This window comes from Cicer arietinum, chromosome 3 (assembly GCF_000331145.2).
Source record: "Cicer arietinum cultivar CDC Frontier isolate Library 1 chromosome 3, Cicar.CDCFrontier_v2.0, whole genome shotgun sequence".
Classification (NCBI taxonomy): domain Eukaryota; kingdom Viridiplantae; phylum Streptophyta; class Magnoliopsida; order Fabales; family Fabaceae; genus Cicer; species Cicer arietinum.
Window position 1 is genome coordinate 58373559 of NC_021162.2, and position 55161 is coordinate 58428719.

A 55161-nucleotide genomic window follows, 5' to 3' on the forward strand; every position below is an offset into this window, starting at 1 on the left:
ATCTCGATTCGATTGCACCCTTCTCTTTCTTTTGAGTGTTCCATGGCTTTTAGAATGTTAAAAGTGACGGTTTCCTCATTTACTTTTAAGGTTAAGGTGCCATCTGCTACATCAATCATAGCTCTCCCTGTTGCTAAGAACGGTCTCCCCAAAATCAAAGGAATGTCGTTGTCTTCCTCCATATCTAGTACCACAAAATCTACTGGAAAAATGAACTTGTCCACTTTAACCAACACATCTTCCACCACTCCATATGGGTGTTTCATCGAGCGGTTCGCAAACTGTAACATCAGTTGTGTGTCCTTGACTTTTCCAATGCCCAATTTTTTGTATATTGAAAAGGGCATAAGACTTACACTAGCCTCAAGATCGCACAAAGCCTTCCCAAAAGTTCTATTTCCAATAGCGCACGGGATTAAGAAGCTTCCAGGGTCCTTGAGCTTCGGTGGCAACTTCCTTTGTAGTATAGCACTACACTCTTTAGTAAGCATAACTATTTCATCGCCGATTTTTCTTTTTTTTCGACAGAATATCCTTCATGAACTTAGCATATGTCGGCATCTGCTCTAGTGCTTCTGCAAAAGGGATGTTAATCTGTAATTTTTTAAAAACATCAAGAAACTTACCAAATTGCTTTTCAGTTTCTTCCCTCCTTAATCTTTGAGGAAACGGAAGTCGAATTTCTGGTTTTGGCAGTGGTTCCCTTTTTTGTACCACATGTTCTTCCTCCTTTTCAAGAGTGGTGTGCTCTTCCACTAAGGTCGGTGTGACTGTTTCTTCTGAGTGGGTCGAGCTTGAAGTGCTTACACTTTGTTTGACTTTAAGTGGTACTTGTTCACTTACCTTGCCACTCCTTGTTGTCACGGCATTGACATAATTTCGTGGATTTGTAACTGTGTCACTAGGCAAATTTCTAGTCGTTCTTTGTGCCATTTGTTGAGCAAGTTGACCCACTTGAGTTTCCAGATTCTTTATGGATGCAGAGTGATTTTTCTGGATGGCTCTTGACTCTTCAATGAAAGAATTTGTGGTTGTCACTAATTTCTCCATGGCACACTCCCAAGCAGCTTTTCTAGGTGGAAATTGGTTCGTTTGAGCTTCTTGTTGACCCTGAGAACCACCTTGCTGATCTCTCCAAGAAAAATTCGGATGATTTCTCCAACCAGGATTGTACGTACTAGAGTAGGGGTTATTCTGCCTATTGTTATTACTCACAAAATTCACCAATTCTAGTTCTTCTACCTCATTATCATCCAGTGTTTCACAGACTCCAGTTTTATGTGCTCCTCCACAAAGGTTACAACTAGTCTGCTTTAGTAATTTGACGGGGGACACTTGTGGTTGTATATTTAGAGTTGTCATTCCCTTTTTTATCTCAATGGCGATAACCTCTTCCATCTTCGATAGTAGCCTGCCTGGAGCTAACCCATCCATAACATTCAATTCCATTACACCACTTGTTGAACCACCACTTCTGTCATACAACATCATCTGTTCATTTGATGCCATGATCTCAATAATCTTTCGTGCTTCTGTTGCGGTTTTGTAATTCAAAGAACCACCGGCTATGGCATCCAACATAATTCTAGTGCTCGGCCTCAAGCCATTACAGAATATTTGCATTTGGACAGTGTCGTCATAAGCATGATTAGGACATCAGGCTAGTAAGTTTCTGAATCTCCTGTAAGTGTCACGAAGAGATTCCCCCTCTTTCTGTTTGTAACCGGTGATTTCTTGCCTCTTTCTAACGAACATGGCTGGGGGGAAATATTGTTCCAAGAACTAATCCTCAAGATCATCCCATGTGGTGATGTTGTCGGCGAGGAATGAAAGAAACCACTCCTTAGCATCATCTATCAAAGAGAATGGAAATAGCTTCAATTTCTTGCTTTCCTCAGACAAACCATCCACCTTCACTGTTTCACATAATTCAAAGAAATTTGTGAGGTGTCTATTAGCGTCTTCGTTATGTCTACCGGCAAAATGAATTTCCCTCAACTCTCGGTATAGAGCAGGACTTATTTCAAACTTATTGACTGTAACAGGTTGGTGATGAATGGGTAATCGAGCACGATTTCTAATTCGATTCCCATATTCTCCGAGAGTACGTTCTAGTGGTGGTGGGTCGGCCATTTCAGTAAATATGACACAATCACCCAAAACCTCTTCTTCCACAACTAAATGTATTTCCCTTTGTCTCTTAGAAATAAAATAAAATAAGAAATTTTATTGCAGAGCAAAAAATTTCAATTCAGTAAATAAACTAATTCAATAGTGAATTGGCAATCCCCGGCAACGGCGCCAAAAACTTGATAGCGTTTCAGCAAGTGTACTGAATCGTTGCAAGTAATAATAAAACGGTAGTACCGAGTGTCGAACTCAAGGATTGCGTTTTACTATTGAATTATATTTGATTACTAGAATTGAACAAAAAGGTTCCCAAGTTGATTGAAATAATGTTTGAAATTAACAACAATAATAAAATTGATCTTTTATAATGAGAAAAATGTCAGGGATGAGTTTCACTTCGAATCCAACCTTGGTGTCTAATTTGATCCTAGTTACTGAATTCCTTTATTGAATTATTACCGAATTCTCTTTATTATTCTTGCCCTAATGTCTTAGTGACAGAACCTTTAATTCCAAAGTAACCCCTAATTCCTTAGTGGATTTAAGATTAGAATTAAGCATTACCGTATAGAAATTCTCTTGTAAATTATTGCTTTGCAACTAATTTAATTGGTTTCATGACCTGCATCTATCCCTAGACTACAAATTCATGAATTTCTCATCTCAAGCATTTGTAAAGTCCACTTCCGTTTCAAAATACAAATCGTAGAACATTTTAATGTTGATCAAGCAATAAAAAGCATTAAGCACAGAGATGAGAAAAACAATTCAATAAACTCATTCATATAACTAGAAATCAAATCAGAAAAATAAGGGTTTCATCTGGTTACACTCATCCCTAACAAATAGGGTTTAGTTACTCATGACAGAGATACAAAAGATAAGGATTAAAGAAGAATTACAAGAATGATTCATGGATGATTCTTGATAAAACTGCTTCAATGGCTTTAGAAACGGCCGTCTTTGAGTTTCTATGCTAGGGCACAAGTCTCCCAAGTTCCCAAGAGTCAAAAAGATCCTAAAACAGTAAAAATCTGCGTTTTATGGTTGCTGGTGCGCGTCGCACGCCCCATGCGCGCGTTGGCAGAGGCCAAACCTGAGAAATGCGCTCCAGGAGCGCAGGGCGCCCTCCAGGCGCACAGCATCTGCTGTCTGATGGATTTTGCATTTTTCTCATCTTTTGCGTCTGAATTTGGTCCCGGTGTCTTCATGAAAGTTGTAGATATGGATCTTAGCTTTCATTAGCACTTGGAGTGACACTAATTGGACATTTAGAACTCCAGATATGGCTGAAATACGCCACATATATCATGTTGATTCTTCACCAAAATTCAGCATTGCACTAAAACAAAACGCAATGTAAAATTACGACAAATTCCTACTTAATCAACGAAATAAAAACAAAAAACATTTTATTAACTCAAAAAACAGAAATCAACAAAATGTATCAAATAAATCCTTAATTTAACTGATGATTGAGGATAAATAAGACTAAAACAGTGGGAAAATATGCATATGATGAAGAGTCATCATGGAACCCACTAGTTTTATTATTATTATTATTATTATTATTATTATTATTATTATTATTATTATTATTATTATTATTATTATTATTTAAAAAAAATGTATTATTGGGCTAGGCCTATGTGAAGGAAATAAAAGGGATTTAGAAATCCTAAGAATTGGTAGAACCAAAGTGAACGGGTGCCAGAGAAGAAAAATAAGGGTTTGGTTCCGGTGGTGGTAACAGGTGTGTAGCAAACTTGCTCCGTTTGATCTACAAATTTAGTATGTTATTTCTACCACTGAGTTTGTTATTTTAATATACAGTTTGAGTAGTTTTATCTTCTCTGACAATTACTTTGGCAATACCACTTTAGTTGAAGGTTGTTATTGTTGATTGATGTTCCTTATTGTTATTAGGAAAACTCTGGTGTACCCATTAATTATTATAGTGGAAGGTTTACTGGACTAAGTCCCATGGTTTTTATTCTCTCAATTTGAAGGAAGTTTTTCACGTTAAAATTGCGTTTCTTTATTTTTGCTCTGTGGGATTGTATTTTCTGTTTGGTCATTTATCTGCACAGGTGGGAAAAAAATATTCTGCATTATTGAGATAGTTATCGCTAATTATCTATGTTTTTCTAACACATATCAGTTGTTGAATTTTCATTTGAATTCGGTTTATTCGTTTCAAATAGATTATTCATCTCAATGTGTATATATTTACATAACTATGTATTCTCAACGTGGCTAGATCTCTTTGTATTTATATTAACCATTCTAAGTATTTAAAATGCAATCTTGAATTTTCTTATTGTTATATGTACATACCTTCGCCTGCAGCAAATTTTAAGTATGTGTTACTGATGTTAGAGCTATACCTTCACCCACAACAAATTTGTTAGTATATCTTTTATCTTTTTATCTTTACCTGTTGCATTATTTTAGTAGATTTATTTTATAATTATGTGTTTTTTTTATAATATAAGTGATTAAAGAAAATAAAGTCAATTGCGTAATGTAGTTTATAGAACACATGCCGTACTCTTTTTGATTTAATTTAATCGTACTCTTTTTGATTTAACATGTAATATTTTGAGTTTTACTAATAAAATAGTATATCCCAATTATTTTGAATGTAATTCAGTAATTTTTTTATGGAGTTGTGGTTAGGGGTGGGAATAAGTCAGACTAGGTCATGCTTTGAAAGGCTTGAGTCTGACCTACGATTTATATTGTTTAGGTATACGGCTTATCATATGTTTTTTTGTTTTGTTTGGTCTGACCTTTTTAAAAGTATGGCCTAGCTTGGAAGCCTCTTTAAAAGTCTTATTCACATTAAATCATTTAAATGTTCTAACAAAATAATTTAAAAAAAATCTTGAACAAACATACTTTAAACCCAAAAACATAATTTTTAGTTTTAAAGAATATTTTTTTTTTCTGAAACAAATGCACTCATTATTACCTCTCAAACAAATATGGAATGAGTGATTGAATGACTACCGAATATGGAACGACTACTAAATATGAAATTGCTATCGAATATGGAATGCTTACTGAGTGATTGCATAATTGATAGAATTTAAAATAGGAAATAATATCATTAATATAATAATCAAAAATAATATTAATAAATGATAAAATATATATAGGCCGGCCTAATAGGCTTTTTTATAAACCTGAGTCTGACCTATTTAAATAAAGAGGTTTGTACCGTGCCCCCCTCCCCATTAACATGAAAAAGACCACATTGCCCCTAGTTTCATATATAAAAATCCCAAAAAAAATTCACTTTTCTTTTTCACCCACTTCATTCGAAACTTTTAAATATTCGAATCTAACCCTACCAAACCTTCGAAATATTGAAACATTTGAAATACAAAATTAAGTAAAAATTCGAAACTTCTAAATATTCGAAACAGGATTTTACCAAAAATTCGAAAGTTTCTATGATAATGAAACTTTCGAAGTTCATTTTTCCCAGAAATAATGAAACTGTCAAAACTTTAATTGAATATGACACTTTCGAAATGCAGAAAGTTTCAAAACTTTCGAACAATATGAAAGTTTCAAAATACAAAACTTTCGAACATTTTGAAACTTTCGAAACTTGAAACTTTCACTTTTGAAAGTTTGAAATTCAATGAAAGTTTCGAATTTTTAAAAATTAGTAATAAATGTAATTAATAATAAATTTAATTAGTAATAAATTTCAAAACTAGTAATAAATTTCTATTCCTAATTTAAAAAATTAGTAATAAATTTAGTAATAAATTTTAAAAAAAAAATTGAAAAATTCGAAAGTTTCGAAGTTTTTGAAATTTTCGAAACTGGCATAAACGTTGAAGAATATGTGTTTCGGAAGTTTCAGATTCATCGAAATTTTCTGAAATTTGTGTTTCGAAACTTTCAAATTCATCTAAAGTTCTGAAAGTTATAGCTTCGAAAGTTTCACATTCTTTCAAACTTTCGAAGGTTTCTGGAAAAGTTCATTTCGAAACTTTGAGATTCATCAAAAATTTCAAAATTTGTTTTTAATTTTGTTAATTTACATTTCGAATATTTTGAATTTAGCTAATGTTTCAAAATATAAAAAAAAAACTCACTTTGAATAATTTCGAAAGTTTGAAACTTTCAAATATTCTGAAATTTTTGGAAAGTTTCGAATGTGGGGGTGAAAAAGAGACTAGTAAAAAAATTTCCATTATTTTATTTAAAGTAAAAAAGGGTAAGATAGTCAATATAAAAAATTGGGGGGGAGGGGGGTGGGAGATAAAAACGGGGGGTGCACGGTACATTTCTCTAAATAAATAGGCTTTAAAAACAGTTTGAGTCTAACTTTTTTATTAAATAGGTCTGGCCAGACCATACCATAAGTAGGTCAGGCCATAGATCCCTTACGGACGGCCTAGCATATTCCCATCCCTAGTTGTGGTGGTACACATTAAATTTATAAACTTATGTTTTTTTTTCTCTCAATTCTTATCCTCATGCAATTTGAATTTTCATACACCACGAATAATTTTTAGAAGAAGATTACTTGATAAACGTTATTAACACATATATTTCAAAACAATGGCCCATGTGTCTTTTTGTGATATTTGTCCTAAGTATAATGCATCTTTTAATTCCATAATAATATATAATAATATAATTAAGGAATTTCTTTGAAACATTTACAAATAAAATGATTTTGTTACATTTTTTCTTTACACCATGTGGTTCTTTTGCATTTTTATTTGTGGAATTCTTTCTAAATTTGTATTTAATTGGTATCATGGATGATTATTGGGTTTTACTTTTTCTATAATTTTCTATTTTGTTGACATTGATACCTAAATAAAAATTTATGTATTTAGATAAATTTATTTAGGAACCAATTTATATATATTACTGTTGAAATTAATGATCTTTATAATAAACTATTTTATTTTGAAAAGCAAATAAAAGTTAAGCTACATAAATCTAGAGTGAAAATATCTTGTATAAATATCAACTTGATTAAAAACTTATAAAATATATATTTTTGGTACAATTATTTATACAATATACTATAATCCACTTTTAATAAAATATAAATAAAAATAATATAAAAAATTGATTTATATGACTAAAAATGAAAATAAATTATATCAAATTTTCATATATTTTTTTATTTACATTTTATTTCAGTAGTATATATTTACAATTCATATATATAGTTCAAAATATTCCGTGGGTAAATATGAATTCACAAGAATAAAATGATGTGATGTTATATTTAATGTTAGAACAAATATTTTTAGAGATGATTGAACTTTGTTTAGCAATTTGTATGATAGTGAGTTATTCTTTAATCTTGTTTTATAAAATTCATAGCATTAAAAATCAACTAATGGATAGAGAGGAATTAAGGGGGATTTGTAGAGAGTTTGATAAATAAAGATGATGTTACGTGTGTTAATTAACTTTGCATAGGTATTAGATCATTTTGACATTTGTGTGTTCTCTTGCATGTTGATGGCAGGTTGAAAAAAGATGGACTAGTAACTATTGAAGAACAAGTGGCTATGTTGTTACACATATTGGTTCATCATTCTAAAAATCATGTTATTAGATTCCTATTTAAATAATCAGGACAAACAGTTAGTAAGTATTTTCTTCTTGCACCTGATTCTATCCCAAAATATTCTTTGGATGAAATATGAAAATTGTTTAAGGTACTTTTATAGAATAAATTTATATCTTTGTATTTTTTTCATGTGTTTATTTGGATGAAACATTCATGAATTTATTTAGATATTTGCTTATAAAATTGTTTGAAGCTTTAGATGTAACACATATTCAAGTTAACGTGTCAACTATTGAGAAACCAAGATATTGTAATAGAAAAAGGTATAACAATGTTCTATGTGCATGTTAGAGGGATTTAAATTTTTTTATAGAATAATCATAATATTTAAAAAAAATTAATAGTGATAAAATAATAATAATTACATTTTTATTTGACAATTTTATTTTACTATAAATTATTATTATCTTGTGGATGTTGGATATACAGTTAACGATTTCTCTCTCTATATAGAGAGTATCGTTATTATAGGAGTGAATGGAGTCATGAGGATACGCTATTGAATAAGCAAGAGCTACTCTTTAATATGAGACAATATGGCAAGAAATGTGATAAAAAAAAATAAAAAAATAAAAAACTTTTGATGGCTAAAAATGCTATTTTTATGAGCCGGTCTTTCAATTCAATCAAGATTCAAATTTGCATTATAAATCAAAATTCAAATTTGCATTAATGATTGTTGTGTTTTACACAATTTTATTTAAAAAGAAATGTCTACCGATCAAATTGAAGAACAATCACACATATATTGGAAGCACAACTACACAACGAAGATATTGTACATGCCCCTTCTATTAACATGATTGAGGCAACTGATGTGTGGTCTACTTAGAGGGAAAATTTTGACAACATAAACATGAAATGAGTATCTTGTTAACAGAAATATTGAATTAATTGTTTATTATTAGTTTAGTTAACAGTGATATTATTTTGGAACCTTGGCTAATTATGTTGGAGTGAATGATTATCTATTTTGGAATATTTGCTTATTATGTTCGAACCTTGCATATTGGAACAAATGACTCTCTGATTTATTTTATATTTTGAAATCTTTTATCAGTTATATATATTTCAATCATATATGTGATTTGCTTTCTATTTTATTGAAGCTGAAATACTATATTATTTATAATTTGGTTGTATAATATGAATGAAATTTGAGTTTAGCATCCAATCAAGTACAAATTGGTCTAAAAATGAGGATGAAACTCTTCTCGATATACTGATTAAAGTTGTGAACGTTGGTCTAAGAGGTGGTAATGAATCGTTCAAAACAAACACTTTAACTGCAACCGAGACAAAATTGGAGGAAAAATTAAGGTAAAGTCACACATCAAATCAGCAATGAAGAGGCTAAAGTTGGTTTATAGAATAGTTTATGATACATGCTCCTAAATTAACATATCTTAAATTATTTCATGATCTAACTTTAGCCGCTTCATTGCAGATTTGATGTGCGGTCTTGCCTTAATTCCACATCCAATAAACTTTTGCTCTAATTTTGCTTCGGTGTTTGCTCTGAACATTCCATTATCACCTCTTAAACCAATGTTCAAAGTTTAGATCAGCATATTAAGATGGATTTCATTCTCATTTTCAGACCATTTTTTACGATCTCTCTTCCTCTTGTTATTTGATTGCATGCTAAACTCATATTTCATTTCTATTGTACAACCAAATTTAAATAAAAGAATATTTCAACATTTAAACATCAATAAAATAGAAAGAAAATCATATAGGATCAAAACATGTGTTTGATTAAAAAAATAAGCTATGTAGGATATGATTAAAAAAAATTGATTATTGTGTTCTTAAGCCTAACTTAAATTCCGATATTGTGACATTTGACGTCTTGTTCTAGATTGGAACTGGAACCTCACGATTTTGTGAGTTAATTATGGTGGAATTTATTATCTCGATTAAATAAATGAGTAAAATAGTATAAGTGTATTGTATGATGTCTCCTTGACCATTAATTAGATCCTAAACTCTTCAAATTTAAATTATAACACTATAGTTTGCAAAAATAATTGACAAAAATATTAATACTTTGTCATTTTTGTAGTTAACGATTAAATATTAAAAATAATAGAATTAAAAAATAACTAACGAAAAAACTATAAAGTTTAATTGTTATGTATTGTTAGTGTAAAAAATGTATATTATCAATAAATCATAACCATTTACGAGAATATTTTTAGTAGTTTTTATAAGTCAAATATTTCATATGATTTAACCGTTGTGATTGATAAAAAATATAAAAATTATTTACATTTATAGTGTATAAAGTTAAATTCAAAATTATATATATGTACCTGTATTAGCTTTTATTTATTGAATTTTATTTTGATACAAGATTAAATATTTATGGAATATATATATATATATATATATATATATATATAGATATATATATATGTGTGTGTGTGTGTGAGATGTGAAGATATTAAATGAAAACTAATTAATTTTTGCTACTAACAATTAAGTAGAAAATTTTTGTTATTATTTATTGAGCTTTAATTTTTTTTTCACTTTATATTAATTCTAAATTATTTAATGATTTGTATCACAATGTTAAACTTAATTTCGTTAATAAAAGCATGTGTTTAGGTTTACTTTTATTTGATGTACATTTAGTTAGTTAAAAATTCAAATTATAATAAATTATGTATATTTGTTAATAAAATAATTTAATTAGAAATAAAATATGCAGGTCGATTGGAAAAGTTCATAGCCTGAATAGGTCTAGGCTTATACACCAATTTTCTTCGTAGCCCGCATAGGTCTGCCCTCGAAAAGTTTGATGAGAGTTTTTAGTCGGTCCCAAAAAAGCTCACTACTCAATTGGGTTAGGTAGTCAATTTTGACACCTAGTAGTATATATCATATTTTTTAATAATAAAATGCAGGACCAATTTATTAATGTAGATCGGCACATTTTATTGGATCTTCCACTCATATTATATCTGACTTAGTTTGATTTCAGAGTTCTCGTAATGATAGATCTATAGGAGTAAATTTTATTATAATTTCTCTATAAAATTGCGTGAAGAGTCAAGTTGGTTGATTTATTTTGAATAGAAGTTGGCCTTTATGTAACATATGTGTTTGTGTAACCCGTAATAAAAATAGTCTTAAATTGAAGTTATGGTGGCAAAATAAATAAGTAAGATACTTTAAACAGCCTCTCTTGATATAGGACATTTGATTTGACTTTGTTGAGTCATTTTATCGAAATATATTCGTTATAGTGAATTTCATAAATATATAAGAGATATTATTTAAAATGACATAAAAATATAATCTTTTAAATGGAAGTTTAAAATATTTAAATATAAAAACTATTTAAAAAATATCAATACATAAAATAAATATATTAATTATATTTTATCATTTTTTTTAATAATAAAAAAAAAAGACAACACCATAATAAATACACGTGTGCATTTCTCCTCTTATTTGAATCAAAACTGTTTTAAATCTGATTTAATTTCCATGCGCGTGTAGTAAAGGCACAGCTACATAGGCACAGGACCACACTATATTCTCCCACTCCACACAGGAAACTGTTGAGAGATTCGATATTTTTATATATGTAATATTCCATGAATTACACCTTAACACAAAAATTGTTTCAAACTTTATTTATAATTTTTAATATAATTTTAATTATTTTTTATATTCTTTGATAATTATTATATAAATAATTTTTGAAACTCTATTATGCTTTAAATAGATAAAAATAAAAATAAAATATTAATAATTAAAATAAATAATTTAATACAACAATTTTTCTTTTTTAATTATTATATTTACTAAAATATATATAAAATTCTTAAATGACATTTATTACAAGACGGAATGGATAATAATTATTACTATTACATCCATCGTTTTCTTGCTTAAATTCAAGCAAGTAATCCTCCAACTCCCAACAATATTTCATTCGTGTTTGGTCAGCCCAACACTGCCTAGCTCACTTCCCATTCTTTATTCTTTTAGAATCAAATCAAAGAGTCTAAATCATGCACACATGATTCATATCATTCTGCTCATATTGACAATTGCAAATATATCAATTAAATTCGTGATCGTGACCGATTTATTAGCCTATGTTTGATTTAAAACTAATAAAGGTATTTTTTAATAAATTATATATATATATATATATATTATACAAAATTAATTTTATCTAGAATAAAAATAACGAAGATACTAACACTTACAAATAATAACTACAAATATGTCATAATTTGATTGGTCAAATATTTTCTTTCTTTGCATTCTTATATAAATCATTCATAATAAATAGCATTGTTCTAAAATAAATTAATAAAAATTAAGTTGATGAGGTACATCAGAGAACTCACGATGAAAATCGCCAAGAATTTATATATTTTTTGTCTTTTTTGATCTTGAAATATGTAATTTATATTTAATATTTTAAAGTTTTTGGTGAAAATATCTCTTGGTGGTTTTGATACCATAATTTGATCAATTAATAATTAAAGTTTGGTCAATAATTATTTTGATTAAAATTTCAATATAAATTTTTTTAAATTATTTCTCTTTAAATAAAATTCATTAACTACCTAAATTCAATCATATATTTAATATATTCTTAATTGATATTAAATTAATGATTCACACGTCAAAAACATTTTCACATAAAATATACCTAAATAACGATTAAATAAAATTAATTTTATATTTTTTAAATGCGGTATAATATCTTGTTCAGATACATGACTCTAAATTTGACTAATCTAGCTACAATGTCGAGGCAAATCATTATCCAATTGCAATGTCTAGAGTTGATATACCAATCCATGACAACGAAATTTACTTGAAATTGTGCATAGCCATGCCATATAATGTCATCCAAATTATGGGGACAAAATTGTTCCCGCAAAATAGGACAAGTGTAGGTTATGTTCCCTTCTGTGGTTCTGGTATGGCCAAATCTGCCATAGTTTTGTGCCGGTGTGACAATATCATGTGATGTTTTATAAGTTTTTTTCTTCTTCTTAAGGGAATTGGATATTTTTGTGGAATTTAAATAATTTATCTTTTTTACATAATTTTGCCATAGTTTCAAACTATAAATTAGGGGAGAAGTTAAATAAAGTGACGAGTTCCCCAACCATTCGGGCAAAAGCTTGCCCATTCCTTGAGGGCATGGTTATGTAGCCTTGACCGGAAAATTAATATCTATAGTTGGATTCCAATAACTAGTCGATGGTTGAGGTCCATATCCCAACAAATTAGAAGAAGGCGGGATAATAAGATGTCAAGATATGGCGGCCATTGTGGGGCCGCAGTAAAATAATTATAAGCCACACTTGATCCAACCTTCATTGATGGTCTCACACAATGACATGGATTTAGGTTGATTCCATAAGAGATCAATAATCTATTAAGTAATTTCTTGAAATAAAGTAGTAAAAATAAAAAAAAAAAATAAAAAAAATAAATATGGGTTGGATGGAAAAGATTGAAAAGGAAAGCGTCACAATCTAAAAGAGTGACAAGTCAATGAAGAGTCACTACAATAGTAAGGAAACCATTGATAAGATCCAAACAAATTCTAATATAAGAACTCAAAGATGAGACACATCTTACTCATTATTCTCATGAGAGAAATTATAATTCATTTCAAACTTATCCAAAATGAGACTCTTACTATTGAATTATATTTAATTACTAATATTGAACAAATAGTTCACAAATTGATTGAAATAATATTTAAAATTAACTACAGTAATAAAAATGATCCTTTATAATAAGAAAAATATCAGGAATGAGTTTCACTTCGAATTCAACATTGGTGTCTAATTTGATCCTAGTTATTGAATTCATTTATTGAATTATTATCAAATTCTCTTTGTTATTCTTGCCATAATGTCTTAGTGACAGAACCTTTAATTCTAAAGTAACCCCTAATTTCTTATTGGATTTAAGATTAGAATTAAGTCTTACGTACAGGAATTCTCTTGTTAAACTATTGTCTTTGCAACTAATTTAATTGGTTTCATGACTTGCATCTATCCCTAGACTACAAATTCACGAATTTCTCATCTCAAGTATTCGTAAAGTCCACTTCCGTTTTAAAATACAAATCGTAGAATATTTTAATGTTGATCAAGCAATAAAAAACATTAAGCACATAGATGAAAAAAATAGTTCAATAAACTCATTCATATAACTAGAAATCGAATCATAAAAATAAGGGTTTCATCTTGTTACACTCATCCTTAACAAATAGGGTTTAGTTACTCATGACATAGATAAAAAAGATACAGATTAAAGAAGAATTAAAAGAAAGATTCATGAATGATTTTTGATAAAATTGCTCCAATCATGTTAGAAACGACCATCTTTGAGTTCTTACGTTAGGACACAAGTCTCCCAACTTTCCAATAGTCAAAAAGATGGCTAAAAAGTGAGAAAAACGCGTTTTTATACATTCAGCAGCGGGCTACACGCCCCAAGCGCAAGATTTGCGATTCGGGTGCGTCTGGACAGTGTCAAAAGGATGGAACATTTATCCTCTTTTGAGTCTGAATTGGGTTCTGGTGTATTCATGAAAGGTGTAGCTATGGATTTTAGTTTTCATTTGCACTTGGTTTGACTCCAATTGGTCATCTACAACTCCAGATATGACTGAAATACTCCACATAGATCATGTTGATTTTTCACCAAAATTCAGCACTGCACTAAAACAAAGAAACAACGCAAAACTATGAAAAATCTCTACTTAATAAAGGAAATAAGAACATAAACATTTCATTAAATCAAATAACTAAAATCAACAAAATATATCAAATAACTCCTTAAATTAACTAATGGTTAAAGATAAATAAGACTAAAATCAATGAAATATATGCATATGAGGAAGAGTCATCACATACCTCTTTTTCTTTTCATCATAACTTCGATATCTTATTTATTTCTTAATTTCAAACTTATCTTTATTTTGAGAAGATATTCGATGATGAGATATCTTATCTCTTTAATTCACAAACTCTTCTCTCAAGGCATTCATTTGAGTATTCAACATTTTTGTTAAATGGCCCATAAGATAAGCTATTCTAAGAGAAAATGGGTTTGGTCCACTTCCGTTCATGATTTCAAAAACAAGAAAGCAACGAGTACCACAATAATCAAGCAAATAATAAGAACACTTAAGAAGATAAAAATAAGGCTCTCACCACTCACTAAGTGTTTACACTCAAGAAATGTATCACTCGTGTATATCACTTAATGATAACTTCTTTCATTGATAAGCACTCTTGTCTTTTTCCACTCAAACTCCTTTTTCAAGTTCTTAAAAAGAGCCCATGCAAGAATTCAAATCAAAGAATCGAAATATAATGTAACAAGTCCACGAAAGCTATCAACAAGAGAGTTTCAAGAAGGAAAACTAAGAGAATTTAAAACGACAAAAAAAAAAAAAAAACTAAGTAAATGAAGATACACTCAAGTAGATTATCAAAGAAATAAGAAATATTAGAACTAAATGATTAAGTGATCAAAATATGTGGAGGTAAGGTAACAAGAATACAAAAATGTTTTATGTTTCAATGTGGACAATTGTAGATTTTTTTTTTTTGCAAAATGCTTTTTTTTTTCAATAAGTGCTTTTGTGAAAACAACAACTAAACCCATTTTTTTTCTCGAAAAGAACAACTAAGGACTTTAAATTGTAGGTGCAAACACGAGAAGGGGGAGGGGAGGCGGAATTGTGTTTGACAAAGTTGATAACTTTTTGCTTATTTGTTGAAGGTTGGTTGGTTTTTATGAATTACTTGGATAAGAAGCAATCGAATTCAAAGGTAGCAAACAATGAAAGCATAAATAATTTGACATATAGATTTATCCTGGTTCACCACTAACTTGGCTATATCCATTCCCCTTACTCAGAAGACTTTAATCCACTGATTCAATTGCCTATAATAACAAAGTACCTAGCCTTGCAAGTCAGCCTTCCCAAACAGCCTAACAACCTCATACTTTTGAGGAACTAACTACCTTGACCCTAAAAGCCAAGCCTTCTCCTAACAACCTGAAAACTCCATATTGAAAAAGAAATTAACCACATTGACCGTACAAGCCAAGTCTTCTCCTAACAATCTGACAACCCCAGATTGAAGAAGAAACTAAACCATTATCAGGTTGGATACAAAATATTGAAATATTAAGTGTTTGCTTTTAATAAAGTTGATAATATTAATAATAACACTCACACTCTAAGAAAAGAAGACTCATAAAATATCTCTAACTTGAGCAAGTGTTTCTCTCTTTGAACTCCAAGATAAATTTGAAATTTTGTGCTTATGAGTTCTTCTACTCTTTTTACTGATTTTTGATACTCTTCTTCTTTAGTCTTTAGTATCTATTTATAGTTGAAATTTGTGATTCAATTTAGTCCCTGTTTAATTCTGAATTATATCTTGTTCAGATTGAGTTTGTAAATTCTTCAAATTAATTATGTTTCTATTTTTTTTTATATTGAGTTTGTAAATTGTTCGTATTGATTATGTTCGTATTTTGTTCAGATTGCGTTTATAAATTCTTTAGATTAATTTTGTTCATATTTTATTGTAGATAAATTTTCTTCAAATCTTGATCAAACCTTCTCCAAATGTTGATCAAATCTTGATTAAATCTTCTTCAAATCTTGACCATATCTTTTTTTCAATTTGGTCAAAGATTGTCTTCAATTATAAATATGAATCAAATCTTATTTTAGATTTACATCAATTATAAATTTGAATTAAATCTTATTTTTTATTTTGTTCAATTATAAATTTGAATCAAATATTATTTTATATTTTCTTCAAAAACATGAATCTTCTTTCAATTTCTTTGAAATCAAATATATTGTTCTCATAAAATACTTTTGTTATCATCAAAACTCTAAGTATAAAATCAATTTGGTTTCAACAGAAATTTCACCAAAATAAAGCAAACAATCATCAAGTAAACGTTCTCACACTTATTATAACACTTATGATCGACTAGCAACTAAAGATTACACACACACAAAAAAGATCAAATTTCAAGAAATTAACCTAAAATTTCAAAATTTGCAAGAACTTCAAGAACATCAAAAACAGAAATCAAGAACAAATATTACCACTTGGTGAGAAGCTCTGAATACCAAATGATGTGGATTTTGGTTGATTCAACAAGAGATGAATGATTTACTAAGTGATTTCTTGAAACGAAGTAGTAAAATAAAAGTAAAAATAAACAAACAAAAATGGGTTAGATGGAGAAGAAATGCGTCACAATCTAGAAGATTGATAATCCAAGGAATCGCCACAATGGTAAAGAAGTATTTGATGAGATTCAAGCAAATTCTAATCAAAGAACTCAAAGAAGAGACATGCCTTACCCACCATTCTCATGAGAGAGATTCTAATTCATTTCAAACTTATAAAAAATGAGACTCTTACAAGGTATTTAAAGAATGATTTACCATATTCCTAAAATAGGCCAAAAGACAATTCTCTAGACCTAATTGGGCTTACATCAATTAACTTAAATTATTACAATTCTAATTAAACACAAATAAAACTAAAAACTATTATAAAGTCTTGTCTTGAAATATTCTTTATTTTCCTCATAAGTAGCTCATTTTAGATCTTCATCACACAACCATCAACAACATTCCCTAAAGACAACAATCTAACATTACATGTTATTCAAGTTGTCGTTGAAACCCTACACTAACAAACCAAAATATTATAAACCCAAGTGCAATCCATTCAACAAGATCACCCGACAACCAAATCGCTAATAGAAATTGACGATCCTAAACCATTGTTAGAAGAAACCTTCAATGTCGTTGTGCGCGACAACTTCAAACCTCCATTTCTTGAGTCTTTTGAAGGAAAGAGGGATACTCTAGAGCACTTGACAACCTTTAAAACTCATATAGCCATTATCAGTGCGAACAAAACACCCAAATGCAAACTCTTATTAAGCACCTTGAAAGAGGCAACCCTACGATGGTACATGAATATCCCCAAAACTCTGTGACCAGCTTTTAATACTTCTCTTGTAAACTAGTACAATAGTTTTCAGCCAATAAACATAAAAAGGATGCCCCCAACAAGTCTTTTTAATGTTAGACATCACCACAATGAGAGTCGTTTTAATTTTAGACATCACTGAATGATAAGATGTTTGTTGGAGCCTTTCACAACAGAGGAAAGGTTGGACACTTTATTGAATCCTTGGCACATACGTTGACAACAAACATGTAGGAGGTTATTGCCAAAGCGAAATATTACATCAAAGGGGAAGAAAACAACGTAGAAAAAAGAAATCGTAATACTAAGGAAAGAAACCTTCACCATAAGATCACAAACAACAACTCCCCAAAACATTTCTGATAGTGTTTCAGCAAGTGTATTGAATCGTTGCAAGTAATAATAAAACGGTAGTACCGAGTGTCGAACTCAAGGATTGCGTTTTACTATTGAATTATATTTAGTTACTAAAATTGAACAAAAAGTTCCAAAGTTGATTGAAATAATATTTAAAATTAACAACAATAGTAAAATCCATCCTTTATAAATTGAGAAAAATATCAGGGGTGAGTTTCACTTCGAATCCAACCTTGGTGTCTAATTTGATCCTAGTTATTGAATTCTTTTATTGAATTATTACCGAATTCTCTTTATTATTCTTGCCCTAATGTCTTAGTGACAGAACCTTTAATTCCAAAGTAACCCCTAATTCCTTAGTAGATTTAAGATTAGAATTAAGCATTACCGTATAAAAATTCTCTTGTAAATTATTGTCTTGCAACTAATTTAATTGGTTTCATGACCTACACCTATGTCTAGACTACAAATTCATGAATTTCTCATCTCAAGCATTCGTAAAGTCCACTTCCGTTTTAAAATACAAATCGTAGAACATTTTAATGTTGATCAAGCAATAAAAAGCATTAAGCACAGAGATGAGAAACATAATTCAATAAACTCATTCATATAACTAGAAATCAAATCATAAAAATAAGGGTTTCATCTTGTTACACTCATCCCTAACAAATAGGGTTTAGTTACTCATGACAGAGATAAAAGAGATAGAGATTAAAGAAGAATTACAAGAAGGATTCACGAATGATTCTTGATAAAACTGCTCCAATGATGTTAGAAACGACTGTCTTTGAGTTTCTATGCTAGGGCTCAAGTCTCCCAACTTCCCATAAGTAAAAAAGATCTCGAAACAGTGAAAATTTGTGTTTTCATGAATGCTGATGCGCGTCGCGCGCCCCAGGCGCAGAAAACGCGCTTCAAGCGCGCCTGGACAGTGCTGAACGGCTGGAAATGTGCCTCAGGCGCGACTGACGCGCTTCAGGCGCACAACATCTGTTGTCTCATGTATATTGCATTTTACTCATTTTTCGAGTCTGAATTTGGTTCCTGTGTCCTCACGAAAGTTGTAGCTATGGATATTAGCTTTCATTTTCACTTGGTTTGACTCCAATTGGACATCTACAACTCCAGATATGGCTGAAATACTCCACATATATCATGTTGATTTCTCACCAAAATTCAGCAATGCACTAAAACAAAGTAACAACGAAAACTCCAAAAAATCTCTACTTAATCCAGGAAATAAGAACATAAACATTTTATTAAATCAAATAAATAAAATTAACAAAATATATCAAATAACTTCTTAATTTAACTAATGATTGAAGATAAATAAGACTAAAATAGTGGGAAAATATGCATATGATGAAGAGTAATCAATTTCTCTCACAAAAAGACAAGGCTTCCGGTCTTCCAATGAAAATTTGTTCTACTCCCAAACTACGAGAATATCATCAAGTCAAGGGTCATCGGATGGATAATTTTTTTCAATTAAAAAGAGAAGTCGAGAAGTTAATCTAGGAAGGCTACTTAAAAAGATATGTGAAACACCCCCACTCCAAGGTCTAGTCGAGTAAGGGACAAAGTCCAATAGATAAACAAAAGCCCATTAACAACAAGAAAGATGAGAAATGTGATGGCACCTTCCACACCATCCACACCATTTTTGGAGGCTTCGTCGGGGCGGAGAGAGTAGTTCGTCACACTGATGTTATGTAAGACAAATAAGGCACATCCAACAACTCATAGAGAACTTATCGATCCCTAAATCTGTTGAATACAAAATCAATACATAAATACTAAATCAATACATAAATCTCATATAGCAATATTTGCTAAAAAAAAATATATGATTCTAAAAAAATCATAAATTCACCTCCAAGTCCCGCATAACAAAAAAAAGAAACACTACTTTTACCAGTATATCAACGTTAGCAAACTCGAGTCAAGATAAATCAATAAAATTACCTAGGTTAAACTTAATACTTGATTTGTAAATACGAGTCTCTCTAATATCAAAATAGTGATAAATTTTTAAAAAAAATTTAAGAGTTAAATAACGTGAAATTTAACTTTGTACATAATCCTTAATTAATACACAACCACGACATATTTTAGATAATTTAATATTGTCTTGCTCTTTATACACAATTGTTGCTCGCAAGCTACCATATTGACTCAATAAGGATTAATTAAGTCATCATTCTTAAAAGTGCCCAATGGTGGTAAAATATATTGTTGATCTATTTGAAGAACTTAATAACGAAGTTTCAACAATTGAATAAAGCAGATTTCAACCCCATACTCATTCATTTGCCATAAAACAAAATTAGTTCAATTGAAATCTATCATAATAGAATCACAAACTTTATAAGTTTATCAAAACTCAAGTTTTTTTATTATAAAAAATTAACTTTTATTCAAATGAGAATATTTTAATCAAATTAATCATAGATTCAGATATTTTCCATCCATACATATATTAGAATAAGCAATAAAGTAAAATTAGCAATAAATATAAATATTTTATAAGCCAAGAAAAAAATACTTAATAAAAAATTTAATTCTAACAACTAAACTAATTTCTTAATATATGGTCAACGATCAAGAATCATGTAAGATCCACAATTTTTAATCTTATCTATCTTTTGAAAAAAAAATATTTGCTGGTGTTCGCTTATATTGACTATAAGTGGTCTTTGACTTGACCGATTCAATTACATATTGGTAAGTCATGTGTAAGATTAATAGAATGTTGAATTTAATAATAACCTCCATAAGGTATTGACTAAACGAGTCATTCTCAAATATTTCAACAAACACAAGAAGTGTAAGCTTAAAACAAACAAAAACACTGCAACAAAACGAGAAACAAAAATGTTGCACTACTTCGGGAATAAAATAACGTCACACTCGAACGACGAAGTTGCAAAACAAAATGAGGAAAAAGAATAAAATACATATAAAAAATCACTTATTTTTAATCAAATGAGAGGAAAAAATGAGTTAAAATGACAATTTGATACTAAAAAATGACCTTAAACCATCAATCTCCAATAGATAAAGATGAAAGGAAGGATAAGGGAGAACAAAATTCAAGTTTATTTTAAAATAAAGACTTAATTGCAATTTTGATCCCTTTATTTTAGCTGAATCGCGAAAATAGTCATCCCATTTTGTTTCTTCCCAGTTTTGGTCCCCAAAATAGAATTTTAATCCAAAACTTGATGAAATTTTATTTTTTAAAGTCGTACTACACCATTTATGATCATAGATTTCAGGTACAATTATTGCAAATGAGATCTTGAGGCATTGTGTAACTTAAATAAATGCAAAAAAAAAAATGAAATTTCATCAAGTTTTGAATTAAAATTCTATTTGAGGGACCAAAACTAAAGAGAAACAAAATGAGGGGACTACTTTCGCGATTCAGCTAAAATAGGGGGACCAAAACCGCAATTAAGCGTAAAATCAATTGAAAATTGATACATGAAGTGGTGTAATTGTTTAATTCTACGAGTTGATTTAAGATTTTGACAATCTTAAAAAAAGTATCGAAAAGATTTAATTTTAACACATTATTATATTTTATTATAAATTACAACTTTTTAATAAAGATTTGTCCAAAATAATATATTTTTAGAAAAATTAAATTTTTCAAAAAGTAACTATGACGTGACTTATTCTACTAAATAAATTATTTTATATATATATATATATATATATATATATATATATATATATTAATTTTTAGAATTTCATTTATCTATTCAATAGTTATAACTAAGTAGATTAATACCTCAATTTTTTATAAAAATGAGTTCTTAAAAAGATATAAAAATAAGACTATAAGATACATATCTGTAAACGTGTAATTTTTATGAACTTTTGTGCTTGAGCATCAAAATAATATGAAATTTAAACCGAACTAACTCGGTTTATAAATTCACACAAATCACTTCATAAAAGAATTTAATCTCGATAATCTAAATTTAATCAATATTTGTCCTATACAAAAGCTAAAAAAACATTTTTTATATAAAATAAAATAATAGGTTTGCGTAATAAAATCATATGAATATATTTTTTCATTTATAGTATCTAATTTTATTTGACATTAAATAATTTTTTTAAAATAACAATAAATTTGTGTACACATATTCTTTACTTTTATTTTTTAATTAATTTAGTAAACAGTTTCATTCTTGTTGGACCCAATAGCTAGTTTCATTATTCACTAGAAATCCAATCAACTAACTTTTCAACTTATAAATCTTCAACTAAAACATCATTTATTCATTTCCATCTAACTTTTCTGTTATGAATTAAACTACTCATTATTTTTACTAAACAAGGCGGCGTCCTTTCTTTTATCAAACATTTAAAATTTATTTATACAAAAATTAAAGAGAAATTTATTAAACTATTCATTATGTTGCTCCAATGCTCCATCGAAAACAAAATCGACAAAAAAAAAAAAAAGTAATTGCTTCAAGAGAAATGTTAAGGGTCATTACTCCATTTGATAAATATAAATACGTTATCATATTTTAATGATATTTCTATCTTGTAGGTTAGTTAAAAATTAGTATAATAGGATAAAAATAATAATTTATTTAATTATGTATATAAAATATAAAATTGAAATAAAAAAATATTTATAAAATATAATTTAAAATATAAAAATGTAAATTTAACTAAATATAAAATAATCAATAAAATTTGATATTAAACTTAAAAATAAAATATTAATAATTAAGTTAAAAAATATATTATATACCGTATCATTTCATAATGAAATATGTATCATATAAATGATAAAATAAAATATTTTTATCTTGTGTGTACACATGATAAGATAATATTTATCTTGTCATTATTATATTATATCTTTATCCAGCTTTGTATGATATCTTGTCTATATCATATCATGCGCATCAAGCAAACACTTAATATATTCACCTTGAGAGATAGATACTCATGATTTTCCGATCTTTGGTCTTTTAAATATTTTATTTTTGTCTTACAACTTTTTTTCTTAGAAAAATAAGATGTAATTAATGATATCTTTCTTTTTATACCTTTAAAATTCCAAAAACATGCATTGAATAAATTTTGTTTTTACTTAATAAATGAATGATAAGATAATATTTATCTTATCATTATTATATTATATCTTTATCCAAACATATGATAAGATAATATTTATCTTGTCATTATTATATTATATCTTTATCCAGTTTTATATGATATCTTGTCTATATCATATCATGCGCAACAAACAAACCCTTAATATATTCACCTTGAGAGATAGATACTCATGATTTTTCAATCTTTGGTCTTTTAAATATTTTATTTTTGGCTTACAATTTTTTTTTCTTAGAAAAGTAAGATGTAATTAATGATATTTTTCTTTTGATACCCTTAAAATGTCAAAAACATGCATTGAATAAATTCTATTTTTACTTAATAAATGAATGATAAAAACAACTAAATCAATCTAAATTTATTATTTCTTAATATGTGTTCAATTCTAAAAGAACCAAAGTTGATGGTGGAGAAAGTATAAAGATAGTGATGCAATAAAAATAATAGATTAATGATTTAATAGAAAGAGAGATAAATAGAAAATCTGATATTGAATTAGTGTAGGAAATTTTGAGGTAAACATATATAATTGTTGTCAGGGTCGACTCAACACATGTGGAGACCTAAAATAATTTTAAATACAAAACTTAAAGCGAATTTTCTAAATTTTAATTTAACATCGCTAAGTTAATACAATTGATATCATGTAATTTTTATTTTTCAACTAATTTAATATTGTTGAGACAATATTAAATTTAGAAAATATTTATATATTTTAATTTTAAAAATATTAAATTTTGAGTCATTTTTATTAAGTAAATTTTTTTAGGCCTTTTGATTAAATAATTTTTTTTATAGAAGTCTAAAGCTGTTGCTTTAAGTTGTCTTATCCTCGGGTCGATTGTTGAGACAAATGTAATGTAAATATTTTTGCAAATGTTTAAAGAGTCTTAAGATTTTCTCTAATAATCTTTTTACATAATAAAATCTTGTTAATTTTTTTAAAAATTCAATTTTATTATTTTAATGATGTGTTTAGTCGGAGGTAGATGAAAAGAGTTGACTTTTATTTATATTTTATAAATTTAATTTAAAAAATAATGTATAGACACACTTTTGATAACTAATATCGTATATGTACAAAAATATATGCATTAGAACAAAAATACATCCATTAAAATATAACTAAAATAAAATAGTCGTGTTAGAATAAGTATTATAAAAACAATTTCCTAAACATTTATAAAAAAAGCACAAGGTTTTCTCTCTTACTTTGGAGTTCGGTCCACATACTACACATTTCGGTCTCCGTGCACACACAAATTAATGTCAAAGATGTGTTTATATCATTTCTCATATAATCTATCTATATGTGCTGATCATGTAAATAATACTTACATTTTCGGTCAATTCGATCATTAAAAATTTGATTTTAATTATAGTTATTTCTATAATTGTATATATAAATAATTGTGATTTGTAAATAATATACACATTAATCTCATATTTTATTACTATAATTAGATGCCCTATAACTTCTTTCACCTTTCCTAATCTGGTTTCACACCTTGAACTTTTACTGTGAAGAGTAGAAAAGTGATAAAGTAGTAATAGAAGCAGAAGAACACAACAATATTTTGAAACCATTACATTATTTACATTTACATTATTTTATTTACGTTATTTTACATTTAATTTAATTTAATAATAATAAAAAACGATTCTTTTCATGTGTCTCTCTTGTCTTCTTCTGTTTCTTTTCTTTGTCTCTTTACTCTTTTACCAAAAACACACTCTTCAAATCATTTCCCATTGTCATGCCTAAATTTCATCTGGGTCTCTCTCAAATCCCTCATTCACCATCAATGGAGGATCACTCTTCATCCTCCATGTCCATCCTCAACACACCCTTTTTACTAGACACTCCAAAACAATCTTCCCCAAAACCATACAAAAAAAACTTAGTCACAACATTAATGGAAGCTGCAACCTTCACATCCTCTTCTTTCAAAGAAGATACCTATTTTATTTCCCACCTCAAATCATCAGAGAAGAAAGCATTGCAAGAGTTGAAGAACAAGCTCTTAGCTTCAGATGAAAACAACAAAAATGCTTCCATGTGGGGTGTTTCATTGCTTGGTAATGATAATGATGATGTTGCTGATGTGTTGCTCTTGAAGTTCCTTAGAGCTAGAGACTTTAGAGTCAATGATGCTCTCAACATGCTTGTGAAATGTCTTGCTTGGAGGAAGGAGTTTGGTGCTGATAATGTTGTGGATGAAGAGCTGGGATTTAAAGAGCTTGAAGGTGTTGTAGCTTTTACACATGGGTATGATAGAGAGGGACACCCAGTGTGTTACAATCATTATGGTGTTTTCAAAGATAAGGATATGTATGAGAGGATTTTTGGTGATGAAGAGAAGTTGAAGAACTTTTTGAGGTGGAGGGTTCAAGTTCTTGAGAGAGGAATCAAGCTTTTGCATTTTAAGCCTGGTGGGGTTAATTCTTTGATTCAAGTTACTGATCTTAAGGATATGCCTAAGAGAGAGTTAAGGGCTGTCTCAAATCATATTCTCTCATTGTTTCAAGATAACTATCCTGAAATGGTGGCTCGTAAGGTACCTTAATGACATTACTTTTGTTCTGTGGTTTTGCTGTTTTTATTTGGTTTAAAGTAACATGGATTCTTTTGTTATTATTATTTTTGGTCTTTAACACTCTGGTTTCTAGGAGAGTCGATGTTAGTAAACTCTGATCAAGATTGCTTTAGTCGTAGTTTGTAATCGGGTTCTTCTTCTAAAGTGTATGACTTGAAATTCACTTTCTTTTTTGCTTTCTATTTTCTTGCTTTCAGATTTTCATCAATGTGCCATGGTACTTTAGCATGTTGTATTCAATGTTCAGCCCATTTCTGACTCAAAGAACTAAGAGCAAGTTTGTGATCTCTAAGGAAGGAAATGCTGCAGAGACACTTTATAAGTAAGTCTAATACATCAATAATATTTAAGTTCTCTTCTATGTAAATATACATTTTTAGAAATTCAATTTTTTGTTGTTGTGATTCATGTTAACCTTTTTGTCTATAAATGGAATTCAAAATGGCTCTGAGCTTCTGAACTTCCTTAACTCTAGAGATCTTGTCATTAATTTTGTTTACTTTATTTGAAATTGAAGTTCAAGTTGTCCTTTCTAGTCTTTCATTTTGCTGAACTGATTCTGTATCAAACAAAATGACTTTATTCCCACAATTTCTCTTTTATAATGTTTGGTGATTGAGTTTTTTGTCTTTTTTTGTTCAGATTTATAAGGCCTGAGAATATTCCTGTTCAATATGGTGGATTGAGTCTACCAAATGAATTTCAAAATGGTCCTCCAAAACCAGCTTCTGAGTTCACTGTTAAAGGTGGAGAAAAAGTGAACATACAAATAGAAGGAGTTGAGGTAACAATTTACTTCATTCTATATACTCTTATCACAAATTATAATGGTTATTTATGGTTCACGAGTTGATGGTACGCTTGGTAGTATCACATTTTTGAATTGCAATTCAGCTAGAAACCTTTATATTGATGATAAATGCAGCCTCAATTCTGTTGCAGAGACTTTTAAAATTGTTAAATTTGTGGATGGTAATTTAAAACCATTAGTTACACTTTAGAACTTCAACCACCATGTTTTCTTGTGATTTTGGTAAAACTGCATTTTAGAAATTTCAATAGAATCAAGGTGCCATGATGATTTCTTTAAACTCAACATGGGCAAATTTTAATGTGAACCATATTGATAGGTTAATGACTGATCTTGTCTACCTAATTGATGTCTGATCAATAAGTTGAGTTTTGAATGACACATTCCTTAATTTCTATTACTTTTTAAGATTAGTCTATCTTGGACCATCTGACATAGTGGACCGCCTAGCATCCGCTCTAGACATGTACTACTGCAAGTTAAAGTAATTTGCTATATATATCAGTTAATTTTTTGTTAATTAATACTTACTATTTGTTAATTAGGGTGGTGCAACAATCAAGTGGGAGATTGTAGTTGGAGGCTGGGACTTAGAATACAGTGCTGAGTTTGTCCCAAACTCAGAAGGTAGCTACACTATAGCAGTTGAAAAATCAAGGAAGGTTGAAGCATCATCTTTAGCAATTCAAAATTCATTCACATCAAAAGAAGCAGGTAAAATGGTACTCTCAGTTGATAACTCTGCATCTAAGAAGAAAAAAGTTGCTGCTTATCGCTATGTTGTCCGCAAATGCAACAACAACACACAATCTGATATGTTGCAATTAAGCCTCAAATAGTGGTTGTAACAACAACAATATTGTGTTGTATTTTTTGCTTGTAATGTTACTTATAATTTGTTTTTGTTAACAATATTAGTATTTTATTTTGGGATGTAAAAAGGAAGTGAGAAATGGTGTTGCAATGTTTGATTGATGCATGATCAGTTGGTAAAGAAGAAAAAGCAATTAGCTTTGCGTATAGAGCTTAAGCACTGTTTGTGTATTGTGATGAGTTTTGTCAGAGGGTATTGTCATTATTGACATGTGTGAAATTGGTCATTTGATGTACCTGATATGCAGTATAATCTTTTATATTAAATATTAATATTAATATTAATTTTGATATGATTTTGTGTGATGTTTTAAGTTTTATTATAATGTGAAGGATTTATTTGCTGCTTAGAGATTAGGACAGTTCAGAAGAGGTAACGTGTTATGTTAAGAGCAGCATCTATGACTATGTATTTAGTACATGATGTCTTCCCACACCGTGGAGACAACATCTGCTGCAGTTTTCAAGGACGATTGTACTCAATGTATGACCTCATATTTCAAACTTATCATTAATGCCATTTGACAAAATGAACATGTAAAAACGTACAGAAAAATTCTTTTAAAATATTTACTGTGTCTAGTGGCAGCTAATAAGTAATTTTTAGGAGTAGAGATTTTAATTAGTTTAAGTATTTGGCATAATCTTAGATGTTTGCTGGAAATGTTCCAGAAGAAATTTGGTAGCTGTTTTTCCACAAACACAATGACTATAAATTTGGAACCACCTATGATTAAAGAAAGTGAAAGTGTTACGCTACATTCTTCTTCATAAAAGAAAACCGAGTGATAGAACTATGCAGAAAAATGAGCAGAACATTGAATGTATAATTGAATGTGAAATGGATATTTTTCCTTAGAAGCTGCAGAAAACAGAAAAGGTCCGTGGTTCAAGGGTTATGATGGTGCAAATTATTACATCATTACTGATTTCAATTTTGTATATCAAGACATTTCTATATCAAGAAACAGTAGTAGCAGTTCCTACATTCAGATTTCTACCATGATGGCAAGCATTCCCATTGTGCATGAGCATGAAATAGTAACTTTCAAAACCTAGCTAGAGCCTAATAAGACAGGCCTATATGAAAATTTTAATCAAAGTTTACGATAGAAAGTTGGATTTTATATCCTCGGTGCTATTGAAAATTTCTTTTTTATAATCTTTGATGGCTTTATTTGTTTATCAAAAATTTTAAAGCATAAAATTTGTAGTAGTAGAAATTATTTATCTAAATTTTTCTCAGTAAAATTTCCTGTACTTTGTTATTATTTTTTATTATTTTATTTTTTGGATTTTTTTAATTTTGTTTTTTGAATTTTTTTAAACTTTTTTTTGAAATAGGAATGAAGATGTGACTGAATCATATATTTTTTGAGTGATAAGAAGCTGATATATTATGAATAAGAGAGGTTGAACGATAAAATTCTGCTATTATTATTAGTTTTAATAGAGATTGAAAAAAAATGAAGAAAGTCAAAATTAATTATTGATTGTCATACATGTAAAAAATATAAGTTAAATAAAAATAATATAAAAAATAAATTTTAAAAAACAAAAATTGAAATTTCTGAGAGATTGAAAATTTAAAATTTGAAACATTAAAAAATAGTTACCGAAAATTCTAAATTTTTAATTAAAATTTTTGAAAATTTTAAAAATAAATTTTTTAATATTAAAATATGATTATAAAAAATTTCAAACGAAATTTCCAATGAGATATTATTAAAAGATTAAAGATATTTTAATAAATTTGAACATAAATTTTTTAAATGGGAGGACATAAATTTAAAAGGTAAGCAAAACCCTCTTTACAATATCACTGTTTACATACTGTTTCTGGGTTAATTTTGGCCCATACATGTGGCATATTGAGAACCACAGTTTCACGATATTTGCTTTTCAGCCATTAAAGTATAAATTTGACGATTTAAGCTAACGCAGTTATGAAATTAATATAAATGATTTTATTTTATTTGAGATTAGATGATTTAGATCTGTTATAATGTAGCAATAGAAAATCTAATTCCATTAGTTTTCCCCAAAATATTATCTTTCGTATAAGTTGAAGTTTTGTTTGGTGCGAATAAAATTGGATTCATATATAATTTTTCTATTTTAATATATTTACGAAAGAGAAATGCTTTTTGTCACGAAAAAGTCAATCACGACAATGCAAGCTATAATGTGATTGACTAGTTATTATCTACTTGTTCTTTTTATTTTCCACCAAATAAGGAATTACTACCTTTCCATATGGGTAAAAAGGTAAAACTAATTATTCATAAATTTCGTAAACTGTTTTATCCTGACCAATAGTACTACTGTTTACGAAACAGTCCTTTTATTTTAAAATCAATTTTTTTGTCCTTTTAATATTATATTTATTGCTGTTTTGATGTTCAACTATAATATTTACCTTAAAATAATGATTTTATTCAAAAAAATTATATTTTCTCTTTGAATTTACAATTGGAGTTATGAATCATCTTTTTGAGGTTAATAATCACTATTTTTAGGTTAAAATTAAACTTTGAGACACATATTGCAGTAAATATGAAAAAATATTAATAAAAAAATTGATTTTAAAATACGAAGATTATTTTTTGTGAATGTGATAAAATAGATGAATCAGAAAAACAGTGAAATCAACTTAGTTTTAAATCTTGTAAGAATAAGAAATGTGACGGTAAGAGAATCTTGAAAAAATATTAATAAAAAAATTGATTTTAAAATACGAAGATTATTTTTTGTGAATGTGATAAAATAGATGAATAAGAAAAACAGTGAAATCAACTTTGTAAGAATAAGAAAGGAAAGTGAGAAGAAGAAAAAATATGTAGATTTTTAGTTATTTGGTTGAAGAGAAAGTTGAAGACTTCTAAAATGACAAAAATATCTGATATTGTTGAAATTGGAAATAGAGAAAAGATGATCAATTTATTTCTAAAATAGAAAGAAAGAATATTTGTGGGATTCACTAAATATTTTACGTCTTTTTAAATTATTTATGGAAAAACAAACGATAAAAATATTTTAAAATGTATTTTCTTTCATTTATTAAACTTTTCTTTTCTCTTCCCTTGTTCCAAGTATAGGCTAAAATGGCTAGTCATTGTTCTCAATACGAGAGTAGTGATCGATTAAACTGGTTAATATCTTTATAGCATCAATATTTCAAATTAAATGTGTGTTTTGATGTACGAAATGTATCAGTATTTAATACATACTGATATTAGACACCATCATAACACTGACACATTAATTATAATATGCAATTAATTCACTTTTTTTAAAATATTAATAGTGTCAATATTCGTACCATATTTAATATATATTGATATTAGACACCATCATAACACTGACACATTAATTATAATATACAATTAATTAATTTTTCTTAAAATATTATTAGTGTCGGTATCCGTATTTCGTACCATATTTAGTGTCTATATTATTATTTGTGGTTCATATATCACACCAATACCATGGTTACCCAAAATAATTATAAAAAAAAATTCAATATTAATCACTCTGAAGTTATGATTGTTTTGAGCTCGAGCTAAAAAAATCAGACTATTGGGCTCTCACTACACTCATTTAGGCCCACTTTTTTTTGGTTTTCTTTATTATGAAAACTAAATTTTGTACTCTAAAATTAGACTTATACCCCCTTAAAATATATATATATATAAAGGTAAAAAAAATTTACTCTAAAATTTTACCTCATCAAAATTTTTGATAATTAAATTGTTTCTCTCAAAATCCGGTACACAAATTAACACTATCAAAAATATTAAGGCACAAAATATTCGATAATATAAATTGTCTACCTAAAATTTCTTCAACAAAATTTTCGGTACACTTTTTCTTCTATGAGAAAATTTGTGTCTTGAAATTTCCGATAGTTAATTTTAATCTACCGGAAATTTGTGCCTTGAAATTTCCAGTAGTAGCTTTTATTCTACTGAAAATTTGTGCCTTAAAATTTCCTGTAGTTACTTTTATTTTACCGAAAATTTGTGACTTGAAATTTCCAGGAGTTAATTTTATTCTGTCAGAAATTTCAAAATTTGTATGTAATTTTTTTTTTTCTGATTTTTTTTAAAATAAAGATGGAAAAACACCATTATATATAGATTTGACTGAAATATTTACAATTGATCAAATTTTTGAATCACAAAAAAGTTGATATATCATGGACAAGAGAAGTTGACCGAATAAATTGAGTATTTGCTATTATTACTCGATTTCATAAGGTATGTATTATTAGTTTAATGTGTCGATTTCACAACCAATGAGTTATTCTTTCTTCTTTTTTCAACGGCACCTCTTATATTAAATCTTGTAGGAGGTCGAACTCGAGAATGTTCTACAATATTTTTCGCTCATCTATTCTTCACGGAAAAAAATTTGAATGAAAAAATGTAAAAAAAAAATGTTGTATCAGAAATTTCATGATCAAAATTTCCGGTAATTATTTTTCAATATCATAAATTTTAAAATTAAAATTTTCGGTTGAAAACAACTACCGATTTTTCAAATTTTTGGATGAGGTTAACTCCCGAAAATTTCAAAAATAAAATTTTTAATATTGAAAAATAACTATCGAAATTTTTGTTCCTTATGAAATTTCTGGTAAGAGAATTTTAGAAGAAAAAAATTACTTTTAAGTTTTTCATTTTTATTTTTTTGGATTAATCAATTTTAATACAAAAAATTATTTTTATTTTGGTTTATTCTTTTTGGTTCTCCTTTTAAGGTATGTAGAAGGACGAACTCTTCGTCAGATGATGTAATATGCTCGACCACAATTTTTTTTTTCTTTTGTAATTGTTGTCTTGATTGTCTCTTCCTCTGATGATGATATGTGAAGTTTTTTATTGCTATGTTGTACCTTGATTTTTTATTTGGATAATGAGTTGTCATCTTTCTCCTTATCATTATCATTATCCTCATCTTCGAACTTCACTTCTTCATGTATTTTACATTTTTATTTTATATCCCCTTCGTCATTTGAGTTGGACTTTGTTGATTGTGGTGACTTAGGTTCCTAGTTATCCTTATCTTCAATCATTCTAGTCTGAGTATTTTTGCTAGCTTTTCAACAACATAAACTTGCTCTTCATGTCCAACAACATGCAGTGTTCCAATGATGTCTGCAATCAAAAAAATAGTTAGTACCAAATGATGTTTCTTTGATAGTTTAAAAGTTGAATTTTGTATTTAAAGAATTATTACCCGTTAGATTTATTTTATCTTCCAATCTTTGTGCTAGTGATTTGAAGGAAGTAAACTCAAAGTAATGGTTTTGAATGATAATTTTTGGGTCTTATATTTTGGTTACAATAGTTGTTGTAAAAAAAAAAGTCTTCTTTGTTCCTATAATAGGTCTCTATGAATCATTTGCCAGTGATATTTTTAGATTTGTTATATTGTATATATCATCTTCTTGGATAATATTTTTAAAATTTGAGAGAAGTTCTTTCTTGATTATTGTATGCAGACGTGTTTCGTGTGAGTTAAAGTCAAATAATTTGAGTTGATCATTCAAAAAGATTTAAATATATTTGACTTTCAATAAAATAAAATATGAAAACAAAGTTGACACACACACACACACACGAAATTGAATGCAAATGACAATCTTCAATAATTGTGATTGTATACATTTTCATCCAACAAAATCATGTCTAAAGAGATTGGTTCGTCCACTACTAGAAAAAATGATTTTAGCGTAGGTCAAAAGCCCACGGTAAAAGGCAAAAAGCCGAAGCTAACGTTGATTTAGCTGATGTAGCTAAATATCACTAGAAGGGGGGTTGAATATGAATTTTGCTGTAAAAAATAATTTTCAAGTGTTTTTAAAACTATCCTCTCGCTGAGGATGGTAAGTCCGAGGATGGATTTTTCAAACCTTCAGTTTTGAGTTGAGCAAAAGAGTGAGAGAAGAATATGAGAGAGACACACATAATTTTATACTGGTTCACCCAAAGATGGCTACGTCTAGTCCTCACACCCTTGTAAGATTTTACTAAAGTTCAAACAGATCAACCTCACACTGAGGATGATTACAAAATGTGTATTCTTTAGCTTCATCGAGCTTACAATCAATTTTCAAATATTTCCAAGTGTATCTCACATGGAAATTACAAAGTAATATGAGAGTGATTGATTCTAAATACTTTCTCAAAGGATTTACAAAGATCTAGTGTAGGATTGAAGAAAGTATGAAGTGAGGATGGGTATTGCTCTTGATAGCTTTAAGATGCTTGATTTTTTTATGCAATTGTGTTGTGTATTTGATGATGAAGAGCTTGATGCATTTTATAGAGGTCCAAGCTCTTTGACGACCGTTGGAATTCATTACAAAAGATCCAAGAATTTTCATCATAGTTACAGAACTGCCATTCAGCTTGTTCTTCGACTGGCAGAGGCCATCCTCGCGCATGCAGATCAGCTTCCTTGAAACTTGATCTTGAGATGTCCTTGTCTATTCTCTTTTATCAAAGAGTGCAAGGTTGTTTCTTTGACCATGTGAGCTACAACCTTTTCAAAAACTTTAAGGACTAGGTTGATTTCAACTTTTGAGGGTGATGTTGACAAGAGAGAGAGCCACCCTCTTTCATAGGTCTGTCATCCTCCAGTCCGAGGATCAGATCTGCCATCAACATGTGATCTTCCATTTTTGGCTTGTTTGTTGTTGCGTTTCTTTAACTTGACTTCTTCATGTATTCATTCGTGCAAGCAAAATAAATGGTCTGATTTTAGCCTTTGCACATGTTTGATGGGTTGATTTCATCTTTGCTGAACCATCCTCAGCCTAGTCTGTCATCCTCTAGACTTAGATCTGACTATTCTTGTCCTTTTCCTTTTGGCCTTCTAACTTTTTATTTATTTATTCATTCTTTGACTTTGTTGTGTATTTCTTTAATGAATAAAAACATTTGTTGTAGTGAGGACACATATTGTGCATATTTGAAGATTCAACAGCTCGCAGGGCCATCCTCGCCGTTTTCCATCCTCACTTTTGAATCAGATTTATCTTCCTTTTGCCTTAGTGATTAATAACCTATTTTCTTATATGAATACACTCAAAAGCACATATTAGTCATTAACCACAATCATAATATTTTAAGTAATTTTGTTATCATTAAAATCATTTGAGAGATTTTGTCTCAACATTAGCGTCGGTGTCAGTCCTAGGCTAAAATGGTCGAAGTTAATACATAGCGTCGGTCAAATTTCATTTGACACTAATATATCATCAACCATACCTACTTTATGCCGACGCTATCAACAAAAATAGAACATCCAACACTAGTTAAAATGCAGATTAGTGCATCCCAGTTATGTACAATTGAAGTTCAATCCTGACACTTGTATTACTAAGGCTCTACTAGTTTGTCCAATTTTTCAAAGCTCTAGTTTCATAATGATTTTCTATTTTCTGTTCATAATGATTTTCAAAGCTTCTGTTTCAATCCTGTTCAATCCTGTTCAAAGCTTCTGTTCATAATGATTTTCTATTTTCTGTTCAATCGTGACACTTGTATTTTCTATTTTCAAAGCTTCTGTTTCATAATGATTGAACATCCAACACTTGTATTGCTAAGGCTCATGAAAATAGAAAATCATTATGAAATTGATCAAGAAAATGTTGGTATCAATCGTTCTAGGAAAAACAATTGAGGAAACTCAGAATTTGAAAGACAGTTTGTCTATGTGGGAAAAAAAGATTTTTATATATTATGATTTGTTCTAATCACAATGCTCTTAAGGAAAGTTTATGTTAGTTCTCTCAATTGGTATCAGTACTTCTCAAAATCTCATGGAGTTGTTGTTCTTGCAACATCACATTGAGCACAAGAAAAATGGAAGCCTTACTAGAATGAATGAATCATAAAATCAATTTTCAAATCACAACTGGTTCAAGTTGCAAGGGAAATAAAGATTCAAGAATCATAAAAATTACAAAAAGACAAATGAAGGAAAATATTGTATGATTTTGAGAACAAATTAAAAAAAGTAAAATCCTATCATAAAATTCAATGAACCTGATTTGTAAATAACGGTAGAATAAGAAAATAATAATAAGCAAATCTATTCAGCAGTTCAGCAACATACATACAAATAAACAACATGAAACATAATTAATGAATAAATAATGTTCCCAAATTAATTCCTGCACTTGAATGGACAGGGCAAACATTCATGAACAAACCATGAAACCACTAGTAATCAAAACAAGCATACAAAAATAAATAGCATAAACGAAAATTTAACATATAAGTTGATGTTAAATCATATGACCACATGCCATAGCCAATGCCAACAGCTCACATATAGTAAACACAAAAATCATCAAACAAAAGAGTGAACTTAACAATCGTCAATCTATTGGTTGTTTAATAGATTAGAAATGTTGAGTTAGCACATTTTTAAGTACATGTTCTGCTGGAACATGTCTCTAAAAATTTGTCTAAAACTTATATTTGATCTCTATCTAGCAATTTATGAGATTCTTTGATTTCATGAACTAACGGGACCTAAGGTGGACCAACATCATATATGATTCATGGTGGACCATAACTTAAAAGTTATTTGAAACTAACAACGATGCCTCTAAGGGACGGAGAAACTTATAGTCTTTCTCTTATGACTAAAATAGTAACTTAATTGGTTTTCATTTAATAAAAACAAGAAAAAGTAACCAATACAAGTTGAGTTTTCAGTCACACTTCGTTTCCTTTTGTCGAGATCAAATGGTCATTTCTACTTCTAAAATACGATGTTTTTGTTAGATTTTTAAGTATCAATCCATCTTCGACTTTCTATCAAAATGGTTCACCTCACTATTTGCCTCCTAAACCAACTTGTCATTTCATATATTTGATACTAAATTATTTGACACATAAATGCGTGTTTTGAATTGTCATAAATTTTGAGAAATCAAGTTTTGTAGAATCAATTTGCCATGGTGATTTTGCGAAAAAAGACACACTTTAACAAAATCAAATGCACTGTTTGGTAACGCCAATAAGATAGCTTACAACTTATTAAATTAGCTTATAATTTTGTTAGATTAAATGAGATGAGTTTGGTAAACAAGCATTTCTCACAAGCTTATTGCTTATTTTGAGATGCTATTTCAAGTAGCGTTTGAACTTATAGTTTATAGTTTATAATTTATTTTTATTATTTTATATATATATATATATATATATATATAAAACGTAACTGTCCCACTAATTTACTATTAATATATTATCTTTAGTATAGTATATTATGCTATCACGTCTCATCTACGTGAATTAAATTCAAGTAAACGTACGTGAACTCATTTAACATAAGACTCATATGTTCCAATAGTATGACCTGTATGTGAATTCAATTCACATATGTTTACTTGAATTCATTTCACGTAAACACGATACGTGAAACTAAAAAATACATCAACATACATACCTAGTTGAATCACTTTATCTACAATGTGAAAATGATGAAGATGATTCGAGATTATTGAAGATGAAATATGTGAAGACGATTGAAGATGTTAGATTAATAAATATAGAAATGATGAGTTTAAGTGAATATAGAGGAAATGATATTTTGAGTATTTTATTTTAAAAAAAAATTTAGGGGTGTGGCAAGCAAAATAAAGGGTATGGGAGCAAAAGTGGCAATTAAGCCTAAAACTAAAACACATATAAATAGGGCTTCTTGGTTTTTGTTTACGTTAGGACGCTCACTTCTATGTCTTTCTTATAACTCCAAAACCTTTCTGCCTTTGCCATCATCCAAGAACACCGATCTTCCACCTTCCGGCACCGTCCTTCCGGCAACTCGACCGGCACCGTCCTTCCGGCAACTCGGCCGGCACCGTCCTTCCATCTTTCTTAATCGTTTAGTTCTGGTTCGTTCCTGTTCATCCTTTCCAACTTTTTTCTCTTATTTATTCTTCTTTTACGTTGTTTCAATGGCTGTTTTAGTTTTCTTTTGATTGTTTTTTGGTGTGTTGTTTTGTTGAATTATTGTTCTTCTATTATGTTGATTTTTTTCAAATATCGTTCTATTTTCTGAAGGAGGAGAAGGGATTTTTTTTCAAAAATTGTGTCTTGATTTTTTTCTCTTATTTGATATTGATTTTGTTCTCTTATTTGAAATCATGACTTGCAAATGATTTTTTTTAAAGAGTCATGATTATAATGAGTACATTATTAACGTTTTTGCAAGAAAAAATATAATAATTACGAGGTTATCATTATCATTTCTTCTAGTAGAGAGATTATCTTCAACCATCTTATTGTAACCTTTGATGCAATGCAAATTATAACATTTGTAATGAACACAAGCTTTATGATCTTGTAGGAAATAGCTCCAATTATGTAGTAGGGCTATATTTGTCATTGTTTGTATACCTTGAAAAATATAAATTACAGAACTAGTTTTTTTGGATTTATGGACGAGTACATTCTCTTTTTGCCCTCTGTGGGAGTTGATCAAACCTTTCCCCCTAAAATATGGTTCATTATGCACAGACACTTGGAAGAAGGATATTAACCCAAGATATATTGTAGATGCAATAAATGATGGGGCACCAGGAAAATTAAGGGTCATATCTGTACACAGACACTCATTTTTATCAGTGCCTTATCTTTATTTGAACATTAGTGCAGCATATTATATTGGAGTCACACAGACACTCATTTTTATCAGCGCCTTATCTTTATTTGATACCATGTCCACCTCTAGAACAGAAAACTGTGTGGAGCTACCTATGGTAACTTCTATTCTTTGTGGGGGTAGTCTAGCTTAAGTAATTAAGTAAACATATTTCACTTAGAAATTATAAAGTGGTTTTTCTTCTTTTACTTAGGCATAAAGTGAGTGGAAACTCGTCATTTCAACTTACTGATATTATGATGTTTAGATCTTTTTAATTTCATTATGTGGAAATTTGCTGTATATAATATATGTATATATATATATATATATATACTTTATGGAACTTCAAATTTCATTTTTTTGTGAACCTAAGGTGTCTTGCTCTAAATCTCTTATTTCTTTATTCATCTCGATATTTGGTATCTAAGCAAGAAGGAAATAGTAAAGGATTTTTCTTGCATTTTTCTCATTTTTTCCAGTATATTAGTAACAGATTCTCATTTGTATAAATTTTTTTTAGGATGATGATGTGATTTCTGTAATGAAGGCTGGCAAGCTTAGGTTCTCCAAGCCTAATAAATACTAGGTTGAAAGCTCTCAAAAGAGGGTGAGTATAGTAGTGTAAAGGATTTCTTTGACTGACGTGACAATGTTGAGTTTTCAAAGTTACTGGTTCAATTCCATTATGGTTTTATAACATGTTTATCTGTTATTTGATTTTACTGCCAAATATCTATAATATATGCCTTACAATCAAGCATGTTTTTCTGTTATATGTATTCCTGGGATATTTTAATAGAATGGACTAATATGTTTCCGACCTACAACAAGAGGGCTAAAGTGGAAGTTGGTGGAAATAATATCCCAAAATCAATGCTTTCATTTTTCATTGTAATGTCATCTGTTAGTGTCAAAATTTGGTTGTCTTTTATATTTGGAGACAATACCTGTCATGTAATTTGTGTTGAACCTTTTACAATGTTTGCTTTTAATCTCTTTCTAACCTTATTGAATGAGGTGGTAAGTAACCATGAAATTAGGTTAGTGATGTGTGCGCTATTTTGCTTTTAAAATTTTACTCCTTAGCACACTCTGTACGTATTAGTATATGAGAGTTAATTTCTTGCTTTTTAAGATGAATTGTAATTTGCATTCTGGGAGAGGCTTGTAATTATTTTTCTCTAGACTCAGAGAAATGCTATCTTCTTTCCTTCCTTATTCTGATTATGCTGTTTTGTACAGTATTGCCTCATGCAGAGGATTCGGTTCTTGGAATAGTTGTTGACTCCAGATGAGATGTAAGAAACTTTATATTTTTGTTTAGTTTTTCTGTTCATTGAAGTTCTTTAGGTCTGCTCTACTTTCTTGCTGAATGCAATTTTTATAGGTTTTATAACTTGTTAGTTTCTATTAACTATATAAAGTTTATGGTAATGGTATCAATTGGGCGTAGTTTTAGGATTTCAATTTAGAAATTAGGGGTTCCATTTGGGATATTTTTAGTTAGGGATTTATCCTAGGTTGAATTGTCTTATTCCAGGATAAAATAGGGTTATTTTATTTTGGTGTTCTATGATCAAGATACCATCAGTAAAACATTTTGTACCTTTTCTCGCATAACCATACAATATCAAGATCTCTTTTCCTCGAAGTTTCTGAAACCCGAGTCAAATGAGTACATTGCCCTAGAGGAGTGCTCAAGGCTTATAGTTCTAGATCAGTATTTATCTACTTTGTTAAGTTCTTACGTCCTTTGAGTAGTTATGTCCAAAACACAGATTTTGAGACCAGTTACATGACACGGTCTTGTTACTTATCTTTAAGTCAAGTCACTAGCCTGCTCGAGAAATCTTGCCTCTTTTGTCTATGTTAGAATAGATATTAAAGAATTAAGAATTAAGAATACCATTGAGTAATGGTTCTTATATCGATGAATAACAATGAACACAACCAAAAAACAGAATATGAAAACAGTGAGTCCTCTGTTTCACAAATAAAAGGAAAACAAGAATGAAATTTACATATTCAATTTATAGGTATTTGAGAATCTTCCTCTCCCAACTGCAGTTTACACTTAACCTGTCAGTCTCCTGGTGGTTTTAATGTTAAATAGTGTTTCCTGGTTCGTCTACCCTGTTTTTGTAGGTTTTTGTGTTTTTTTGCTTAATTCTTCACCTTGCAGGCAGGCACTTTGCTTTATGTGCGGGTTGTAAAAGCAAACCCTGGAATGAATCCTGAGCTGTCATGCACTGATGGTTGTTGTCTTATTCAGTGACTTCATTTTTAAGTTCCTTTTTGTGTGTATCTTTTAATCATGGAGTTTTTCTCTGGTTAATTTTAAGTTTCTTTCCATTCTATATTTGCAAACATAATTCTGTCTTTTATTTTGTTATGGTGTTTGTTTAGCCAGTGGCAAAGCAGGAGAGTTTGGTGCCCTAAAAGAAGGCCATATGTTCGAGTGTTCAACCGGTCTCTCAAGGATGTATGGAATTTAAATTTCTTTACGTGCATACTTTTAACAGATCATGATATGAGAAATTGTATGTTGTTTGTAGTCTTCTCAGCTCACCCACATGTCCAGTACTTGATACATTAGGGAAGAAACTGTCTCAGCCTACCATATTATATTATTTATTTTCTATTTCTTGTTCTATTTTTAAGTATTGGCAATCATTTGTAAGTTGGAATTGGGAAATTTTCATTCTACTAATTTGAGTTTTCCTTTGGAAATTGTTGTTTCATCTATAGGTCAATGCCTCTTCTCCATCAACAACTATCATCGTAGCTAATGCTATTATGAACTCAGAGACATTGAGTGGTGTACAACAGAAAATAATGGCTAAAAAGCTGCTGCAGAGAGTCCAGTGACCAAGTTAACCGTATGTATATAATTGAGTTATAGTTCCTTGTGATTTTACATTACAAGTCTTGTGTTATAAATGTCATCTTATGCCGTTTCCAACTCATGAGGTACATATGTTTTTGTCTTACCATAATCTCAATGCTTCTGCAGGGCGAGTACTGTTGATGAGACTACAATAATAGCTAAGTGCATGAATGATTTTCAACACCTTGGTTGTTTAATGTAAGTTACATGGCATTTAGATAAAGGTGAAATTTAACTTGGACCAATGCTAAATTTGTTCATTGTAGACCAATGTCTTTTATAGCAATTATATTTAATAGTTAAAGTATTCAATGACCTAGATTTTTAAAGGGCTATTTGTATGCTATCTTGTAAGGCCATTAAAAAGTTATTTTCTTGACAGTTTTTCAAGAGTGCTGGAATTCATTTGTTGGCTACTGGCTACATCATCTAGATTTTCTGGTCTTGGAGATAAGTTTTTGTTTTAGGTTGCAATGTTGTTTTTCTTCTTTTTCTGTATTTACAGTATACTTTGCTGTGAGGTACTTGGGCACAACTAGTAGTTTGTTTTTTTGTTACTTTCATAGTTTTAGTTACACTTTTTATTGATGACTTCTGTTTGTTTACAAAAACTAGTAATTGTATTTTTTGAGCTAAGAATACTAACCTTAGAAAGGAATTAAAACTTCAAATTAAAAATTAAAAGAGCAAAAAGAAAGAACAAAAATTTGTTCTTTCTAATTGATGTATTACTATTGAATTGTATACATAATATTTATATACAAATTGATTGTGCAAAAATTTTCTATCCTCGGAAGATCCCTAAGATATAATCACAATGTTCAAAAGACAAACTCAACAAACTCTGGTTTTAACTAAGCGTCTAAATACAGATTGACTGCTGCTTGTTGCTCTGAGATTTGTGCAGTGGATTGTCTAAATATGAAGGAGTTGCATGCTACAATATGTCGTTTTATTATAAGGTTGGGATCTCAATCATATGGTATAGAAAAATGTATTTTAGAAAATAAAGTGATGACCAAATTTGTAGCCTTTAGATTAGAAATGTTTTTGTACTTCTGTCAAAAATTAGGAATGTGTGCTATTCCCACATTTTTGTGTTGAAATAAAATAGTTTAGGTGACTTGTCTTCTAGAGATACATTAGGGAATGAGAAAATCTAAGGTTCAAAGACTGCTTAAATAGAATTTAGGTCTAGGTTCTTGTGAAAGATTAACTAAATTCTTACCATCTAATATTGACTTATATCTTTTTAATGTAAAACTTGATTTTTTTTTTGTCACGATGAAGTTGATCTTAACATAGAGTTTTTGATAGAACATTGCTGATTGTAATGAGTGTAGCTTGTTGCTCTCATCTCTTAGAAACACATTTTTATTATGAATACCACTACCACTATTGTACTCAGATGAGAAAGAGTCACAATATTTTAGTTCTCTTCCTATTTATTTTAATTCTCAAATTAGGAGCATAAGACAACATAATGTTTCACTTGGATGATAATTCTTAATATAAAAAATAATATTTCACTTGGATAGATGAAAATATCGAAGAAGAAACATAAGAAATAAATTGAAGTATGAAAATGCATTGAATAAAAAAAATATAGTAAAACAATAGACAAAATATTAAATAAAAAATCACATTTTTTGTTATTTTAAATTAAATAGCTATCATCAATTATATATCACATGTCAGCAATCAATTATAGCCTATCACCTTTCTATCGGCTATTAATTATCGCCTATCAGTTGATTGATAGACGATAGTTGATAGGTGCTGCTGCCTATAGGGGGGATAGGCGCCGCCGCCTATCGGAGGTGATAGGCGATAAACGCCTATCGGAGGTGATAGGCGATAGTGCATATCAGGGGTGATAGGTGATAGTGCATATCAGGGTGATAGGCGCTACCGCTTATAGAGGGATAGACGCTGCCGCCTATCGGGGGCAATATGCGATAGTGCCTATTGGGGGCGATAGGCGCTGCCTCCTATCGGAGCGATAGACGCTGCCTCCTATCGGAGCGATAGACGCTGCCGCCTATCGGGGGCGATAGACGCTGCCGCCTATCGGGGGCGATAGGCGCTGCCTCCTATCGGAGCGATAGACGCTGCCGCCTATCGGGGGCAATAGGCGCTGCCTCCTATCGGGTTAATATCGGGGCGATAGGGGCTGCCGCCTATCAGGGCGATAGGGACTGCCGCCTATCGGGGCGATAGGCGCTGCCGCCTATCGGGTTGATATCGGGGCGATAGGCGCTGCCGCCTATCGAGACGATAATGCTTATCGGGGTGATAGGGGCTGCCGCATATCGGGGAGATATACAGTGCCTATCGAGGCAATAATGCTTATCGGGGCGATATGTGATAGTGCCTATCGGGGGTGATAGGCGCTGTCGCCTATCGAGTTGATATCAAGGGCGCTAGGCGTTCCCGCATATCGGTTGATAGGCGATAACGCGTATAGAGGGCGATAAATGTTGTCGCCTATCGTCCGATAGCTGCTATCGCCAAGCGATAGACGATAGCAACTATCGATTGATAGGCGATAGATGACATCAGCTATATAGTCTGATAGACGCTGTCACCTATCGCCTGATAGGCAGTGGCTATCGCATGATAGTCGACAACGCATATAGCCCGGTAGCTACTATCGCCTGATAGGCAATAACATCTATTAGCAATAGGCTTTGTTGTCTATCGGGCGATAGACGATAGCCGCAATTGACTGATAGGCAATAATATTAAAAATAATTACTATGAGGTGACAATCATAGAGTGAGGGAATTTATTTTAAATATATATAATAGATAAATAATAGATTTGTAATGAGATCATAAGTCGACTAATGGAAAATTGAATTTGTTACCTTTTTGTATTACTCTTATAGTTTTTTAGAAACTCAATTTTACATTAAATATATGGTTTTCAAAATGACAAACACAACTATTTAGATTTCAGATTTCGGATACAAGTTGGATTTCAGGATAAAAGAATCCAACTAGGTATGTAAAAAAAATCACTCATGTGGGAGTTAAAAAATACAAGCTGATTTATTTATTTATTTTTACTCTTTATTGTCTACCAGAGTTTTTTAGGAAATTCATGCAAAAAATAACAAAATGTGGTGTAGGGGTTAAGCCATGGGATATAAAATATAATTTCATAATAATGCGTTAACCAAATTTATATTTTTTGGGATAATAAGCTTGCTAAATATGTTAGGACTATAGCGGTTAAACAGTTATTTCTTCGTTCTAAAATAAAAGTTGATAATTTAAAGTATTTGATCTAAAATTAAATTAAAAATATTAATTTTTTAATATAATTTTTGCTAATATTTTGAATATGATATTCTTCTCCATCTTATTCTATCCTACATGCATGATGCATGGGAATCGAAAGTTAATTTTCCAACAAAAAGAATGATATAATCAGAAAAGTAAAAAAATTAACAAGGGTGGTTGGAATTTATTTTGTTAAAAATATACTTTCTAGTTTACAATTTTTGTATAACTGAAAGTGATCAAATGAAAGTTTTATGTTTGGTTTGAGTGTTCCAAAGAATTATTTAATTATTTATAAATATAATTTTTTTATTAAATTTAATCAGTCCAAAGAATTGACGACTTTTGGATTTTAAAAGTGTTTAGATTGTGTAGTTCTGTGATTTTATGGAAGGTATTTGACATCATTCTTCGGTGGTTCTATATACAGATGAAGTGACTCATGAGATTGGGATCCTACAATTTTACAATCTCACACTCCTTCCCCGTGTTCGTTGACGAGCAGAAAATCAACATGATGGGAGAAGGTGGAATCAGTTGTGGAATCGGCGATCTTGCACGATTCTGTGTGTTTTAGCATCATCTAGATTTGCTACTGTTTCTAAGGTTTTTAATTGTTTTTTTTTATTATTTTGGTGAATGTTATAGAGGTTTTAAGGTGCAATTTGTTTAGTTTTTGAAAATTATTTTATAAATAAATTTTAGAAAATTATTTTTTAAGTAAAATATCATTTTATCTGTACGAAAGAAATCTACAATTTTTTTTTCTTTTCGAATTATCATCTTGTATTTGTCTATTTTTGATCATGTGCTTTTAATTTTTCTATGCCTATTTTATTCATCCAAGGCTTTCTTTTCTTGGTCTTAGTCTCAACAACTTCAACTTTCGTTTTGGTTGGTATTATCCGCATTCAACAACTTGACCTCCAAGGCTATGCGTCTTCTCAACACAGCCTCTTAACCTATGATGCAGAATTTGAATTTGATGTTGTATTTCTTTTTATGTAGATTATATATATATATATATATATATATATATAATAGGTCAACATTAAAAAAATTCAAATAAAATCAAAACTACAATAGAATCATAACGAAAATTATGTTTTTATCAATTTGAATATGTGGTAGTAGTAAGATTGTAAAATAATATCTCAAAATCTTGCCAATTTTCTTTCTACATACTAGTAAAATCATTATTGTTGTTTTAATTAACTTATAAATATATAAAAGATTTACGAAATAATAAAACTTTACTTATGACATGAGAGCAGTGACATAAAATTGGTAGTAAATGAGATTATTATAAAAAATAATGTTTTTTTATTTGTTCTTTATAAACTTTAGGGACCAAAAGAATGAAAAATAATTAAATAATTGTGATAGATAAAACATTTTTTCCCTAAAATTCTAATTGAGTAGGAAAATAAAATAAAATTCATCATGTTTTATATATATTCAACTAAAGTTCTAATAATTTATAAATTTAGAATTTTAAACAGAGTTTAAGAAGAAAAACCATTCAACTTCTCATACATTTATTTTTTGTCTAAACAAACTTTAACATTTATTATTATATAATTTTTTATATTGCATTTTTGTATTATATATATTTTTATACTAGTATAATTCTTTTTGGTGCATATGAAAATTTGGTACATCATATACATACTTAAAGTTGACATTGACTTGCAGAGAGGTTGACAAATGCTCTCCAAAGGTCAACAATTCACTTATTCAGTACGATTATGACTGTTAGATTGAATTTAAACAATTTAAATTTAAAAGTAAATTTTAATTATTTTAAAATTTAAAATCAGAACTTAAAATTTAAATTATCTAATTTTGATAGTAAAGATTAAATGTATTATGACTGCAATCAATCTAAGTTTATTAAATTTACACACTAAATATAAAAAAGAAAAAAGGAGAAGCATCCAGATCTATATGGGTTTATAAATATTTATTTGTTTATTCATTCCACCGCACCCGTGTGATATAATAAATAGCTGAATAGAACAAAATATTGAAGAGAAGAAAACGTGTGAGTAGAAATGTGTTAGAAACAGAACACGTATCCTTAAAATGGGCATAAACGTGTCTACCATGCAAATAGGCATCTCACTCATCAACTCCTACATGTCCGCATACTCCACAAACATTCTTTGCTATTATAATTATCCGAATAACAAGATTTTATTCATAACAAACAAATTAACACTAATTTCATTAAATATCATGGCACAAAATGTTAAGCCACATGAACCAAAGACACAGTCATTTAATCTTTTGAGTGGTAATTCAATACCAGCTATTGGATTAGGCACATGGAAATCTGGTTCACAAGCCATCAATTCTGTTTTCACAGCCATTGTTGAGGTAACTAATTCATTCATTCATTTTTCATTTTACTCTTTGCAATTCACTTTTTAATTTGATTTTTAGGCATTTCATACAACTTAATATAGTATCACAATTTTAGAATATAGTTTTTGTACAAATCAAATATATGAATTTTGGATGCAGGCTGGTTACAGACACGTTGACACTGCTGCTCAGTATGGAGTTCAAGAAGAGGTATATATATATAACCTTTCCGTTTCCTATCAGTTTTTGTTGGTTTAAACCACATTAATCTCAATTAAGACATGAATTCAAGATCATTTTATATTAATTGCATATAAAGGCTCTTATTGAGAAAAAAAATCAACATAGGTTGGACATGCACTTCAATCTGCCATACAAGCAGGAGTGGAAAGGAAGGATCTATTTATTACCTCCAAGATATGGTAATGTAACATAATAGATATAGTTATGTATGTTAATACCTACTACTCATTCAATTGTATTTGTTGTTTCTTAACATTTGAATGAAATTATATTATGAATGGTAGGTGCACTGACTTGACCCCTGAAAGGGTAAGACCTGCCCTCAACAATACCCTTCAAGAACTCCAACTTGACTACCTTGATCTATACTTGGTAACAATCTTTCTATTATTCTTACAATCCACCTTTTTTTTTTTAATTTAGTAAAGGTTGTGGAATATGTCCTTATCAACTGGACCAACCTTCATTGGCCATATTTATTTTTCCACTTCTTTCATTCATGATGCATGTGATGATTTTTTTAATGCAGATTCACTGGCCATTTAGGTTGAAAGATGGGGCCAGCAGGCCACCTAAAGCAGGAGAAGTGATGGAATTTGACATGGAAGGAGTGTGGAGAGAAATGGAGAAGCTTGTCAAGGAAAATCTTGTCAAAGACATTGGAATATGTAATTTCACTCTTACTAAACTTGACAAGCTACTTAATGTTGCTCAAATATTGCCTTCTGTTTGCCAGGTAAAAATTATATTTCTTGAAAGATTCATTTAATGACTCAGTACTAAGACCCTTACTATTAGGATACACAACTTAAACTTTTAGCATAAACACTTATGATATTTAGCTTTTCGTAAGGAAATAGCCTGAAAACAACTTATGGACAAATGCATATGCTATTCGAATAAGTCAAACCAAACAGGCTATGAGTTACATTAATTTCAGTTTTAGTAATTGGAGAAAAGAACAATTCCAATGATTTGTGTATATATGATGTTTTGTTTGTGATAGATGGAGATGCATCCTGGATGGAGAAATGATAAGATGCTAGAGGCATGCAAGAACAATGGCATCCATGTTACTGTAATGAATTAACACACTACTATACTATTTTGATTTTTATTTATGGTTTTCTGATTAAAGTGCAATGATTTGAATCCAAAAATTGGTGCTTTCTAGGCCTATTCACCACTTGGATCATCAGATGGTGGGAGAGATTTGATCCATGATCAAACGGTTGATAGGATAGCCAAGAAACTGAACAAGAGTCCAGGGCAGGTGTTAGTGAAGTGGGCCATTCAGAGAGGGACAAGTGTCATCCCTAAATCAACTAATTCAGATAGGATCAAAGAGAATGTGGTTGTTTTCAACTGGCAAGTTCCAGAACAAGACTTCAAAAACCTTAGCAACATACAAGATCAGGTAGGTCACAGTAACATTCAATTGTATATTCAGGATATTTGGAACACATTATTTTCCCCTCCCAACTCCTAACTACATTTTTACCATCCACAAGTCTCGAACTCGAGGCCTTCCTTAAAGGATCGGACGAAAGTTCTACGATATCTTTGTCATGGAGTGCTAGCAATACACTATCTAACACACGCATTTAGTTGGTTTTTTATTTGAAATAGTGTTCAAGTTGGATTGTTATCTATAGTAAAAACAATTACTACTTGCAAGAAAAAAATGGCCTTATCTCAGTTAAACTATATATGAGGCAATGATTGAAATCTTATATACACACTTTTGGTCTTTTGGGTCTTATAACTGATCATAACTGTATGAAACTTGCAGAGGAGAGTTCTGGATGGTGAAGAGCTCTTTGTGAACAAAAATGATGGACCATTCAAGAGTGTAGCAGATATCTGGGACCATGAAGATTAGCCAACACTTGCATAAAGCTACTTTGTTTATCTTTTTAATTTGCAAGTTACTAAGTAGAATTAGATTAATGTACTAGTAGTTTATAAAAATGGGTTAAGCTATAGCTTGTACACATACATCAAGGTGCAAGAACTTTGTAACCACATATTTCTAATGCATAAATTGTTGTAGCTGCTTCATCACTGGTTCACTAGCATGAAAGGTAATTCTCATTTTTAGAGAATGAAGTTGCTTCACAACATAATAAAGAAGTAGGAAATTGACATAAATTAAATTAGTTCAATGTAACTAATGTGTGGATAAAATTGTTATGTCTGTTTTAAGTTATCAATACTTGTTAGCTTTTGTCTTATGTTCAGAAAAACCCAGATTCTATTGGCAACTATACCAAGTTTAAATTCATAAATGTAAATACACAACAATATAGAAGAGAAAACAACAAAAGAAAAGGAGTTACGAAATTATGAGGTATTTTAAAATGAGAAAAATGTTGTAAAAGACCATTTTATCCATTTTCAAACCTAACAAAGAATTTTGAACCAAATTACTACCATTTGAACACATCTTAGAAGCCACCCATCCAAATAACCATCGATCTACATAACAGATAAATCATAAATATTGCTATTGATGACAATTACAAATGGTAAATAATTAGTTAATGGTGGCCCCTCACAGTCTTATAAGAAGGCACCACCATTGCATCTTTTTAGGTACACTTTTTGGCATCTCCTTAAAAATTTGAGTGAAAAATGAGATATAAGCTTTTAAACATACCTCATCATTAAATTCAAATTTTTCACTCTAGTTTTTAAGGAAACACCAACAATAAAATCTTCAACCTCTTTTTTTGTTTGTACCTAAATATACAACTTGAAGGTCCAAAAACTTGACCACTTATTATCTTATATCATAAGGTTTTGATTGAGTGAAACTTCAACTTCCAATATGGTGCTTAGATGATTGTCTTTTACTCATATTCCTAGCAACCCTTGGAAGTTTTGATATTGAATTTGCTCTAGCTAACCCTCCAAGAGCTTTCCATTCTTCATTCAATTCTACTCCAACTTTTCCAGCCACAGTTTCATTGTCTTCGTTTCTCTGTGATTTGGAGCGATGTGAGTGCCTGCTGCGATGTCGACTTTTTCTACTCGTACTCGATTGAGAATGTGACAAAACAGGTTGGTCATCTAGAAACAAGCATATGACTGCACAATCATCAACCTTTGATCCTGGATACTTGTACTTCCATGCTCGAACGGCACGCTTCACCAACAATTTTGCTGCTATGGACTTTCTTGGCGCCGAAGCAACTATGTTTATTACTTCATTGTTTGTAAGCACATCCCATATCTGTCAAAAAAACATCAAATATAGTATAGTCCTTTAGATAGATTAATGTAAAAGTTGAGAATTTATTGTTGCTTAATGCTTACCCCATCAGATGCCAAAACAACAAATTCATCTTGCTTGGTAACTTTTCTATAAAATACATCTGGAGCTGCAATGAGGCCATAATCTTTTAGGCAAAAGTCACCAAAGGCTCTTGACATAGCTAGTCCAGGACAGTCATCATCAGGCATCCATATTCTGTATACATCTGGTTCTTCTTCTGCGGCGAAAACCCTGCCTTCACAGTTAAAGATTCTTGAAGCTTCACCTGAAAAAACATTGAAGATGAAAAGTAAGTTATACTTAGATTTGATAGGCTTGTAAGACTTTAGAGCTGAGGTCAATACTATTATACCAATACCTACTTGGAATATCCGGTTTCAAGTCAACGGTAAGTTGAACAGGTATAAGTTGGTCTCTATCCCTTGTGCAAAGAATTGCACGAGAATCGCCCAAATTACCGACTATCAACTGGTCACCCTGAAATTTATTATAAAGTGATTAGTGTAAGAGTTATAAAAAAATGTTTGTTATCGCAATTTGAGCCGTGATATCAATGTTTTCGATGTCTCTGGGGCTGCAATTAAGGCTGCATCAGCCTCATTTAATTGCGATTCTCTGCAATATCAAAATTACAATGCGAATGTGATTTAAAACCTTATGCAATTGTGAATATCTAGTTACATGGTTATTTATACCTGTTTAATTAAAGTTACAGCTGTGCAACCACTGCAATAGCTATCAGTGTTGATTTCCTGAGCAAGATATTCATCCATTTCATCGAAGGATTTCAGAAAACATCCTTCCCACGAAGCGAGGGATATGTTGCGGAGGTTATTATCATTGCGGACACCATCAAATGTCTCCAAGTCTGCATTATTAGCCTCATAGTATCTGTTGGCCTTCTGTTGTGCCATTTTGATTGCTGCAGACAGTTTCAATGGTAGATTGTCGCGAATAAATTGCGAAACTTTGTGGCCTAGAGGACCATGACCATCAAACACGCCGCATAAGATCATGTCATGTTGTCCAGTATAGTCCTAATAATATAGCATATTCAACATTAATTTGAGCTACATGATTCATTTTCATCAATTAATTAACAAGTATCATGCATTAATGACTAATAAAATGAAGACCATAAGATAGAATAAACTAATTCTATTATTAGCTAGAATCATAAAGCTAAATAAATCTATCAAGCCCAGATATTAAAGAATAACAATGGAATCAAATTTGCATAATCAAAGGTTGAATTTGATTTTTTCCACCTAGTCTGACAAATAGATTACTGTCATATAACATTTGCAAACAAAAATATTCAAAATAAATAATAAAGCTATGATGAGAAAATGTGAAAAGAAGGATATAATTCATACAAGCTTCAAATCCATATATGAAAATGAAATGAATCATTATAATATTTGGTTCCTTCATTAAATAAAAGAGTGAAGGCACAGAAGAACATTGGTAATCAAGGAATAATAATAAGATAATCAAGGAAAAGAAAACAAAATAAATAACATGAAAATCCAAAAAAGAAGAGAAAGAAAAAGTGGAGAACAAACCAAATCATAATTGCACGAACTAATAATTGACAAAGCAAAAAAATAAATGCTCTAACTTCTAATATGAATATTGATTTTTATATTCACCAAAAGTTGATGATTAATGAAATTGAAATGGAACAAAAAATCCATGACTAAAGAAAACAGTTATTTTGCAATTGATTGCAAATTTAAGAAAACCAACCAAAAAGAGAAGTTTATAAAAATTAAATGAAACAATTAAATCATCAAAAATAAAAATCAAAACATTAAGATTAAGAATCTCACCTCCCAAACTGTCATTGAATCTTGATTAATACCTTTTCTACCCTGTTGGGTATACATTGATACATACTTAGATGATCCTCTTAACCTAACCATTGCTCCATCATTTTGATACGTGACATCCTCAATATTATTCTCATTATCATCATATTCTCCATCATCCACCTCACTTTCCACTCTGCCTCGAACAGAAACTTCGTGGCTACAACAGCCACCCATGTTTGAAAACCAAAAAACAAGGGAACCCTACAAAATTTCAGAGATCACCCAGATGATATTTTGAATAAAAAAAGCGAAGAAAAGAAAAAAAAAGAATTTTTATGCAGGAAATAATAAAGGGTCGAAATTAATTCAGGATTATGCAGAGGAATGAGAAGGTAGCGGAAAAATGGACCAGAGAGGAAAATGGAAATGACGAAAAGAACATGCAATGAGATGGAACAAACAGGAATAAGGAAGAAGGAAATGGAAAAGTGGTTGTCATGTTGAGACAAATTAAGGTTGAAAATTTTGCTTATTATTGTTGTCTGTATCTTAGTTGGTTATGTTTGTTGTCTGTTATGGCTTGGTTGGCAAGTGTCAATGTTTCAATGGCACAAAGATGGAAATTAAAATACAAACTTTATAGATCAAAATTAATTAATCCTTGTCAGAATAAATGTAACTCTAAGTAAACAAAGATAACCTCCCAATGAATCTGATTTTTTATTTTTAAGATAATTTTAATTTTTTTTCCTTCAATTATACCATTAATTATTATTATGTAAATTACTTTCAAAACATTAATTATGATTTACATTTATCATAGAAAATAAAACTATTTTTTTCTTCTGATTATTGTATTTTTTAATGTGTGTAAAATTTTTAAATAATCTTTATTTTTTATTTTATTTTAGAAGAGATAGTAAATTCCACTATAATTATTTTGTCAATTGAATTAAAATTTAAAGACAAACAACTTTTATTTTAAAATAGATGAAATATTATTTTGGTTGAATTTATTAATGAGAATAAATTAATTTTACAGTAATGTCCAATTCATATTCAACCGTTTATAGTTAGTAAAAGTAATTTGATAAAATAACTATTTATTATTATTATTATTATTATTATTATTATTATTATTATTATTATTATTATATTTGTTGATACATTTATAAAATCTTAAATGACATTTATTTTAAAACAAAAAATATTATTTTGACAGAATTTATAAATGAGAATAAATTAATTTTACATTAACTTGCTATCAAAATTCTGCATTTTATAGTTATTTTTACATGGTGGTTATAAAGTGAGATTATACCTTAGTATTTTGGGTTCATGTTGAATTTCTGTTTACATTAATAATACATCTTCATTAAATTTTTATTTAATTAATTTTTAATTAAGCCAATTAATAAATTAAATCATGGTTATTGTAATTACTATGAAAATAATCGTACAATATTGTAAAAAGAAAATTTAGTAAATTTGATGAATGATCAATGAAACTTTAATTCATTAGTAACATTATTTAGTAAATTGATTGTTTAAAACATGTTACGATAAATTAGTGACGGTTTTTTTCATTCTAATACTGAAAACTTACTTTATTGTGTTTTCCTTCTTTTTGACCAAACTCTTTTGATTTTCTCAATACTACATTTTATCTACTAAAATTGTCTCGTAAAAAGTGATTGGTTTGGAAAAAAAACACAATGTTTCAAAATAAACGAGACTTTTGACTTTCAATATATTATTAATTTACATCACTCCATAGGTTAATATCTTCTTTTTTGTACTTAATTTAAGGAAAATACTAAAGACACCTGTAAGAAGACAAATGTAGAATTTTCTTTAAAGAAAATTGTGTAATTCAAATTTTGAAATGATAACAGTTAGACTTTTTAATTTTTTTTAAATAAATATTCTTAAGACGCTTGATTTTACTTTAATAATAATTATATCAATACAAATAGTAACTATTTAGTAGTAAACATTTGCCTATTTAATAATAAGAACACATAAATTTAGGGGTTCTCGCACATTATCAGTTGCAATACATGTAATGATGGACAGTTTATAACTTGTAAAAATTAAATGTTGTTACTAATTATTCTTTTCATTTTTAAGAATATATCTCATAATAATCAACATTTATCTATTATGATAACTGTAATTTATTAAATGTATTATTTTATCTCTTTTATCTATATTACATTTTTGTTAATATGTATGACATTGTTAAATAGTTCAATCATATAAAAAATATAAGGAATACAAATTCTCATTAATAAAGATAATATTAATGATAATTTTACAACTATTTCATATGAAATTTTATAACTATCTTAAATAACATTTAATCTCCACATTTAAACTTCAGAGGTTATAGAGTTGAAGAAATTTTTATATAAAATATGAAATATTATAAGAAATTTTAATTCAAGGGAACCAATTTATATTTTATAAATTTTATATTATTTTTGTTTTATAAATAAAAATAAGAAAGTAGAGTAATTTCTATATAATATGACTGTATTATCATATAAAGATTTAATCCATGTAATCTCCTTTTTAAAATATTTTCTATAATATCCATAATATTTAAACAAATAAAACTAAGAATGTTTATCAGCTTAAGATTACACGTTGCAAAAAAATTACAATACTTCAACAATAACAGAACATTATCAAATATGTAGAAGCGTTTGCTGATAATTTTCTGGTAACAATATATAAATATTTAATACGGATGGAAATGTAACGACTCTTTTTTAGTCAAATGATGATTTTGATTTTATATTTTTTCTATTATGCTTTATCTGTTGCATTTCAATTTAATCTTTACATACTGATTGAAGGAACTTTTTTGACTGGACCAATTGAAGGAATTATTATTATTATTATTATTATTATTATTATTATTATTATTATTATTATTATTATTATTATTATTATTATTATTACTACTACTATTATTATTATTATTATTATTATTATTATTATTATTATTATTATTATTATTATTATTATTATTATTATTAT

At 29.4% G+C, this 55161-nt stretch overlaps 3 protein-coding genes and 1 long non-coding RNA gene across 12 annotated transcripts; 3 read left to right on the forward strand and 1 right to left on the reverse strand.

Moving 5' to 3' along the window:
- Positions 1-24991: 24991 nt before the first annotated feature.
- On the forward strand, positions 24992-27866 carry LOC101508309 (patellin-6-like). The gene is made up of 4 exons (XM_004492452.4): positions 24992-25850; positions 26087-26211; positions 26532-26673; positions 27246-27866. The coding sequence occupies exons 1-4, from the start codon at positions 25050-25052 to the stop codon at positions 27537-27539; spliced, it is 1362 nt and encodes a 453-aa protein (XP_004492509.1). The 5' UTR covers positions 24992-25049; the 3' UTR covers positions 27540-27866.
- Positions 27867-37294: 9428 nt separating this feature from the next.
- Positions 37295-45402, forward strand: LOC101490684 (uncharacterized). 9 transcript variants are annotated; one of them, XR_003471737.2, is made up of 8 exons: positions 37295-37489; positions 38762-38848; positions 39484-39539; positions 40648-40723; positions 40990-41120; positions 41255-41326; positions 41511-45021; positions 45284-45402. It is a non-coding gene; the product is annotated as an uncharacterized lncRNA (long non-coding RNA). The 9 variants fall into 9 exon arrangements; XR_003471738.2 differs by lacking the exon at positions 45284-45402 and having other exon boundaries at positions 37296-37489; positions 41511-44133; positions 44846-45210; XR_003471739.2 differs by lacking the exon at positions 45284-45402 and having other exon boundaries at positions 37300-37489; positions 41511-42090; positions 44846-45210.
- A 1089-nt stretch (positions 45403-46491) lies between these two features.
- On the forward strand, positions 46492-49176 carry LOC101508626 (aldose reductase). Its single transcript, XM_004492453.4, has 8 exons — positions 46492-46794; positions 46942-46992; positions 47131-47204; positions 47310-47397; positions 47555-47761; positions 48032-48103; positions 48200-48442; positions 48818-49176. The coding sequence occupies exons 1-8, from the start codon at positions 46501-46503 to the stop codon at positions 48905-48907; spliced, it is 1119 nt and encodes a 372-aa protein (XP_004492510.2). The 5' UTR covers positions 46492-46500; the 3' UTR covers positions 48908-49176.
- Positions 49177-49486: 310 nt separating this feature from the next.
- Positions 49487-52699, reverse strand: LOC101508944 (probable protein phosphatase 2C 65). Its single transcript, XM_004492454.4, has 5 exons — positions 52135-52699; positions 50998-51339; positions 50665-50779; positions 50344-50567; positions 49487-50260 (listed from the first exon to the last, which is right to left on the reverse strand). Exons 1-5 carry the CDS (start codon positions 52348-52350, stop codon positions 49844-49846), a joined length of 1314 nt encoding a protein of 437 aa, XP_004492511.1. The 5' UTR covers positions 52351-52699; the 3' UTR covers positions 49487-49843.
- Positions 52700-55161: the final 2462 nt, after the last annotated feature.

What these genes read in the sequence shown, in the direction of transcription:
- LOC101508309 (XM_004492452.4), top strand. Translation starts at nt 25,050, where the DNA reads ATGCCTAAATTTCATCTGGGTCTCTCTCAAATCCCTCATTCACCATCA. An exon ending in GCTGCAGAGACACTTTATAA is followed by an intron (nt 26,212 to 26,531) that starts GTAAGTCTAATA and finishes TTTTTTGTTCAG; the next exon opens with ATTTATAAGGCCTGAGAATA. An exon ending in TACAAATAGAAGGAGTTGAG is followed by an intron (nt 26,674 to 27,245) that starts GTAACAATTTAC and finishes TTTGTTAATTAG; the next exon opens with GGTGGTGCAACAATCAAGTG.
- LOC101508626 (XM_004492453.4), top strand. Translation starts at nt 46,501, where the DNA reads ATGGGCATAAACGTGTCTACCATGCAAATAGGCATCTCACTCATCAAC. An exon ending in AGTATGGAGTTCAAGAAGAG is followed by an intron (nt 46,993 to 47,130) that starts GTATATATATAT and finishes AAATCAACATAG; the next exon opens with GTTGGACATGCACTTCAATC. An exon ending in TTTATTACCTCCAAGATATG is followed by an intron (nt 47,205 to 47,309) that starts GTAATGTAACAT and finishes TATGAATGGTAG; the next exon opens with GTGCACTGACTTGACCCCTG.
- LOC101508944 (XM_004492454.4), bottom strand. Translation starts at nt 52,350, where the DNA reads ATGGGTGGCTGTTGTAGCCACGAAGTTTCTGTTCGAGGCAGAGTGGAA. An exon ending in ATTCAATGACAGTTTGGGAG is followed by an intron (nt 51,340 to 52,134) that starts GTGAGATTCTTA and finishes CTATATTATTAG; the next exon opens with GACTATACTGGACAACATGA. An exon ending in CTTGAAACCGGATATTCCAA is followed by an intron (nt 50,568 to 50,664) that starts GTAGGTATTGGT and finishes ATGTTTTTTCAG; the next exon opens with GTGAAGCTTCAAGAATCTTT.